General features: G+C 33.4%; 3 protein-coding genes across 52 annotated transcripts; 2 read left to right on the top strand and 1 right to left on the bottom strand.

The window, feature by feature from the left end:
- The first annotated feature begins 24,934 nt into the window (after nucleotides 1-24,934).
- On the top strand, nucleotides 24,935-26,972 carry LOC127859298 (uncharacterized). Its single transcript, XM_052396553.1, has 3 exons — nucleotides 24,935-25,159; nucleotides 25,750-25,840; nucleotides 26,108-26,972. Exons 1-3 carry the CDS (start codon nucleotides 24,994-24,996, stop codon nucleotides 26,790-26,792), a joined length of 942 nt encoding a protein of 313 aa, XP_052252513.1. The 5' UTR covers nucleotides 24,935-24,993; the 3' UTR covers nucleotides 26,793-26,972.
- A 5,038-nt stretch (nucleotides 26,973-32,010) lies between these two features.
- Nucleotides 32,011-41,732, bottom strand: LOC127859654 (DNA-directed RNA polymerase II subunit RPB1-like). Its single transcript, XM_052397159.1, has 3 exons — nucleotides 41,666-41,732; nucleotides 35,037-36,767; nucleotides 32,011-32,230 (listed from the first exon to the last, which is right to left on the bottom strand). Exons 1-3 carry the CDS (start codon nucleotides 41,730-41,732, stop codon nucleotides 32,079-32,081), a joined length of 1,950 nt encoding a protein of 649 aa, XP_052253119.1. The 3' UTR covers nucleotides 32,011-32,078.
- Nucleotides 41,733-48,423: 6,691 nt separating this feature from the next.
- On the top strand, nucleotides 48,424-70,922 carry LOC127860263 (kielin/chordin-like protein). 50 transcript variants are annotated; one of them, XM_052398211.1, is made up of 25 exons: nucleotides 48,424-48,500; nucleotides 55,907-55,945; nucleotides 57,064-57,204; nucleotides 59,617-59,649; nucleotides 60,316-60,465; nucleotides 60,727-60,759; nucleotides 61,002-61,151; nucleotides 61,417-61,449; nucleotides 62,198-62,347; nucleotides 62,616-62,648; nucleotides 62,902-63,051; nucleotides 63,316-63,348; nucleotides 63,601-63,750; nucleotides 64,135-64,167; nucleotides 64,416-64,565; nucleotides 64,831-64,863; nucleotides 65,111-65,260; nucleotides 65,525-65,557; nucleotides 65,805-65,954; nucleotides 66,219-66,251; nucleotides 66,504-66,653; nucleotides 67,660-67,692; nucleotides 67,873-68,019; nucleotides 69,529-69,567; nucleotides 70,693-70,922. In XM_052398211.1, exons 1-25 carry the CDS (start codon nucleotides 48,425-48,427, stop codon nucleotides 70,815-70,817), a joined length of 2,247 nt encoding a protein of 748 aa, XP_052254171.1. In that variant the 5' UTR covers nucleotide 48,424; the 3' UTR covers nucleotides 70,818-70,922. The 50 variants fall into 50 exon arrangements, with proteins under 50 accessions (XP_052254171.1, XP_052254173.1, XP_052254172.1 ...); XM_052398213.1 differs by lacking the exon at nucleotides 62,198-62,347; XM_052398212.1 differs by lacking the exon at nucleotides 62,902-63,051.
- Nucleotides 70,923-72,089: the final 1,167 nt, after the last annotated feature.

The raw sequence follows: 72,089 nt of genomic DNA, 5'->3' as shown, positions 1-72,089 counted from the left end.
AGGGAACAACACAATAAAATTATGTACACTGATGTATTATTTCTACTTCAATTAAATAATTGACAAACAAACATAACACACTTGTCTCTAAATATTTTTCGTATTTAAATTTTCCAACACGAAAAACAATATCTTTAAGTGAACGGAAACTTATAATTATTACGGCATATAGTAAAAGCAGAGTTGTCTGAACCATAAGTAAAATAAAAAATAAAAAATGACACAGCTTATTTTTCCCTCAAGTGTTAATGATAATATGGATAAACAATTAAAAATACATAAAGTCAATTGTGTTGATTACTCGTTATTGAAATATTGCAATGCCAATTATAAGACATCTGATTAAAAACAAAATGTATGGTGGAATACCTAATCTGGAAATACAAACTAATGATACTATTAATGCAACAACAACAATCACATCTTTTCAAGCGCAATCAGAAAACTGCTACAGCTTTGTATTAACAAACATAAATATGTTTGTGCTTATAGATTTAGATAAACTTCAAATCTTTAAGCGTGCTATGAATTGAATATAATTTATATTTAAAAGTTTTGCTACTCTGTTGATAACTAGCAACAGCAAAAAGGAAGATACCATTTTTTATCATCTAATTTTATTTATATTTCATTGTTTATTTGTTTATGATCACAAGGATTGTTTGGATAACAGAGTGTGTCTAGATATACCGGTACCCTTAAAAATATTTTTATGAATTGCAATTAAGCGTAGAAATTAAACAGGCCCTAATACCTAATACCTAATTCCTTTATCGGAATGCGATTATAGTTTCAATAGCAACTCGTAACGCTTTTTGGATTGAATGTGTAATGACTACTTTTAGCGACAAATTGACTTGGTCAAATACTGCATCTTAAACGGATAAATAAAATTGAAACCATTTATTTTCAATATTATCAACATTATTATTTAGTTATTAATACATTAAGCAGCAAACTCTATTAATCAAAAAGATTTGATATAACATCCGAATTCACTGCAAAAATGAGCTGAGCGATAGGTTTTACGGTTGTTGAAATTGTTCATGATGAGAATGACGATGACGACGATGATGACGATGACGACGACGAGGAGGAGAACAACGACGATAACAATGACGATGATGATGATGATGATGACACTGATGATGATGATCACGACGATGACGACCATAACGATGTTGTTGGTGATAGTGACGATAATGCTGCTGCTGTTGCTGATGACGATGCTGCTGCTGATGATGCGGTGGAGGCGGAGGAGCAGGACGAGGACGAGGACGAGGGCGACGACGACAACGACGACGACGACGACGACGACGACGACGACGACGATGATGATGATGATGATGATGATGATGATGATGATGATGATGATGATGATGATGATGATGATGATGATGATGATGATGATGATGATGATGATGACGATGATGATGACGATGATGATGATGATGATGATGATGATGATGATGATGATGATGATGATGATGATGATGATGATGATGATGATGATGATGATGATGATGATGATGATGATGATGATGATGATGATGATGATGATGATGATGATGATGATATGATGATGATGATGATAATGATGATGATGATTATGTTGATGATGATGATCATGATAACGTTGATAACGATGATGTTGATGAAAATAACGATACTGTAAGTAGTAAATTAACTCATTAATTGTTATTATAATACACAAGCACATGCTAATGGATCTGTATCCGCAAGGCGGTCAAATGAAAACTCACTTGGTATAAATATGAAAAATTGAATCAAAATATCATAATGCGGAGTGTTAAAATGTGTTCAAATCTAGCGAAATTGTTGCAGTACTTTTCTACCGAAACCAATGCTTAGCCCAGTTATTTTAAAAATAATTTCAAAATACCACGATACACGTCAATTGGCTAACAAATACATGTGTAAGTTTAACCTCACTCAAAAACAGTATTTATTGAAGACAGGGCGTCAACAATGTCCGAGTTTCTTCAACGTAGCTTAAGTACCTAAAGTACCTTTCCGTTTGATTTATCGCAGGATCCTGGGTCCGCACCCACAGTCTTTTAAAGTGTCTGCATTAAAAAAGATAATAATTGTTGTTTGTAATAATCTTTGACAGCTCATAAAAACATGTAAATCCTCAATTCGTAGAGTTTCAGTATGATTTCATTTATTTAAAAAATAAAGACGGTTAACATATTTTATACACACATATATTAGTAGCTATACGCCATATAACATAGGACATAATGTATATTATAAATCAAAGCGCTGAAGGCACTTTAGTTGTTCGCTGTTGTCGTCCTTGATTAGCTTGTTCGCATTGCATATGCTTATCATTGTGCACAGGCTAATCTTATTTGACGTGCATTAAGCCTCGTTTTCCATGAAAGCAGCCAATATGTGCATATTTTAATGATAAACACTAGACTGGCCAATGGCGTTTACAAGCTGGTATATACATTCACTGCTAGAGCAGAATCATTTGTCGTCTGCTGCAGACAGGCAGTGGTAATCGTTCCTAGCAGAGTGAGTTGTGGTTCTTGCCGTACTTAAGTCTTCTAAGCACCTACTGATTTGCATTTATTACCCATTCTCTTGAAACGCCGACTAATAAAGTGCGATAAACCGCCTTTAAGCACTTGGCACATTAACAAATAAGAACATTCCACACCTAACCGAGAACCGACGTCTTTAATCGCGAAACTATTACCATAAATTGAATACCGCCAGAAACAACAATGAGCTCACTTCGATTAAATATAAATACACTATATTCATTGCGTCCTAAGCAATCAAACATATCAACCGAAAATACCAGCGAATACAGTATTATATATGGCATCGATCTTATATATCGCCTCAGACAAGCGAGAGCGCCACGATGAGTGAAGAGTGTGTGTATGAGAGTTTGTTTACAGGTCCTACTGGCCTCTTCACGAGATTTGTGTAGCCCGACCTAAATGATGAATGAAATGGATGTAGTAACAGTTATATGAACACGATATATCCGTACCAATATCCATGTGAGCATATACTAATAATAATTAATTTTTTAATCGCCATAAGCTTGAAAATAAACGTAAATAGATACAACAAAGACCAATTCGGAGACTTTAAAAATTTTAAATTACCTCCCCTGCAATAGAAAATATATATGGAGACTCGCATCCTATGGAATATCAAAATCTCAATATATCTTTCTCCGAAATTTTTTTCTGGTAAAAATTGTTTAAATTTAGCTGTATATTCGTATGTAATTAATTAAACAAGAGTTATAAAAAGGCATTGCAAAAAATATCGCGTTTTACTTGAATAAGTTACCTCCCTTAAGCCTATCGGAATATCAAAAATACGTATATAAACAAAACGCGTTCCTTGCATAAGTGATAATAAAGCGCGTGCCCGTGCCACTCGTCCTCCAAATACTTACTAAATATAGTACAACGTATCTACAATCATTGCGACTAACTCATACCTCAGTAAATAAGTAACCAGGATAAATATACGTTTAGGTAATTAAGATATAAAACATACATATAAAAATTTACATTTTCCCTGTCTGCCGAACCCGATCCATGGACTATAGCCGCAAGAGGTTTCTATGTACCTATGTAGCCGGATTGCGCCCTCAGAGCGCCCAACACCGACACAGATCACGCTACTCTCCGGTCAAACACAATACTACATAGGACTGCTGCCTTTGTCACCATATTATCAGAATCATTAGCGTGCAAAATGGAAACTTTCAACTGTCCTTTCACTTCATACATAAGCCATTGCCGATCTTCAATGATCGCTTATTTCCGAGAGATGCATTTTATTTTTTTCAAACTTCGAATTTTGATATATGTTTAACTGATTCATTTAGATTACAATATTTTCACTATAAATATTGACTTTGATCCAATTATCATCTGAAAAATACGATTTTGCGATTTCTTCAAAGATCGAGCGAGCCTTTTTACCTGTTCACTTATATATATCTAATTTAAGGTTACACAGATGTAAAGTTGTCGTGGCCGAGTGGGTAAGGCGATGAAATTGAAATCTTTTGGGATTTTCCCGCGCAGGTTCGATTCCTGCCGACATCGCATACTTTTTGCGACGCGTTTTATTTCTTTTTTAACGTAATTTGATTTAATATAGCACATAAGCTATGTTTATTGTTAAATATGTTGAAAATTGTATGCACATCCTTCAATTTTAAAATTAAAACAACGTTATGGCTAAATTGATTAATTTACTGCTGAAAATACGAATGATGCATGTTGCATTTTTATTTTTATTTCAAAAAGTAAACGGTAAATCTGTCTATTTTTTGGTATTTTTGCTGTATATAGTGTTTCTATAAAAACTTAATTTAAAATATAACTTAAATGATACTATTTTGAATTTTATGACACTTTGTTTTTAACCGACCCAATTTTTACTTGGCTGAAATCACTTACATTTCATGGCGCTATTCCATAGATTAAAATTTGTAAAAAATAAATGTCTGTAAAAGAATACTTATTTCATCTTGTTTATACTTTAAACACCTTTACTGCATCTGTACACACCAACTGCATGCCCATATTTGGAAATTTGAATGAATTATGGAACTTTTATATACCCCAGGGGTGAAAATAAACTGGACAAAAGCCGAGCGTGAGGGTGGTTTTGAAAAAATCGGTTTATTTTTTTTTAAGCATGGAAAGCTACCTACAAATTTGCATGTAGTTTAGTGAAATGATGCTGATTAGGAAAATAATTAATTAAATTATATTTGGATATGTGCCCATTAGAGGTGCGCAAGCTTAAAAAGGTAGAATTACCGAAATTCCCGTTCTTACACGTTGTAGCATGGATCGGGTATTGAACACGATACACGTGTGTATTAGCACCCTACTGTAGTCCCGGCGGGGTTATCAACTGCACCAATACACCGGTAAGCAACCAGGGGAATATCATATGAAAAAAGAACTATCATGCATGTTTGATTTGTTAAAGTGTGTCACAAAATTTCCCTAACTGCCGATGTCGGCTATAATTTCGGTATAAACATGCAAAGAAATTAACATATATATAATGTTAATGCCGATATGTTATTGGACATTTTGTATGTCAAATGTTCATTATTTGTATTAAAATTAAGACGATTGTATTGAACACGATACACGTGTGTATTAGCACCCTACTGTAGTCCCGGCGGGGTTATCAACTGCACCAATACACCGGTAAGCAACCAGGGGAATATCATATGAAAAAAGAACTATCATGCATGTTTGATGTGTTAAAGTGTGTCACTAAATTTCCCTAAATGCCGATGTCGGCTATAATTTCGGTATAAACATGCACAGAAATTAACATATATATAATGTTATTGCCGGTATGTTATTGGACATTTTGTATGTCAAATGTTCATTATTTGTATTAAAATTAAGACGATGCTTATTTGCCAGAAAGCGTTTATTTCAAATTCAAAACAAGCAATAATCATACATAATACCAAAATATAAAACTAACAAAATGACAACACTCTCGCTTAACGCAACGTTCAGAAGCACGCGCACTTAACAAAATTATTGCAACTAATGCAAGCTGTAATTAATATGTGACTACTTGCTATACAACCAGTATCATGCGAAAATTGATCTTATTTAATTGTGGTTCCCTCTTTGAATTTATGTTGCCTGTCGACTTTTAGAATAATGTGTCAGTAAGAAATGTATTGCTTGCTCTACAACCAGCGTCATGCGAAAATGGATCTTATTTAATTGTAAATCCCTCTTTGAACTTAAGTTGTCAGTCGACTTTTAGAATAATGTGTCAGTAATAAATGTTTTTCTTCAGTTTCACATGTTTTTTTAAGAAAATTTAGTGAAAGATGCAAATGTGTCTTATTTATTTTTTTCTGTGTCTTCAATGTATCTTATTTATATGTGACTGCGTGCTTATTTTTTTTTTCAAGAAATGAAAGATGCAAATGTGTCTTATTTTAATTTTATCCATGTCTTAAATGTGGCTTATTTATATAAGATAAAATGATATACTGCCAGTGTCATGCAAAAAAGGATCTAATTTCTTAATATCCACATTCACGCTTTGTTCTTTATTAGCACCGTCTTTAATTAGGCTATCTATTTAAAGTACAGATTACTGTGAACTTAATAATTGTGCAACGGTGATGTTGATCCAGTATCGTTGTTAATTTAAAATGTAGACAACAAGTTAGCAATTAATGAAATCAGTTATTTTGGAAGTAAATCTAATTTTTTCTGTACAGTAGCCAGGTGGATGTGTATTGAGCGGATAAGATAAGGATCACCACAACAAGTTTCTAATACACAGTATAGACTTCCCCTATTATTATTAATTACCTGATTGGAATAAATAAAGTGTTAAAGATCATTTCATGTGAAAAGCAGGATTTCTGACATAATTTCAATCGTTTTGCTTTTATACACAATTTCATGGAACAATGAATATATTGGCGCGATGGAACACAATTTATAAATCAAGCTGACAGTATAGTATCATTTTTTAATTATGTGTAATTTAATTCGCATCTCTCCCTTAACTCGTTCAATGACACGTGAACGTATATCAATTATAAAACATCACGTGCATCATTAAATTATTTTTTTTTAATTATGAAAACATATATGTTCTATATGGTTTTGTTTAGTTTTTTTTCTCAACCAGAGAGACATTATAAAACATTGTTATATATAAAGCGCTTTACTTTTCTACATTACATAAAGATATATCGATTTTTTTGTTAAGTGTACGTGCTTGACATATTTATAAAAAGGCAGTGTTTATTTTTGTAATAAAATCGAAAATTGACATTTAATTTGATGCAATCCACATTGTTTAGCGGCCAAGCGCAGTATTCCGCTCTCGGCGGCCGATGGTGTATTGCAATATATACAATGAAAAGCTGGGTTTCTGACATAATTTCAATCGTTTTGTTGACGCGGAAGTGCTTTTTGGTGGCCAAAAATACTATTGTTCCCTTTATTTAAACCTAAATCAGTATTTTTTTACACTTGAAGGTTTGTACAGCGGGGATTTCGGTACCGGCGCGGGTTTATGTGCTTGTTAAGAATTACCGAAATCCCCGCTAAGAGGCAACATATTATCCTGATTTATGCTTTGATTAAACATTGATAACTAAATTGCAAAAGTGTATAGCATATTGTAAATAAGGTAGTACGATATCATTTGTTTCATCAGATTTGTTTGGAAAATACTTTCTGAAGACTTATTATTACTATGTCATGTTATATTTACATATACTTTTGTGTAACCAATGTTTTAAATGTACATTTTAACTTTTTTACATTCGTTACCACATTTTTCACATTAATAAACTATTTAATAACGGAAAAAAATATTCTGATAAGAGTGTTTAAATGATTAACACTAATATGATTGTGTACAAATCAACATTGATGCAAAGCCAAAACCCAAACATAATGACATATAGACCCTTTAAGGCGTAATATGGGGGATTGGCGTAAACATGGGTGATTTCGGCTCTGGGCGTACGAATGTAGCAGTACCGAAATCCCCGCTAATTATTTTCCAAAAGAAGTAACCGAATGGGAGATAATACATGTCACTGGTTGCTAATGAAAAAAAACACTATAATAATTTTGTTGACACTTGAAGGTTTGTACAGCAGGATTTCGGTACCGGCGCGCGTTTAAGTTCTAGTGTAGAATTACCGAAATCCCCACTGAGAGGCAACTTAATGCTGTCAAGAGTGCTTAATAATTAAAATTAATATCATTTTTTTGCACCTTAACATTCATGTGAAGTCAAAAACCATTCATACCGATGACCTATTGACCCTTTAAGGCGTAAATATGGGGATTTCGGTACTAGGCGGGCGAATGTAGAATTACCGAAATCCCCTTTTCATCATCGCACATTAGTGTAACATAAATTTTAACACAATATATGTAGGGAAACTCATATGATTCGCGTAATGTGAAAATGATTATTATGCTATAATTCGACCACGAAACTTGACGTGACTTAATACCGGACATTATGGAATGGAGCTACGCTTGCCGTATTTGACATAAGACCCATTTTCGCAAATTATCTTATCAATGCTTATATGAATTTGATTGCTATAATCTAATGCGTATTCGACACGGAATTATTGTCAAGGTTTTTCATTTTGTCAATATTTATCATAGCAGGGGACATTGGTGACATCAATATGGATACTGTTTTCATTTTCTGTCGAGAAATGATATGACTTATTATCAAGATTATTTTATAGTACGGTAGCGTTCTCTTCACAAGTGAGATTTATTTGTACTGGTAAATTGCTCTTATACTCACCATTCGGACTCGACGATCGGCTCGAATAAAAATGTTAGTCGCTTAAAAGTACAAATTCATCATATTGAGCACGATTATTATTATTATTATTATTACTATTTTTATTATTATTATTATTATTATTATTATAATTATTATTATTATTATTATTATTATTATTATTATTATAATTATTATTATTATATAGCTTTCATAAACTTATACGTTAACAAAAATCCCATTGGAAAAAAATCCCATGGGAAAAAAAATCCCATGGGACAAAAAAATCCCATGGGAAAAAAATCCCATGGGATTTTTTTATTATTTTAAAACACGATATAACGCGTTGAAATCGCGAGAAATGCTCATCATTTGTTAAAAGGTAGTGTTTCTGAAGGTTACATGAATAAATCTCTAAAAATCAGCAAAAAATCCCATGGGATTTTTTTTTCCCATAAAAAAATGGGATTTTTTTTCTATCAAAGTAAATTGAACGAAAATAAGCACAAATGCTTTAACAATGCTTAAAATCGATAACTAAGCACAAACGAACGTGTTTTATGTTTTTGAAAATCCCATGGGATTTTTTCTCCCATAAAAAAAGCTGGAGAAAAATCCCATGGGAGAAACCAAAATTCCCATGGGATAATGAAAAATCCCATGGGATATTACAAAAATCCCATGGGGACCCCAACTTTGCAAATAAAGTTCATAGTGAAGAAAACGCATTTAACAAGCAAAAATAACCAATTATTAATCACAAGTTAGACATTTATCTTATACTTTATCACAAATAAGCAAACCTTCAAGAAAAAGGGTACTTAAGTTTGCGAAATTTCGGTTTCGCAAAGTTTTTCCGGTGGCCGTTTAAATATAAATTTATGTTTTTCTTCACGAAAATAAATATCGAAGTCTGTTTGATAATTTAACTGAACTCGGAATGTTTATATATTTTTGATATTCAAACAAACGTAAAGAATCCACAATACATTAACAATTACTGGTTAAATAAACCGTTAGCACAGTTAGAACAGTAAAAAATGTCACATTCTTTCTTACACGGGAAGCCTTCCTGACCCTGAGCTGACAATAAAGGTCGCTTGTTATCACGCAAGTAAAACGCCGTGCTGCAGATAATCCAGGAGCGAGCAGCTGCACTGGACGGTCGGTGTTCGTGAAGAAGAAACCTGTGTTCTTCAATAAACACAAGGAGGTTTCTTCACCGTCGCTGCATGTCTTCCCCATGAAAACGTGTGTACTCGCCGGAGTTCGACCAAAGTGTTATTTTACTATAATATCTTCATCTCTACACCGATTCACTTCAAATTGATACTGAACCTCTTTTATGACAATGCAGTCAATCTCAACTATGCATGGCGTCATTACCAACCCTGAGACGCCCCGCCCACATAGGCCACGCCCACCCAAAAGTGCCTTTTACTATAATTTCTTCATTTCTACACCGATTTACTTCAAATTGATACTGAACATCTCTTATGACAATGCGGTCAATCTCAACTATGTATGGTCCCTTTACCAACCCTGGGGCGCCCCGCCAATAATAGGCCACAACCACCCAAAATTGTATTTTACTATAATTTCTTCATTTCTACACCGATTCACTTCTTATTGATACTGAACTTTTCTTATGACAAAACGGTCAATCTCAAGTATGCATGGACCCATTACCAACCATGGGGCGCCCCTGAGTCAAACATGCGGCGTGGGAATATGCGTCGGCGTCTGCCGCGCCATTTCTAGTATAAACATATGTTAAATTTATTGACCAACGGGGCGGGGTCAAATTTGACCCCAGGGGCATAAATTGAACAAATTTGAAAGAGGTTGACCCCAGGAACACTTGTGAAAAGTTTTATCAGAATTGGACTTGTAGTTTAGGAGAAGAAGTTTTAAGAAAAAGTTAACGCACGGACGGACGCACGCACGCACAACGGACACAGGACCATGACATAAGCCCACCCCTGGCCTCTGGCCAGTGGAGCTAAAAATGCTTAAATTGAAACATAATTTTAGTGATGTTACATATATTAATTCGGTAACTTGAAACGAATGAAGTTATCATTTTAAGTCCCCAATATTTAATGCTTAATGGCATGAATATTAAATACATATTAGCTATTTAAATACAAACTTCAATTACTTTGATACAGGTGATTTCGTTCCAAAGAATGATTTTATGTCTATTTTACTCATTTCATAATCAAATATAGATTCTATCTTGCAAAACGCAGTGTTGCAAAACGCACACTTTTATTGCTTCAAAATTTATACAGCCGGGATTCGATCATAAATTTCGTGAAATTATGTACAAAAGCATGAAACTGTAATAACCAGGGATTCGATAATAAATCTTGTGACAACATTTTTTTTTAATTATGTGTTCGTTTCGTTGTATTGCTTCGTTGCACCCTACTTCGGTCCTTGTGAATTTCCATGTCGCTAATGTAGACTAACCACAATAGTTATATCATCCAGATAACTTAATGAGTTTTGCGAGTCAGTGCGTAAACATCATAACCAGACAGATCCTTTTAAAGCCATATTTACACTCAAAATCAACGAATATTTCGCTAATTATTTCGTAAAATAAAGTTAACAAATACACAATCAGTGTTCCGTAAATAATATCCATAATTTCAACGCTAGATGTGGTCTAGTAACAATATATCTTATTAAATATATGTTACCAGACCACAACTAGCGTTCATAGTTTGGCTCTTGCTATAAGGAACAATGATTCTGTATAGGTTAACTTTACTTTACGAAATATTGTACGAAATATTCGTTGATTTTGAGTATAAATGGGTCTTTAAATAATGTCTTGTGCCAAATTTCTGACTACAATGAGCATGGTGTCCATTACTTATTAGGTAACGAGTGGCCACTTTGGTTTGCTTTGATTTTATGAAGATTTTCTTCCATTAAGTTCTTAAAAACGTCCATCTCTCGGTCACTCAAAGGTTTAGCCCATTTTCGCTTATTATCCCCACGTTTTTCGGAAAAAAATGGGGATATTGTGGCGATGTGCGTCTGTCCGTCCGTCCGTCTGTTCGTCCTGGCCACCTGCTGCTCCTACACTGTTAGAACTAGAACCTTGAAACTTACATACATGGTAGCTATGAGCATATGTGCGACGGTGACAGTGGCGGCATTTTGATCTCACCCCTGGTTCAAAAGTTATGGGGGTTGGGGCTGGGCCGGGTCAGAGATTTTCACTTATTGTTATGCCATCGATATGGTGCATTGGCCATACCTTTTGCAATATTGATGATAGCAGCTTGATATTTGGCATGCATGTGTATCTCATGGAACTGCACGTTTTGAGTGGTTAAAGGTTATGGTCAAGGTCATCCTTCAAGGTCAAAGGTCAAAAAAACAAATCCAAGGGAAGTAATAAGCTTTAAAAGGAGGTTAGTATATAACCTGCCAAATGATATAAAAAATTTAATAAATCAAAGTTGCGCATAGAGTTACACAGTAGTGGCGCAGAGATGTATTTAGTATTTAATTGTTCGTGTAAACTCATCTGTGAAATGGTTTAGCTCATCCATCTAATGTTAATAAAAAGGATTATAAAATATTGGCGCAAAGGGACACCTGTATATGACAGAAAAGATAGAATGCAGTCAAGCATAAAAAGCATGAGAAACTCATGGAATAGATACTCAAGAATCTATAAATGGACTGAATCTTTCAATTTGTGCAAATACAATTTTAGACTCATTACTGAAAATCTGTCAAATTGTTCAAGTAGGAAAAATGTGATAAACAATTTAAAGCAAGATGGACTTTGAACAGGCACATCAAAGACAGACATGAAATTCAACATAATCATTGTTGTGTACAAGATTGCGATAACAAATTTCTGAGACGCTACTATTTAGTCAACCATTTAATCTCAAAACATAACTTTTCCAAAACAGAAGCAAGAAGATTGGCTATAAGAGAGCAAGTTCAGCCATCTTATAAGTCATTCCAATTAGGATGACATGTACAAAATTGACTACAGTGAGGTTGATTCATTATTAGATTTGTTAGGAGAGCAGGATGAGGAGGAGAAATTAGGGTATAGATTTTCACTCATTGTTAAGGTTATTTAACATGAACTTCTTCATTTCTAAATTGAATTACTTCAAATTTATACTGATTACAGAACACCTCTTATGACAATACGGTCAATCTCAACTATGCATGGCCCCATTACCAACCCTGGGGCGCCCCTGTGTCAAACATGCGGCGTGGGGATACGCGTCGGCCTCTGCCGCGCCATTTCTAGTTTTAATTATTATCGCTAGAAGTAGTCATATGCTTTTTAAATAATATTGTAAACACACATTTAAGATGCTTTAAATATGAGATAAACTTACATACAATTTTTCAAACGACAACACATGCATGAATTACCCAATAAATAATGTTTTCAAAATATCGTAATAGTCTAATTATTCTCTGATACTATTCTACGACCGACCAAAGTTTCTTTCATTCACTGTCGACACTGATCAAGTGCAAAACAATACGTGACGTGTTTCTAAATCAGGTTTAAACAAAGAATGTTAAAAAAGATGAGTAAGTGACGATTATGCGAAAAACATAATATAAATAAATCTATATATAGTGTTAAAGGTTTTACCTCAAGTTCGGCATCCATTCCATAAGTTTTTAACTTTAAAACGAAATCAAACACACCTGTACAAAGATATCTCACGCAAACATGCAAATCAATTTTTTTTCGCAGCAATTATGACGTAAGGAAAATTACGATTTGCCAATGACGTCGTCGATGTCATTTGTGCTGGTTTTCTCATGGCGTGATGCAAATGTAATAAGTGTTTTTAATATAAATAATGTATTCCAAAGACTATCCCTTTTATGTCTTGTTTACAATTTTACCTGTGTAAAAGTTATTTATGAAATCCCCATACCATAACAATACCCTGCATTTGAATACGAATTCTACTTTCAGTATATCTTTATATCCGTTGTGTTTAATTGGCGTATACGTACCCTTTTACTTTGGTTTAAAAGCAATATGTTGTTGTTAAGATAAAATGTTAAGAAAAAAAGAACCCTTATCTCTGCCTGATGACGTCGACCTTTACAATCTAATAAGGAAGTATTAACATTTCGTGTGTAGGGGATTTTACTTACGTTGTAAAACAGTTGTTTACAATGTGTATGCTGCGACCATGAAGTTTTAAATAAGAACAGACTAGAGAAAAGCAGTGTTTAATCAGTATACATGTGTATATCGTTTTGAACATTAAATCAATAAACTTCTCAAGTTATGATTAAGTGTATACTAATGCGGATACACACTTTATATGTTTTGCTTTTTAATTATCTGATATGTTATTGCTCGTGTATCGATAGTTGAATCTAAGATACTGTGTTTTACCACTTATTCACTATCATGGCAAATACAACGTTTGTTCGAGTTAAGCAATGATTTATCGACATTATATCAATAAATAACAATAATTTATGTCACATTCCTCAAACAAATCTCGTGATAATCTGCATATTCCCATGACGATTTAATAATTCATAGGAGATTTATTGGATATTTCCGATATACCAAAAGAAGATTTTGAACAACGCTAAAATAAATGATAAAAGTTAGGGTTTGTTTAAGAAATATAGTATGATATTATATACTGTTATATATATATATATATATATATATATATATATATATATATATATATATATATACATTTGTAAAACTGGTTGTTACAGTGGATTCAGTTGAAGTTGTTGTTATTGAAGACTCAGTAAGGGTGGTAGATATGTAAATATGGCTCCGGGCATATAACATTACATGCCCACGTAATGCGAATCAGCCCATCAAAACATAAATGTAACTTTCCTCTTGTAATTAAGTTGAGTTACGATATTATGACTTGCAAATGATTGCAAAATAAATACAACAACATGTTTTCAAAGGCCATGCTTATTCGCAAATGTTGCTGTTTAACCTGAGTTTATAGGGGCGAACATTGAACGCAAAGTATTGCTTTAACGTAGCTTAATAGTTGTGCTGCAAGTTCTACCTTTCTAGGATTCATGCGTCATTGACAATCTTACAACGCTATTTGGACTGACTTTACTTCGTCATTCAGTCCGCTATAATATTTAAAACCGTTACGAACTGACAAAATGTTGCTTTACAAACTGGTGTGTGCTTGTTTAAGGGCTACCACAAAAGTGAACCTTAATATATATTGTTTAAAATTTATATCATGCAAATGTTAATATATCTCATTTCTTAAACATATATAATTATGAAGTGCCTTACAGATTATAGTTTGGAGACGATTTAGTGTTTTAGCTGTAGTCAATAATGGTAAATAATGTAAGGTTAAGTAATGTATGCGCTTAGGTTTCTTTATAAAATATAAATGAGAACTATATATCGACATATATAACGCCATAATTACGCGTGTACGTTTTTACCTTGAATGAGTTATCAATGTTTAATCATTAAGCCATTACAATCAACTGTTCATAACTTATTAAATATAACAGGATATACACGTACGCAAATGTGTTTATACCATCTACCAAAGCTATTTTGACCATATAATTTAAAAATGTGAACATATGGCAAACTTTAACACATTTTAAGAAAACCCTTCACAATCAAACATGGTTTTTGCATTACGACTGATAAAATGCTTCACTAATAACTTATGCAACTGTGTTTTGATGTTAATCAAAGAGTAGTAACATTATCAAACTGAGGTTCAACCAACTGACGTTATTCATAATAAATACCTTGTAGAACAACTATTACTAGTATTTTGTACATTTGTCAGATGAAAATTAGCAATAGTTTTGTGTAGGTATTATTTATCTTGGGTGTGATTTGAATAGCAAATTGGATTGTGCCCTTAAGAATAATACGGTACATCATTGTACATTATAAACTCCAGAGAGATAGACACTATTGCAGTGACTTGATTTATTCTAATGAAGAGGTAGGGTTTATGTTTTAAATATGTGACACAGGGTCACTCAACTGTGGTATTGTACCTATGGTTTTATTAAAGTACTGTGAGAATGAATATTACGAATACTCATGACATGTACAAGGTCAATCATTGCATAAACGTATACTTTATTAAGACTCTCTGTTAAACTAGAGGTAGTATAAAGTGCAAAAAACCTAGGAGGAATTCACGTAGCCCTGACCAAAAGATGACGTAATTTCTTGAGTTATCAGATACTTACATATATTGCAGAGGCGAAACACGTGGTTCATGTTGTTAACAAGAATGATTATACTTGTCTATGTTTTACACAAGACGTATTAATACGCTATTCTTAAATATGTAATGGCCAGTCTGTTAAAGCAAATTTAAACATATATATTAATCGGCTTAACTGTCCGGTTGAGAATTAAGTCAATACAAAAGTGAATTAGTAGACAGTCAATTCAAAACGTAATATCTAGCGACAGGTTGTTTTTAATGTGATTGTTGTATTTAGTATTTAAATAACTGTTGTAATTATAATAACTTGCCTTTAACAAATTATAATAATATGATAAGATCATATTGATTAATTTTTTAAGTACATTACATCGAAAAAGTGTAATTGTTCATTACAGTAATTCATACGTCTTAAAATTGTGTACAATACATAAATTATTTTCAATATTGTTGTACATGTCGGAATCTTTTAGCCCTGCATCTAAGTGGTCATTGCCATACAAGTAAATAATATTAGTCCTTCGGCATAATACGTGTTGCGTTACTAATTATACACCTTTTACATAACATATTTGATTTGTAATAAGCTGATAGAAAAGGAAATGTGTTGAAAGAAGTAAAAGTATATATGCCTGATTGACGCTATTACTGGAATACGTATTCATATTTTATATATCTGCAAATGTATTTGTTAAGTTATGAAATAGGCCATAAAGAAATACAAAAACAAAATTGGCAGTATGCGTATTGAATAAACAGAACATGTGTTTTCAAAATTAAAAAACATTACTTAAACAACTTTTCGGAAACTTAGAAGGTTTTTTAATTGTATTACTATATTATAAGTTCCTCTCCCGTTTTAATATAAATATAAAAAACGCATATTACTCTTGATACTATGAGGTATAACACGCATTTTCTTCCTTTGATAAGTAATATTAAGTACACAACTGGAACTGTTATCAACATATTTCATTATTGTGTTCTAATTGAACGCAAGAATGTTCAAACATGACAACCTTTTCAAATTCATACATATGCGTGAACCATGTAATAATTTATAATAACTTCAAACGCTAATATTCAAAACACAAATCACAAACATGTGTATGGCTACAGTGGTACTTTCTACATGAATATTGGATCCCTATAGTAATAAACGGTTAAGAAATGCTCGTTGTAAATAAAAATATTAAAACTGTATAATGCCGTTTCGTTATAACGGCTTCACAAAAAATAATGGGGATTAAATCAATTAAACATATTAATAAGTATGTATCTATAGAGTACTATTTATTTACACTATAATCACAAGATTACTAAAGGTGTATCATACAATTAACAAATGCGGTACAACCTACAATACCACAACAGTAATGTAATTTCACTGTTGTGTTTTAGTTGATTTATTATTAAATGAAATGTATAAGACTTGCATAAAATATTATTACACCAAGTTTCACATGCCTTGCTAACACGCACAAGTGGGTGATAATATGCAACCGAAACCTATTAAAATACACTGTTTAAGTGTTATGTTACTAGTTTGGCTGTATGTATATCCTGTGTAGAAAACACGATTCATTGACCGTACTACAGCGTAGTTTGGGCTGTGTTTACTTCCTCATTCTATCGGTTAACATATTTAGAATCGTAAAGAACGGAAAAATAGTGTACCTTTATAAACTTGTGTTTGTTTTTAGCTCATCTATTTTTTGAAAAAAAATGAGCTATTGTCATCACCTTGGCGTCGGCGTCGGCGTCTGCGTCGGCGTCGGCGTCCGGTTAAGTTTTGCGTTTAGGTCCACTTTTCTCAGAAAGAATCAATGCTATTGCATTCAAACTTGGTACACTTACTTACTATCAAGAGGGGACTGGGCAGGCAAAGTAAGGTAACTCTGGCGTGCATTTTGACAGAATTATGTGCCCTTTTTATACTTAGAAAATTGAAAATTTTGGTTAAGTTTTGTGTTTAGGTCCACTTTATTCCTACAATATCAAAGCTATTGCTTTCATACTTGCAACACTTATTAACTATCATAATGGGCCTGTGCAGGCAAAGTTATGTAACTCTGACTCGCATTTTGACAGAATTATGAGCCCTTTTTATACTTAGAAAATTAAAAGTTTTGTAAAGTTTTGTGTTTTGGTCCACTTTATCCCTAAAGTATCATAGATATTGCTTTCATTCTTGGAACACTCGCAAACTATCATAAGGGTACAGTAAAAGGACAAGTTGCATAACTCTGGTTGTCATTTTTACGGAATTATGGCCCTTTTTGACTTAGTAACTTTGAATATATGGTTAAATTTTGTGTTTCGATCCACTTTACTCCTAAAGTATCAAGGCTATTGCTTTCAAACTTCAAATACTTTCATGCTATCATAAGGTTACAGTACCTGGCAAGTTGAATTTTACCTTGACCTTTGAATGACCTTGACTCTCAATGTCAAATTATTGAATTTTGCTAAAATTGATAAAACTTCTTTTTTAAGATTAGATTTGATTGATACTTCGACAAAACTACTCTTAACTGACAAACCACAATAGACTCCACCCAAACCATCCTCCGTGCCCTCCCCCCTCCCCCTCCCTATTTTTTTTTAAGATCATCTCCCAAATGACCACCACACCCTCACACTTTAACCCCCACCCCACCCCACCCCCAATTTTTGTTTGTAACGGTTAAAAACACAAATATTTATTTGTATTATTTTATTTTTGAAATACCGTCCAACCATCGCACCCAAGAATCCCCTCCCCCCCCCCCACACCCCTGATTTTTTTTTAATGTTTGCATTTTTTTCGCATTTTTGGAAGATAATGTAATAAATGTCCACAACCCCACACTATACACCCCTCTTCACTCCACCCCTCCCTCCTTTGTGATTGAAATTGAGAGTCCCTTCACCTTTAAAAAGAAAATAGATGAGCGGTCTGCACCCGCAAGGCGGTGCTCTTGTTATACTGGCTATGGCAACGGTGAGTGGTAAATAAATTGTTCTACATTTGTGTTAATGTACATACACATAAATCTGATTATGTGAAGAGATGTTAATAAAGCGTGACTTTAAGATTATTAGGTGGTGAATGTATTGTTGTTTTATCTCAGACCAGAATTGTGTCGTAGATAAGTAAAGGTTAAATTTTTAAGCAGTTTGGTTCTTTACTATGTTATTGAATAGGACTATTTATCAACAATTATAACGTCTCACTTAACCCATTTGTTCAGTACCCATGTACAGTTTGACCCCAGGTGATGTATTGATGTGAAACGATAGAGTCTAAACAGTTGAGTGCAGTTTGACGTATTAAATGCAATTGATGTTTTACGCAATAAATGCTGACGCATATGTGTTTACACATGTTGCAGGTGCTGTTGATTTAATTGTGAATACTTTAAACGTCTTTAATAAAACATAAATATAGTTGCGTCAGTTGGATACAGATCTCAAACGTATTGCGATGTTAATAATTGATGGCAAATAACTAACAATTTAATTCGGGACACAATCACAAATCAAACACAAACTGTGTTGCAACAAATAGATGAAAATAGATAAATATTGATTACTAATCATCCCGTGTCTGCACTAGGGTAAACTAGGCTTTGCGTCAGCTATTCTATGTTAGAAATTCAACAAGGATGTTTGGACCATTTGTATGGTATTTTAGTATCGTTATAAGACATCTGATTAAAAGTGTATGGTTAAACGATTATGTATTAGTCGACCAAATGTTCAATACAGGCATTTTTCTTTGCTTGTACGAGTTCGGTAATATAATGGATTTAGATCCCACGTTAAATGTATGCTCAACGATACGTGCTCAATATACTCAAACATATACATCGTATCACTGCATTAAATAAAAGTATCATTCGTCATATAAGTAATCTTGATTTTGACAAAAAACACCTAAAATGTTGATGTTGAGTCATGTGAAATACGCAACACACTCTGGGCGTCGTTATGTAGGCATGTCTCACAAACACATGATTATGATACACAATAATGTATATCTGCGTCCATTGTATCAATATAAATTGTTTACGGGAGAATACAACATAAACAGGTTGTGTAATACGTATGACACATAACGAGTGTAGTAGAACGTTCAAGTCGGGGACATTCGGCTTATAAAAAAACTATATGCATTCAACAAGCGAATTTAATACACGGAAATAAATACGACGCACGAGTTATTAAAGGGAGGGTGGTTTTAATCTAAATGCTGCACAATTTCTTGCATATAGTGTCAAGGAAATCCCCAGGTAGATTTGTGAGTTTGCAACTGAAACCTCTAAGATAATAGCAGATGTTCATGAAACTTTGCTTGTAAACAGATATACAATTTACCTGAAAGAGTTTGCGCTCATCAAATAATTACGGAAGAACAGAAAATAACGTAAAATACATTCAACTTTTTTTGCATCAGTTTAACAGTTGTATTATTTTCAGTTTAACAGTTGTATTATTTTGTGTAAGCAGAGAATACCGTCAGTATAAATAAAAGCGTATGAGGAGTCACACATTTTCACAATTTGAAAATCATACATGTTCGAAAAACCTTGGGAATCAATCAAACCGGTTGTACTGTTATAATGGTTTGGTTGTATATCATAAATTGTATCGCAGTTTTAATGTGCCTGTGTGCATATTATTAACATTATTATTAAGGTACGCGTAAAAAACCACTCAACGGGGCATATCATTAATACTCGAATGGCACCAACGGTTGCAGAAAAATGCAAGAGTGGTTCAGCGACGAGTAAAAATATCTTTGTACAGATTTAAAGACATACACATTAATATTTAAGAGCATGGCGATGCTATAAATAAATAAATAACAAGTCAAATTCTGAAACATTTTGTCAATAAAAAATAGGATATTTGTTTTATTTTGAGTTGATACCGTGCTTTGGTTTCTCTGTAACATAAACCATTCACGAGCGAAAACTTTATGTATTCAGTAATAAAATTAATTCACGGTATAACCCCGAAAGCAAACACTTGTCTTCTTTGCCTTTAATAATTGTTAATGTTTATATGAGTTGCACTTAAGACGTTTCATACTAGTTATATGTTCTCATTTGTGCATTTCAGCGAAATGTTGGATTGCCATGAATTCGCCGTGGATTTTAAACGTTATTTTCATTGGCTCCTACAGGCATGATAATAAAACAAATGCATTCGACCGTTATATGTTTGTTCCGAAAACAAACAAATCAAATATAAACATTACTAACGCGGTATAGGAATAGGCTTTTACATAGTTGACAGGTAATGGTCATGGTAGTGATAATATCATGGAAACGCAGACATGATAAATACATAACATTATGCTTTCGTTTGAAAAACTGTCGAATATGTGCGATGGAAGAGTGTTTTGAACACTTTCTGCTAACACATACAAATTAAAACGTAAGGACGTTGTGGTTTGAGAGAAAAAAGGTTGTTTAAGTTATTTTGCTATGTTCTTAAAGTAAGGCAATATAACAACATACGCGTGGTCAATTTTGATCCCTCGAACATGATTTAGACACACTAAGTAGAGTACAATGGTAAAAACCCAATACTGTAAACGTATAGAAATTATTCGGTATGAAATTTCGTGGTTTAATGAAAAACAACTAATTCGTTGACACGTAATTTCGTGGATTTCAAATAAAAAACAACTAATTTGTTGATACGTAATTTTGTGGATTTCAAATTTTCGGGGAAGACTGACGGTCATAATAATAAAACTTTAATTAAAACAAGCAGAGCAATAACGAAGCATAATATGCTAATCTGTGTTGACAGCAATACTTGAGGTTAATGTGCACTGAAGCATGAAAGTGTTGCCAATAATTGTCGATAAGAGCGATAAAGCGGCGCAAGTGTCGGTCCCTGCTCGCTAATTGCCATCAATGTTGTTTTGACAATATTTGCAATTCTCAGCGCAATCGGTCCCATAATAGTAACAATTGAGTAATACTAGTACATGGTTCATCTCCCGTTACATGATTACTTGAAGACATACATTTTGGTATTCGTTTGCACAAGCCTTATTTGTTCACTATGTCGAATCATTTATACTGTCTTTTTATGATACTACCTGTCCAAAAAGCTTTTATATGGAAATGGCGTGCTATCTCAATCACTATCTGCATTGATATGTTACATGTACGTGAATATCGTTTGCACGTTTCTTTAAAGTCATACCTAGCCGTCTCCATTTGCAAACGCATGCCATTCACGTACACTTGTTGTTATCTCCTGTTTCAGGAGTATGCGAGGACAACATCAGCAATTGTGCTGCTGTAAAAGAGTCTATTTGCCCAACCCCGGTCAATAACACGTTCTGTGCAAAAACTTGCAGACTATGTTCAGGTAAGAATGTGTGCGGTCCGTTTCGGGGTTTTACATAGACATTAAAAAGGACTTTTTCGTGTAAAAGGGCCACACATGGGATCAATTTTAAAATTATCTGAATTTGACCAAACACATGGCAAAGAATAACGGATACTACTCTGCATACTGTAAACGTATAGAAATTCGTCGATATGAAATTTCGTGGTTTAATTATAAAAAACTAATTCGTTGACACGTAATTTCTTGGATTTCAAATAAAAAATAACTAATTCATTGATACGTTATTTCATGGATTTCAAATTTTTGGGGAAGTCTGACTGTCATTATAATTAAACTTTTATTAAAACAACCAGAGTAATAACGAAGCATAATCTGCTTATCTGTGTTGACAGCAAGACTTGAGGTTCATGTGCACTGAAGAATGAAAGTGTTGCCGATAATTGTCTATAAGAGCGATGAAGCGGCGCACTTGTGGGTCCCCGCTCTCTAATTGCCACCAATGTTGTTTTGACAATATTTGCAATTCTCAGCGTAATAGTTCCCCTAGTAGTAACAATTGAGTAATAAGGTCCCCAAAATACACGTGTGATAACCGTTATGTCTCTTTAAACTTTAGTTGGCACGAATTGACATATGTGATCAATCTGTAAACTTAATTTGATGACGTCACGCAAAAGAGAACAATCGTTGATGTACAGTTAAAATACCGTGCTTTATTTAAAAAGTATTATTACCATTTTCAATTCGGAAATATTTTAATTAGTCAAGATATAGTGTAATGTGATCTACTGAAGTGAAGTACTTATTACAAAAAGCAAATATCTCGGATAACCGACAACAAAAGAAATGTCGGAAATGACATTCGGAAATGACCGATTTCGGATTAAAAATTGTATAAATAATCCTTGGTACTTGAATTCGTGGTTTAGCTCACCAACGAAATCCACGAAAATTCGTACCACACGAAATTTAATGGTTTTACAGTATTTAACTTCTGTAAATTGATGTTAAAGGATAATCGTTTTAACTTATTTTGCTAATAAAGTATATATAGCAAATCAAGAATATGCTCAATTCATTTGTGTACAAAGTAACACGATTTAAACATTCTTTGTAGACTGAGGACAATTATCTAATGTCGCCTACCAAAAAGCAAAACTAAGAAAAACAACAAAATAAATAAGTTTGCTATATAAGACTATATAAACCAAGTCATCCATGGGCGCGGCACTCTTAGACTTCGTGGCTATTATTTAAACACGCTTTTGACGACCGCTATACAATATTACAATCCAATTAGCAAAACAAAACGTGGACTTGTAGTTTCAGAGAATAAGTTACTTTGGCATTTACATCTATTTAGCCTATTTTGTGCGTGGCGACTTTGCTCCTAGATGCATGTTTTACAGATTTTGTAACGTACCACTTTAAGTCATAACATTACATATAACACAGCCCAGGGCATTGTTGTATCAGAGAAGAAGTTTGTAAAACTATTTAAATATACAACTCTTTAGGTTTTTGCATCTTATATTAAATGTCAGTTTGTAAATGTTAACAGCCCTAACGGTTGCAGTGTTTAATGTAAATTAACCGCATTGATTTGTAACCGAATATGAAACTGACTTGTATTACATGATGTCTCACCTATATCAGTAAAATAATTTGATTAAGTGCATCCACACATGATAAATTGGTATGAACATCTGGTTTTTCTAAAGGTCGAGCCCCTCTTGAGATAGTATATGAAAAACCATATCATTAGAGAAGTTGAACAGCTGCCAAAATAGTGTGTTTTGTAACACAACTGAAACTGTATTTGATTACATTACAAGTGCATGTACTTTAATACGTCGGTAATTTATGTTGTTCACATCTGGTAATCATGCCCATGCTTTTTGAGTAACCTCCTTGAAAACATACTTTAATATATCTTAAAGTCCAAAAAGGGCCATAATTAGTTCAATAATTTAAGTTAGCTTACGGGCACGTTGAAAAGACAGCTATACAGGAAGGCTGACATACTAACCGAATGACTGCTGCATATACGTATATAAACAGCCCCACAAAATAAATATTTCCGGAATTGCGTCTTCCTAACGTTTTATTACAATTATGAATATTGGATGAATTAAAAATATAGTTATTCGAAAATAATATTTTTACTTTTGTATTTGTATGTTTACACCATGCTTATGATCAATATATAGTATCGCATATAAGGCGATAACAGTTTTAAAGACGGTTTATATTATGTTGAATGATTCTTTTGTTTGAAATCATGCATCCGGCTTGATCAAAGTTTGCTCATGGTTTAAATTGTGGTCAAATATATTTGAAGGCATGCCCTGTCCTCAACCATGGAAACAGTACAGCGTTGATGATACCATCGAATATGATTGTCTTACCTGTGAATGTGCAAAAGGACTCGTTTCATGCAACGGCATACCATGTTCAGGTAAATGTATGTATTTATTAACATGTATGTTTGGCCGTGCCTCTATTTGACAACATTATTTATGACACTGTTTAATATCGGTATATAATATTTACCGATTTTTATCTTTCTGAATGCATCAATTGATATCTCATTCACCAGACAAGAAACCTATAAAATAGCAAGACTGACAACCGGAAGAACCGACTGATTCAATAATATAAATCATTACACTGTTTTTGTTCGATAGTATAACAATCGATATTACATGAATGACTCTAGATTCCTATATTTAATCTTGAAATATGTATATAATATAATTTAATTTGATTTAAACATAATTATATATATTAGACTTTACTTATATATATCTTATGTTAGATTCTACGGTCACGTTAAATGTTTTTGAAATATTTTTATATATTGACAATCATGAAACACTATATGCGTATATGGCGGAAAAAATAAACATCTCACAAGACTAAGTTCACACAAGCAATGTTTTAAACATATTTGAGTTACGCTTGAAAAATGAACTTTTTTTCTATGATCAAATAAGCTACAACCACAACGTCTTCACCACACATTTCATCAACACAAACAAGGCCAGAATCAGTGACGACGACCATGCCCAGCACAATCTCTTCAACATCAATATCGCCCTCAAACAACACCACAACAGCTACAACAACAGAGTCGACGCAGTCTTCGTTCACACCTTCGACATCTTTAACAACTGGCAATACGTCAACAAGCGCTAAGTCTGATGTAGCATTTGCAGATTTTTCACGAGGTGGTATTACAATGCACTTGTTACGCAAGTTTTGTTACTTCTTGTTTTTGAGTAATTATGAGTGTATTGGCAAATGTTCTTTATAATATCTCTAAACTATATGATCCATATAATCATTCAGTTGTGATATAGTTTGTCAATTACAAACCATTACGTTTTCATTACTTTTATAATTTTATACTTAAGTACTGTCAACATCAAACAAATCGAACAAATTATATGTTTATTCCATCATCATGCCTACTTTAACAAAATAAAATACCATCTGATACATTTAAGTGTATGTAATAATTGTTCAATATAGCAAACATGCGCATTATAATGACGTACATGTGTACATGTTAAGGGTATAAATTTATATTTGTTTATGGTTTATGGTTTTTTTTCAGCACTTTTGCATTTACTATCGAAATAAAGATAGATCAATTACGGCAATGCTCTGAAAAAAATGATTAAATGTTACATATACTACTGAGTAAGTGTTGCACATACATATGCTAATGTAATACTCACGAAAACAATGAAGCGCGCATAAATATCCTGTTCAGGGTTTCTAAGGTACAACCTATCCTGTCTATGTTTTATGATAGGATCTTCAAATGCAGCAACAGCGGCAGGAGTCTCAGTTGCAGTTGCACTAGCTGTTGCAGCTGCGGTGATCGTGTTTGTCCTTAGAAAGAAGTAAGTGTGTAATTACTTTGTTGCCATTCTGTAACGTTCATGTGTATAATACTCCGCATTGTGTTTTACAATAACCAAACATTTTATAAGAAAACACATACCACTCGGTCATTGATTCTGAATTAATAACTATTTAAGTTATAAAAAACCAGCATTGTGTTATATATTATTTTGATAATATACAAAATTTTGCTTGTTGCAGTTTGTCTCATGACTTACCAACTGATGATGAAGTAATTAAACAAAATATATTCGTATATTTGGTAGGGGGAAATTGTGCTTCGCAATCACAAAGGGTTCGAAATTGGAAAATCCTGACAATAATCACCACATATCGTTAGCGAGGATAGAATCCAAACCAAACGCACACCACCAAAGTCCAATATCACTTGGGCAATTGGAGGCTCACGAATACAGTATCTTAGAGAAAGACGGATTTGAACGGCACATAACGGCTATCACTTCCGAGTATGCAGACGTCCGTGGCTATTTTGTTCTAGAGAAACAAACATCAGATATTAGCAACGGAAACGGCGTTCCAGTAAACGAAATCCACCCATACTTAGTTCTGGAAAAACAAGGTTGTCAACCGGTTCATGAAACGCCTTCAAATGAAATTAATCCTTACTTTGTATTAGAGAAACAGACAACTAGTAACTCACCACCAATAAATAAAGGGGCTGCACTTGAGTCTGAGCACGATGATGTAACTATGTATCAAGAGATAGATTCAAATGACACATACGCGGACATTGATGATTCACGACAGGGCAACAACGATTACGATTACACTAATAAGACATTCAGGGACTCGGAAACTGAAATATCAGGCAGCGTTTACAACCATCGTAATGCTACTGGTAACGATTATGATCATCTGGGCGAAGGGCAAAGCAACGTTAGGGCGATTGCAAATAACTATAACATGACGTCTAGTGTCGGTATGAAATAAACACGGCAATGCAAAATACATTTCCCGGATGTGTAAATAGTATTTATAAGATATATATTCTATATCTGTTTTGATTTGCGTTTCTATTATTAAAGTTATACATTTAAAATAGGGATGGGGCAGAATATCCGAATACTCGAATATTTGAAAATCGACCGAATATTCGAATTCCAAAATTCATATTCGAATATTATATTTGTATGCAAAGATACTTCTAAAAATGTATAAATACGTGTACAAAGTCGCAGTTTGGATTTAGTGCAGAAAGACTTATTGTATAAGTCATTGTGTTGATAACAGCTGTCATCAATGAACGAGATGATGCATAGAAAACGGGTGGGTATTAGGAGAGGGACCAATCGATAATTTACTTAAAATTTATTTAACTATTTTCCGATAATCAGTCGGAAATGAAAATTAATTTATGTAAAATATCAATGTGTATCGATAAGCATTCCTTTTTGATATACAAACACTGTGTTTTGATAGGTTTTTTAACCTCAGATGTATAATGCACACTATTTTTGGATTTGATTGGGACGCAGTTGGCTTTTATTTCAGTGCGACACATCTTTCTATAGCAATAAGCGACATATATCATAAAACACCATAGTGTGAATATCTGATCAAATCAAAAATGTGCCGATAAATTTCTGATAAGGTGTCAAAAAACTACAATGGTACACTCGACACTGAATATTTTCAGTAGTCTTTCCCATCCCTACTTTTAATGCATATAACGAAATATTGTATAAGTCATCACATGAAATGCATATATGATGCTGTTGTTTAAATATTATATTAATAATTTTATGTAGATGAATACAAAAATAAAATATTTTGCCTCATCCATTTACTTAATTTCTTGGTGACACGAGTATGTTAATAAATAGGACAACTGTCAGATGTCTACAAACGCATGGTACCTTATTCTTATTTGATTAATGATGCAAACATTGTCTTTTATGCATGTCAAGCCGTTATAATCTTTGACATCGGCATGTGCGAAGCACGTGAACATCTTACAACTAGCATTTTACAACCAATGCGTTTATTGTCACACACAGTAGCAAAATGTTTTTTGAACCAGTCCATTTGTCGTCAGTCCTTTAAATTTCAAAGTGACGTCACCGGTTAGATTGCCGATATTGGCAACACATGGTATGGAATTTTGAACAAACTGGATAGCTGGTCAGGTCAGTATTTGTCAGTGTTTCAACGCATAGGAAAATGCAGGTAAAAGACCAACATACAGTTGTTTCTAACTTTTTTATTGCTCCCGCTGACTGTCAACCACATTGTTATAACGAAATAGCAGAAGCACCGACGCACGCACACACATCATCGCAACAATCTCGCCGAGTCACGCTACATCGGATTGTTTAGTACAATGTGCTGATATCATATGTTTTATTGGTATTTAATATTTTACGATTTACAGAGAAGTTCCCTCTGGGAAGATCAAGTTGACAGAAGGCTAATCAAACCAAAGGTTTGAAGACAAACAAGAACATAACTATGAAGACATGGGCCCCGTTTCATCAAAACATGCGATGCGATATCATAGCCGATCGCCAATCGCTGATTTTATACCTGCAATTGCGATATTTTTTTAATGCGTTTCATCAAACAAATCGCAGTTTTTTTTTATTTGATTTTTTTTTCATGAAACGCAAATTGCGATCAGATAAGCGTTGTGTGATATTTTAGCAGTAAACTTGCGATGCGATCGTTGATGAAACGGGGCCCAGATTGACAGAAATGACATAAATGAGAGTATCTGTTTAATTGAAGAAATGTTGATTCTGATGAAGTAGCTGTAAGCTATATAAATTTGCAGAACGATTTGAACAACACACACCATTTACCAAGTTCACATGACTTCACTACGGGATCGTATTAACATATACGGGCAGCTCGTTCTTAACGCGAGTTCATAAAACATGACTCTATATGTGAAAACATTATTACGGTTTGAAGAAGAAGTTAAAGTTTGTTTACCGAAGATACTTCGATGTACCTCGTTTAATTTCGCGTACGACATAAGTTATATCAAAACAATGTATTACATGCAATTCAAAAAATTACATCACAGTTATCAAGTAGCATCCAACTTACAAAGATGTGATACTTTTCAGCTACATATGCTTTGTAACTCATACGATGAGTCTAATCAAGGCGGTGACAAAAAGATAATATTATTCCTCCAGTATTTGAATTGTTCGTTAAAAAGTTGTTTTCCCATTATGAACAACTGCTAATTTAGTGTTATGTTTGCGTATTTGCATTCATAATTAAGGAAGAATTACCTATCGGTCGCTCTATACAATCGTTTCTAGTGGATAATACATTTATAAAAACGTGGTCATTACTTCAATAATACAAACACTGCAAATATCTAAAAAATAATTCATATGTATTAACATCGATTTTATATGCATCACAATCATCATCATAATCAATCCCTTGACCGCTTAGGCCATTAGGGGAAAATGAGAGACGACGATAAAAAATCCTCCTCCATTCATGTCTGTTATGTGCTGCTGACAGAGATTCATCCATGTGAAGGGATGGACACTATTGTGTCCATACAGCTTTTCTTGTGACGGTCTCGACGTCGACCTCCTTCTAGCGTGCCCTGGAGAGAAGACTTGCATAGAGAGTCTTGCCTGGTGACGTGTCCAAACCAAGCCCAATTTCGTCGTTTGAATGTCGCCAGTAGGGGATATTGTTGATCAAAAAGTGTTGCAGTCATATTCCGTACGTACTCATTGGTCTTGTGTTCCGTGTAGAAGATGCGGAGCAGTCTTCGGATGCATTCATGTGCAAATGCATGAATCCTGCAGTATGTGCCTGCGAGAAGGGTCCAGGTCTCGCAGCCGTTGAGTAGGATGGTTATTACTTGGGACTAGTAGAGTCTGTACTTAGTATTAGGGAATGCATCATTTGAAAGTCAATAGTACACTGGTTTGGGTATTAATTAATTAACATAGGAAGTAACATTTAGTAGGTAAATGGTAATGAAATTGAATTCTTTTTTTTTGCTATATTATTTGACTATACATGATCTTGATGTTTAAATACCCAATAATATAGAAATCGCATAGCATCAATTTAACAGAAGGGGGACTATCATGATCTGCTTAATATATATATATATATATATATAGACACATGAAACAAATATTGGCGGTGTACAACTAATCGTAAACAATTCAGCAGAATGTCCCCAATTTGAACTCATCGGATGAATGCAAAGTTATCAATACAAGTAAACGCTAATTTACGCAACCATGTTAGAAACAAATATCGATCGAAATTTCGTTATCAATCAGTCCCTGTGCAATGCAAGGGTGTATGACTAGTGATCAACAGTTATCGTGAATAACGCCCTTAACGGTACAAATCATTTACATTAGGACTCCAAAACGATGATAGGTAAACAACAATAAAATCGAACCTTGTTTTCAAAATTAAGTATTTTACATTACCGATATTGAATAATATCATTGATATAAAACATCGGAAAACGTTTCGACTTTTTGAAAGAACTGGTTAAAAATATTCATTGGTTCACGCGTACTTTTAGACAAATCCAAATAGATTTATAGATTTACATAACAATTATCTTTACATTTGTTTTTATATTCAACAGAAACTTCTATAAACTAATTATTGTATGAGCATGCCTTTATTTGCGCGTATACAATAAATGTCTCTCAAATTAAATATAGCTCAGATAGGGTTTCAGTTAAGTCACAGACAATACAACGTGTGTCGAAATAAATCTTGATCCCCCTCCCCGCCTCTAATAAAAATATGCTAAACGTTTGTTAATTGCATAATAATGTGCAATGATTACCTTCTCAGATACGCTTTATTTTTTATGAAAGTGAGTAGGTTTACGTACTGCCCTCGTATGTATGAAGACGTATTCAATAATGCTTTCGGTTAAATAGCAAAAACACAAATAGGAAAAAGTCCAATTCTTTTATTTCTAGCATGAGTTATTTAATATTTTACCCCTTAGATACGTATTTTGACGCATTTGTAGTCCATTAGAAATTCTCACGTTGCTTATTAGTGGGAAAGGGTTACATCAGCATTGTGTGGATTGTTTGTGATGTATATATTGATGTACATGTTGCTCTGCATTGTATAAGCAAACTGTCGCGTGCATGAATAATCTCGTGAATCAATCTAAACATGCGTATTATTACGGTTTGAAGAAGAAGTTAAAGTTGGTTTACCGAAGATGCTTCGATGTACCTCGGTTAAATTTCGCGTACGACATAAGTTATATCAAAACAATGTATTACATGCAATTCTAAAAATTACATCACAGTTTCAGCTACATATGCTTTGTAACTTCACGGATGCAAAGGGATATAATGCCTTGAATGAATAAACAGGCAATGTGCGCCATGCAATGCGCAAACGCAGAAGACCGGAGGCTCGCGTGTGCTGGTTTTGAATTGTTTGACACAGTTTAATTTGGGGATTGACAGAGGAAATTTAAAAGTTGCATTCAATACCCCTGCTCCTTCTGTTTTTGTCATTGTATTATAAATTGCTTATTGGTATTGTAACTATAAACGGTTACACTATTATAACTCCAACCCGTGATGGTGAAGCAAGCGTGTAACCACTCGATCAAGAAGTTTTCGACTGGACATATTGTAAATATAACAATTGAACAAGAATATTTGCCTTGACTGGTTTCTAATGTTTACCTGGTAAATTTGTCATATATTAATGTTTACCTCACCAAATGAGGACTCGTTGTCCACATGCGGATATTTGTTAGTGTACACATCAACAATTGAGGATTCCTTGTCCTAGTGAACACTTCTATAAGTGTAAAAACCAACAAATAATGACTCGTTGTCACAATAATGACTCGTTGTCACAAACGAGTGTATGTGTTAGTGTACCCATCAACAAATGAGGACTCGTTGCCTAAATGAGGACATTGTTTAGTGTACACACCAACAATCAACGACTTATTGTCTAAATGATGATTGGTAGAAGACAAAAACCTATAGATAACCCATGGACTTACTACCCCTCTGCGGACAAATGTGGACCTTAACATTTAAACGTGTATTGGTATTGTATTTATTTGATGATGACCATTGTTTTATGGTTGGGTTTAGGGAACATGTTCACTAAAGAAAAAGAAAGCAATTTTTTATATATAATTAAATTTATTATACACGGTCAGCGCACACATTGAATGTTTGTGCTTTCCTCAATGCTTTATATACACAACATCGTGTTGCCATTCTAGCCGAAGGTCCTTCCAGAGTCGCAAACGGGACAGCATTTTCCTTTGGGTATGGGTCCCACGCATTGAATGCAAACCACAGGCTCGCAAGTCACCCGGCCATTGTTACACTTGCAATCCTTGCAGGGGTCCTCATTCGGAACGGACTCACCTGTGAAATGTATTGTAAAATCATTATTAAACTTGAAACATACATATTCGTATATTTCGTGGGTTTAACGATTCACTAATTTTAGAAACACACCTAATGTATTTGTTTTTCATATATATATAAACACATTTTCGTTTCCACGAAAAATTGAAAAATTGAAAAAACACCAAATCATATTATAAAAGATATAAATGATTATGCAGCATGTTAATTGTTTAGATCAATAAAGTATATAGTCAAGATGAAGAAACATAACTTAGTTATAGCTGTCATAATTGTTAGGCTCGACATACATTATATGTTAAATTAAATATAAAAAAACAGTCTAGAAGCAGGAAGAACAATAATTAGTTTATAACCACATTCTGGATTTATTTGTCAATGATATTGTTACATAGCAAAGTATACTCACTTCACAACGTTCTACACAGCGTAGCTTAATTAAATAAAATAGAAGATATTTTTCACAGACAAAACATTTCGTCTCGCTCCTAGCTTATGGTTTCGGAATAAGAACTTGATCTCCATAATTTTTATTAACCTACCTTGTGTTTTTTTAATCATGGCAGAATGTGGAGTTTAGTTTTAAAGTGTTCTATAACCATAGCAACCAAAGTTTTGGTCTGACACAAAATGCCGATTAATCATTTGACCCTCTATGCACATATTGAGTACTATTAATAAAGCTTGAGTACTTTTCGAGTATTCGTAGAATGAACATGCTAGTGTTCACTTATTCCTGTTTAAATTGCAATCATTATTGGTGTCTGACAAAATGTTTGAAACTTTGTTCATATTCTTCTAACCTCTCTCCATCCACACACTTTGTCTCATCAACCTTAATAACGAATAAATTGAGTTATCGCAGGTTCCAGATTTTCCAAGCGTACAGTTTTACAGACGGTCACAAAAACACAACTGAAATAACTTGTATTCTTCTCACATAGACTTCTATCAAGTACAGAGTTTCGTCAACCTCAGCTTAATGGCTTTTTAATTTGACGCAAGATAAAGATTAAATTTTAACCAATTGCTGTTACCAACGAAACAACAATTATTGTCCGATGAACTTCTGAAACAACCTGCACAATTTCTTTATAGCTCTCTATAAACATCCGGAGTTGCATAAGTTGTTGCAGAAGTCATGTTTTTAATGAGTATTTAAATGGAAGGACAAACGGGCGGTCAGGCAATATATGTATTACGTTAATAAGTACAAAATTTATTGTACCCAAGCACAACGTGCAATGAATCTGGTTCATATACATTTTAGGATCCAGATTCTAGTCTTCAGTTATTGATTTAACCATCTGTAGCCAAAGCAACCAAAATTTATGTTTGGCGACAAAAACTTTTTGCACTCTATATGACCCTCAATCCACAAACAACGTTTCATCAACCCCTCTCGAGTAATAGTTTCGCTATAGCATGACCTAGATTACAATTTTTAGTAATTTCAGTAACCATATAAAAAAAAAATGTTTGACGAACCAACTGTAATAACGTGTAGATTCCACATATTGCCCGCCATCCTCATTACAAGCTATATCCACTTAGCTTTAGTATTTGGCAATTATCACAGGTCACAGATTCAGATGGACACACGGGAAAACGTGCTTACGGACAAACGGACTTAAAGGGGATAATCCTTCATTCCCCTTTGGTCACACTTGTAAGAATTTGCAGAGTCAATAAGCAACAGATGAATTATTCATGAATATCTTTGGGGATCTTAGAGTACAAAGATTTGTCAGTGATACAGTGTGATAATCGGCAAACAACGTAGGTTCTATGTTAAATGTTGAAAAAATGAAGTCTAGAATATTGAAGAGAACTCATTCATGTATACTGATAATGTAATATTTAACCCTTTTCAGCATAAGAAGTAAAGTGATAATGGCTATGTGTAAACAGCGTAAAACCAGAACAGCCTGCGAGTAAATCGCAGTCAGTTCAGGTTATATGTTGTTTGCTGCTTGTCAGTTGGAAAAGAAGCCTTTAAAACTTGAATAAAGTAAGAAAGGTCTTTAAATAAATTTAACTTTCTTAGGGACTACACATGGGTAATATGCGAATCTAAGTGGTAAAGGGTTAAAGCAATATACTGTAAAGTGATCAATAATTGTGGGGCATATATTAAAGCAATATACTGTAAAGTGATCAATAATTGTGGGGCATATATTAAAGCAAGATACTGTAAAGTGATCAATAATTGTGGGGCATATATTAAAGCAAGATACTGTAAAGTGATCAATAATTGTGGGGCATATATTAAAGCAAGATACTGTAAAGTGATCAATAATTGTGGGGCATATATTAAAGCAAGATACTGTAAAGTAATCAATAATTGTGGGAAACATATTTTCATTGATTTCGTGTGTTGACCGATCCACGAATTCGAAACAAACACATTGGCAAATTCCCGACGCAGAGTCCTCATATTTCTTCTCTCCACAATCAGAAATCAACACAAGTTCTTGTCCACAAAAAGGTCTATTTTAACCAAGAAATGTACTGTCGACGAATAATAATGATTGTATAGTATGATGTGACAATGATCTCAACAGCACAGGTGTAACGAGGTTTACAATTAAATATATTTGCATATACATGAATATTGCATCAATATTCTATCCGGGCGAACATAATGATTTTAACAATGCAGCTTCTCTGTTAGTGATTCGCTGGAAAATTAATATGCCCCGTTCTTTATGCCCCGACCCCCCCCCCCCTCGCCCTCCCCCAAAAAAGACTGCAAATACTGTTCTGATCAGAAAAAAGTAAGAAAAGAAATATAATACGTTACCATGCCCATATGTCATGCCGCCCACTCTGCAATTTTGTCCACCCGGCCTTGTTGTCAACGATGGCCAGATAGTCGGTCCTTTTGTTGTGTAAGGTGGTGTCGTTGTGTAATATTGTCCTATTGTTGTGTAAGGTGGTTTTGTTGTTGTGTATGGTTCAACTGTTGTGTACGGAGGTCTTGTTGTTGTGTAAGGTCCTATTGTTGTGTACGGCGGTTTTGTTGTTGTGTAATAAGGTTCTTTTGTTGTGTATGGAGGTGTTGTTGTGTAATAAGGTGCTTTTGTTGTGTATGGTTTTGTCGTGGTGTAATACGGTGCCTTTGTTGTATATGGAGATGTCGTGGTGTAATAAGGTGTTTTTGTTGTGTATGGTTCATGCGTGGTATAATAAGGTGCTTTTGTTGTGTATGGAGGTGTCGTGGTGTAATAAGGTGTTTTTGTTGTGTATACGTCAGTCGTGATGTAATAAGGTGCCTTTGTTGTATATGGAGGTGTCGTGGTGTAATAAGGTGCTTTTGTTGTGTATGGTTCAATCGTGGTGTAATAGGGTGCCTTTGTTGTATATGGAGGTGTCGTGGTGTAATAAGGTGCTTTTGTTGTGTATGGTTCAGTCGTGGTGTAATAAGGTGTTTTTGTTGTATATGGAGGTGTCGTGGTGTAATTAGGTGTCTTTGTTGTATATGGAGGTGTCGTGGTGTAATAAGGTGCTTTTGTTGTGTATGGTTCAGTAGTGGTGTAATAAGGCGCTTTTGTTGTATATGGAGGTGCCGTAGTGTAATACGGTGCTTTTGTTGAGTATGGTTCAGTCTTGGTGTAATAAGGCGCTTTTGTTGTATATGGAGGTGCTGTAGTGTAATACGGTGCCTTTGTTGTGTATGGTTCAGTCGTGGTGTAATACGGTGCTTTTGTTGTATATGGAGGTGTCGTGGTGTAATAAGGTGCTTTTGTTGTGTATGGTTCAGTCGTTGTGTAATAAGGTGCTTTTGTTGTATATGGTGGTGTCGTTGTGTAATAAGGTTCTTTTGTTTTGTATGGTTCAGTCGTGGTATAATAAGGTGCCTTTGTTGTATATGGAGGATTCGTGGTGTAATAATGTGCCTTTGTTGTATATGGAGGTGTCGTGGTATAATAAGGTGCCTTTGTTGTATAAGGATGTGTCGTGGTGTAATACGGTGCTTTTGTTGTGTATTGTTCAGTCGTGGTGTAATAAGGTGCCTTTGTTGTATATGGAGGTGTCGTGGTGTAATAAGGTGCCTTTGTTGTGTATGGTTCAGTCGTGGTGTAATAGGGTGCTTTTGTTGTATATGGAGGTGTCGTGGTGTAATAAAGTGTTTTTGTTGTGTATGGTTCAGTCGTGGTGTAATAAGGTGCCTTTGTTGTATATGGAGGTGCCGTGGTGTAATAAGGTGTTTTTGTTGTGTATGGCTCAGTCGTGGTATAATAAGGTGTTTTTGTTGTATATGGAGGTGTCGTTGTGTAATAAGGTGTTTTTGTTGTGTATGGTTCGGTCGTTGTGTAATAAGGTGATTTTGTTGTGTATGGTTCTGTCGTGGTGTAATGAGGTGTTATTGTTGTATATGGTGGTTCTTCTGTGTAAAGTGGTTTCTCTGTTTTATAATGCCGTTTCTTTGTTTTATAAGGCCGTTTATTCGCGTACTTTTTGTATGGTCTTTTTCCTTCAATTACTTGACGTTTTGGCCGGAACGAAAGGTTCATCGGTTCTCCTGGTATATCTGGAAATATGACAAAGTTCGTGTGATGTTCATGTTGTGTTTTGCATGACATAGGAATTTTGCACCTTTAAGAAAGGATTAATAGTTTGAACCCGATTGTTCCTCTTAAAATGAAAGCAAAATTATATGTGTAACAGTATCAATATTGTGAGTCATTTATTAGACTCTGGTTAGCATTGAATCGTGTTAACTGCCAACCAATTCCTCGTATATGACACATTTAACAGCATTCACGTTTCGTTTAACGTATTTTAGTTTATGTTTTCCAAAGGTTTATAGAGAAATATCAGTGAATTAGAACTGATATTTCACTGTTTCAATCTTTTGTGTCCCCATTGTGACCCCTAAATTTTACCAAGGGCGACTACTCTGTATTGAATATTCGTAAAAACAAACAGATCAGCTTCCTTTAAACATACATGTAATAACATTCCGGGGCGCCTATCGGGAAATTATATTGTCCAAAAGGGAAAAAAATAAATAAAAACAAAAATCATTTGTAAGCATAAAATAAAAAGAAACTTTGTTGGATTTGGTGGAATTTCGATTTTAAAATCACTCGTGATCCTAGAAAAATATATTTTCCACCATTTCAACCGAATCCAACAAATATCCTCTATTTCATCGTGATATAACCACACATGAGTCACGGTTAAACTAAGTGGCATGTTTTGGATCATCGTGAACCACACACACATAAATCTGTGATCATGATAATATACTGACAACTAAAATAACGACCAAATGCATTGTGGCATGAATAGCTAATCAAGTCCGATATCTTGGACTTAAATAAGGCAAAAAGTCTTTTTTTTTCCATAAACATCGCCAAAAAGGTCCACTTACACCATCAACAGCAAACAAACTTTCTACCGTTATTCACAAAAAAAAAATTAAATTTTAATATCTTCGAAAAAGTCGTTTATTTCAATTACCATTACCATAAAAAGGCTAATATTTTAACTGTAATCGCAAAAAGCCATTTGTTTTCTACAATATAAAGAAGTGAAACTCCAGCTGCTGGAGCAGTATTGAATTTTCATTAAAAACAATTAATTGGTCCTTTATTCTACAAGCATCGCCAAACGAGTCTTCTTTATTCAATACCATCACAAAATGTGTATTTTTTATTTCAAAAACTTGAGAAGAGAAATATCTTTCATATAAATAACACAGGATTTAAACAGAAGATATGTCGGCTTCATTTGTTTTGTCGTTTTTTCGATTTCAAAATACAAATAATTATGAAATGGCTTGTAATTCGGTCAAATGGCTATTTAACATCTTTGATTGAGGTTAGTTGAATTTAACCCATTTATGCCCAGTGGACTCTCCCATCCTTCTAAATTGGGTCAATTTATTTCCAAAATTAGAGGTGTCAAGTATATTTATTTCTATATTTAGAATATTTCTTAAAGAAATTCATTTAAGCAAACAGCATTATGCGGCATCTCATCTGGGTCTACGCTGTTTGCAATGTCCTTGTTTCAGGACGCTAGGCATAAATGGGTTAAGGTAATTGATCAATATGATAAAATGTTACAACCTTGCTTCGCTTTTTATCAGAGTTTGAATTATAACCATCGATACATTGATCCAGTGTTATTAAAAAGGTTGTATAGTAGACACGTAAAAAGGTTTCGTTTGGTTAGTGGAAATAAATAAATGTTTTAAAACCTAATTTTCCAAAACATACCAAAAGTGATAACATAATTAACCATAGTTAGAGTGCAGTCTTTCAAAAATATTTAAAAACAAAACTCTATAAAAGTGTTTTCACAGATTACATTATGGAGATTGGAGAACATTAACATTATCTTTACTTGGGAAAGGGTATGCGTTCATTATCGGGCGCATCATAACAATCATAGTCTGGGGTTGTATTCCAGAAGCATCTTAGTTAAATTTTATTCTTATCCTTAATTTGGGAAATTTTCTTAAGTGTTTCATTTTCTATTGGAATAGTTTGGCATCAAGAATATAATCAAAAATAACATCATTATGTCAATGTTATTTTAGGAATACCAAAAGAAACATGTGATTCCTTATCTAGTTAAGAAATACAAAAAAATGTAATTTTGAACTTAAGTGAAATTATTTAAGAAGTGACTTAAGATGTTTCTGGAATACCACCCCTGACCATTGCGTTCGGAATCGATCACGACACCAAAACTGATGCAATACTTAAATATCAGCATTTGCTCCCTTTAACACACGTCTTTCTGCTTAACCCATTTATGCCTAGCGTCCTGAAAAAAGGAATTTTCAAACAGCGTAGACCCAGATGAGACGCCGAATAATGCGGCGTCTCATCTGGGTCTGCGCTGTTTGCTTAAATGAATTTCTTTAAGAAATATTCTAAATATAGAAATAAATATACTTGACACCCCTAATTTTGGAGATAAATTGACCCAATTTAGAAGGATGGGAGAGTCCACTGGGCATAAATGTGTTAAGAATATAACAAAACAGAACATTAAGCTTTAAAACGCACCTGAACAATCAACTGTCGAACAATCAACGTTTCCATCGCTGCAAGTGCACGTGTTGCAGTCCACGGTCCAGCTTTCATCGTCCTCGTAGATATCATCGCCAACGTAGCAACGGCTTCCTAATAGACCGAAGTAAATGAGTCGTGTTTTTAGAAAACTGGGCATAATGCATGTGCGTAAAGTGCAGTCCCAAATAAGCTTGCGTAGTCCACACAGGCTAATCAGGGACGACACTGTCCACCTAAATTGGATTTTTGCTAAAGAGATTTACTTTATTTAAACGAAAAATGTCATAAAAGCGGAAAGTGTCGTCTCTGATTAGCCTGTGCAGTCCGCACAGGCTTATCTGAGATGACAATTTACGTACATGCATTATGCCTAATTTTCTCAGAACGCGACTCAAATGTTAAATATATGAGCCTCGTTCTGGCAAAACTTGGAATTAATACATGCGAGTATAGCGAACATCCAGATTTAGAAAAAGATATGGTCCAAGATTAACCAGTGCGGACTCAACAGGCTTATACGGAACGACACTTTTTACCAAAGCTAGATTGACGCTAAGAAGATACTCCATTCAAACGAGATAAAACATAATAGCGAATAGTGTCGTGACTTATTAGCCTGTGCATTATAGTGAAACCCTTTATGACTCAAGGTCTACCGGTTTAGACATTTAATTTATGAGACATTTTTATTTCTTACCATAACTAACCCAAAAATTATCCAAATCTCCAAGCAGACTTGTCACATACAATCTCTTTCATCACAAGAAAATCCTACCAGATTTGGAAGGTTTATATCTTTTTGTATTTAATTATGAAAAGTAGTATCATTTTTATTTAAATAAAATACCTAATTAAAAAAGTTCCAACCGGAAAATTATTGTTCCACGTGACTCGGCTATTATCACGTGGTTTACTATAAAGGCAGGTATTTGATCCAGTTATGCTGGTTCTAGTCAAATCTCTGCAAGGGGGTTGATATTATCCCGATAAACGTGTACCCGACTACACTTCATTTTAGGAAATTCCCCGGCAAAAACAACACAGGCCCAATTTATCAACCAAGTGACCATTAAAATAACAACTTTTTTTAAGTTATTTGAGTTTGAAATCATTCTTTATGGGTAATATTTATTGTACCAGCAGATAACTGGGTTTTCCTAAGAGCTAGCTCATTACGGGATACGTCGATAATATTCGGGAACCTTCGATTAAGCTATCTATGGCCTGTTGTTTAAAAATTGAACATTCGTTATTGATGGTCGTAGCTTATTTACTAACTCATAGTTTCGATAATCCGCGGTTTGTTGCACAAATAGCACGAGTTGATAATAATTCCTGCAAAGTTTAATTGTAACCATGGTCAATTTATTCATTTTTTGAAGGCGGTTTGCCGTATCAGAAACAAAACCTAGAAGGTCACGTAAACAATAGTTTATTGTTGAGGATCATTTAATATTAGAAATGCAAACACACAAATCAAACGCCATTCCGCACTACTACCCGGATATCAAGGCTAAGAAAAACATTTCAATTGGTTTCTTTTCCTAGGTGCCTGCTAATTTTATAATAAGAAAAATCACATACAACAAATTCAAATCGCTATTCTCATTCAAACTTCAAATTGCCATAGAGTATAAAGATAAAAGAGCGACTTGACTTTACAACTTATGTTGATACTGTGAGAGCCATTATCGTTCCAATCTGGGAAAGTTTGGTATGACACATTTTACCAACTTTACGAATATTTGTCTGTGAAAATAAATTTATAAGACATACAATTTAACATCTTTGCTCTTAAATTTCGGATGGGAAATATTTAATAACAGTTCGCTTTCTTTATTACATATATTTAATATCGTCTACTATCACATAATATATAATCGTTCTACGCAAAGTATAGCTTCTCATACGACTTTACAGAAGGTAAAAATGATTCCTAATGTTACTATGCGAAATGTATAAACATTTATTTAAAGAGTGACTGAAAATAATACTACATCTTAAATATGAACATTAAACACGTCTTATTTAAGTGCATAGATCATTTATAAACCTTTCCATTGTTTTTCGTATTATGAAAAACAAACATCTTATGCAAACATTACTGGTGTTAAAATCTCATTTGCCGCATATAGTTAATTCTAGTGATCGGAACGAATGATCAAATATTCACAAATAGGCCGAACATTCGAAGCCGAATTCCCAAATTGAATATTCGATTTTAATTCAAGGGAACTAACACAAGTATACGTATAATGAAACTTTATTAATTACAACGTGAATTAAAGAATTCAAGAAAACTCAAACATAAATGGAAAAAAAAAATGGTTTCATGCATTCATGAACAACATATAAAGCGTTGTGCATACAATTGATATTAAACAAACTACAATCTTACCTCCTTGACCACTGACGTAACAAATAGACGTAATCAGACACATCAAAAGGATTGCCAGGCTCCCCATCTGAAAACCAAAATCCAATCAATACGTTTATTGATTAATTCCAAATCATAACGACACAACTCGATGTAAACCGACTGTTGTTTTACAGGTAAAATTGTACTTGATTTAATACAGTAGAACTTTATTATTGTTACTCATGCCTGTCAATATAACCCTAGTATCATGTTGATATACATATGTATTTATAAACACGAACATAATGCAAGCAAACATTTTACTGTTCTATGTATTATGTTGATGTGTTTTTTTCAAATCAGTTGCACATATGCTAATGACGTATAATACACATGAATAAACGATTAAAATAAATATGACAACATTTTTAGTTTAGGCATCAGAACTAAATACATCAGAAGCATATACCTTTTTTGGAATCCACATTTTTAATCACATGTCATATGGCATATATAATGCCCTATATATACTGGTCAGTAGAAGAACTGAAGCAGATAACCATCTTACCACGATCCCTTCAATGGCTTTTTGGATTATGGAGAGTTATCGCGAAAAAATATGGCTCTAATTGAGAAAGCTAATTCACCATACCATCAAACGACTTAATTTCAGATCAAAATTCCATGTGAAAGGCCTCCGATATATTTGACCTTGATGTTTACTTTGTGTGTGATGCTAATGTCGTTTTAACAGGGGCATGACATTGCAACACATGTTACAAGTGTGATAAGCCATTTTTTGTTACCCGAGCAATATTGAAACTCCTTATCGCCCCCTACTTGCGAAATGGTACTATGTGACATTGAAATTAAGAAAGCGCATGGAACCATTCTGCACCAATCGGACGTACTGATATATTGAGTGTTGTTGTTTTTACAAATCATGCTTATATATGTCATTTTTTGTTTTTTCTTAATTTAAATGGCATGTTTATAGCGGCATAATTTGCGGAATTGGTTCACATACAAATAATCCTTAACATTATTGTTTTTCTCGAAATAAAACGGCTATAATTTCTAGAGAAACAAATATGAGAAATTATATACAGGATTAAACGTGTGCTTCTAAAACAGAGATTATATCTTCTGAAGTTATTTGTGTATCTGCTGATTAGACAACAGTTGTCGACAATAAATTAATCGCAGAAAGAAAATGTGGTAGAAACAAGGTTGGCAAATCCTACTTAATCTGATCAAATACCAAAGTAAGTTTGTGTCTACATAACATATAGTTTAAAACGAATACTGTATTATTAGTAAACTAAAAGCTTTTTTGAAAGCTCATTGTTACAATTATATAAATGAACAAAACATGAAATGTCCTTTAAATGTCAAGGGAGTACATGTATTATTTAAGTGAGTATTAACGATTTTCATGTCAGCATTTTAACTCAATCTTTAATCTGTATATAAATTAAATCGAGACATGTTAAATAGAAAATAACTTATATGATCTTAAAATGGTTTCATTAATCAATGTATTTTTACTTCAAAAAGATTTATAAGAACGAAGCGCAAGAGGACTAGTTAAGTAATATTTGTTGTCACCCCAAATATTGTGTCTTTGTGTCGATTGAGCAAATGAATTTCCCACCCTATATTTAACATGAATAGGTTTTCGACTGTACAAAATATAATTATTACCCATTGTATAAGCCACTAATTTAAATTGGTTTTCTGATACAACTCCGTCTGAATTGTTATTATATTTTAATTTTTATGTTTTTCTCTTCTTAGCGAAAATCCAGTGAATGCGGCTAGCCTGGTCCCAGATTAGCCCCTGCGGACTTCAAATGCTTATCTGGGATGCCACTTAACGCAAGTGTAATAAGTATATGTTTCTCAGAGCATTACACCAAAATTTGTTTTCACAAATTAAAAAAAAAATCCAGATGCAGCAGCAGGATATCATGGTAATCATCACTTAAGGGTAAGTTATTTGAGGCAAATAGAGAATGGCCCATTATGTCAGAATAACTCAGACACTGAAAACAAGTGACAGGATGCCATACATTTAAACAAATGAGGCAAGTGACCAAAAGGAATAAGGTTAGACAAATATTAAAGAGACAAATCGCCATTCAATTTGACACAAAATCGCCAGGTGGTAAAATACCATACCTTTAGACACTGAAGACAAAAGACCAGATGCAATACATGTTTACATATGAGGCGAGTGATCAGTAGAAATATTTTACACAAACGATTAAAGAGACAAATTGTCATTTAATTTGACACAATAGCCAGGCGGTAAAATACCATACGTTGAGACACTGAAGACAAAAGACCAGATGCCATACATTTTACATATGAGGCGAGTGATCAGTAGAAATACGGTTACACACACGATTAAAGAAACAAATCGTCATTCAATTTGACACAATAGCCAGGTGGTAAAATACAATACGTTAAGACACTGAAGACAAAAGACCAGACGCCATACATGTAAACATATGAGGCAAGTGATCAGTAGAAATACGGTTAGACACAAGATTAAGGACACAAATCGCCATTCATTTAGACACAAGAGACAGGTGATCAATTGCCATGCGATTAGACACAAAAGATAAGTTGACCATTTTCATACATGTACATATTTACATTCGTTGAGGATGGCCCATGGCCAGATATTGATATATAGGAGGCAGGCATAAGAACAATTAATATAAAATGCCAGTATTTAAACAGTTAAACACATAAAGGAAGTGACCAATTACCAAACGTTAAGAAACAATAATTTAAAGAGGCAGAAACATTTTAACTCAGCACGCTAATTAACAGTTGCAATTATTTTTTTTTACTTTAGGCAGGTCACCAATTGTTAAACATTTAAACAGTGGTGACAAACGACAAATTGCCATACAGAGATGCACATGAAGCAGGTGGCAATTTCTCATTTGTAGTTGTTTGTACACATGGAGTTGATGGCCAACTACCATACATTTTGTCGCATGTGGCAATGGACCCATTCAACAAACATTTCTTCGCATGAGGCACTGGACCATTCAGCAAACATTTTGTCGAACAAGGTAATTGACCAATCGGCATACATTTAAACACAAGACGAATGCAAGTAATTTGATTATTATTTCAATTTGAAGTATACACATGTTTTGTTGTATACTGGGACATTAATCTAACAAGAAGGTTTATTAAAATAATTTAACACAACTTTTTGCAAACATTCTATTTTACAGATTCCATGCCAAGATGAAGGAAAACATTTATGATGTCACAAATTTTCTGATGCTTATCAATTTAAATATAAGTTTGTGTTAGTAACCGTTTATATTAGTTATTTTATGTGCTATTTGTATTATGGACTTATTCATTACTGAATTAAAACGAGTAAAATGATATAGAAAATTGCAATAGATGGCAAATAATATTTTATAAAAACATTATCATTTAAGATCCAGAAAGATTTTGCTTGTGGCGGCGATGTTTATTTTAAATCTAAAAGCAACATAAAAACGCAAAATCAACAAATATCTCTAACATAGTTCGTACAATAAAGTAAACCCATAACAAATACGTGTTCGGTATAGCAATAGCCAAAATTGCAACGCTATATATGGTCTGGTAACATAGATTTAATAAGATACAAAATGCTCGTTGTTATTGTTTGGTGTTACATTATATTCCATGTGAATCTCCCGTAACGAAAAAAAGTGTATATCGTTAAATCTATGTTTACAGACGACATCTAGCGATGACAAATTTAACCCATTATTGACCAGCGTCCTATATTTGGGACACCTAGGGAATCTGGTCAGTTTTAATTATTTCAGTGGTAAATATACAGTTATCTCTGTTGTGTGGCTGTGCTATCAGTCTTTGGTAACACCAATTTGAGATAAAACAGAAAGATATTTCATGCATTCATAAGGCTGCATTTAACGACAAGGGGCACATTTTCCTTGGACAGACAATTGGACAGACAATGGCTAAAAAAAGGTAAGTATTATTTTTATGCTCAATTATACATTTTTTGTAATAAAGTCAAAATTATAGATTTGTAATATTGAAATATGTGATTTTTATAATATACACTAATGGAAATATAAGTATTTGCTTATTTTCCCTTGACTTTGTACTTATCAATATGATGTCCCAAATTTGGGACGCTAAGCACATATCTGTAACAAATTAAGATTTACAGTAGTATGGTCTGTAAAAAAAACAAATAATAATATTTTACAACTACATTTATATAAATTTATGTTAACAGGCTCACTCTAAATGATGTGTTGCATCTTCTTGAAGATGATACAGACTTTCAAGAAGCTGATGTGTGTTCATGGCTGGACCAGAAGATGCTACAAAAAGTGATGAGGATAGCGGGGATGAAGATCTCGGAGGCAATATAAACAATTTGACAGGGAACCAACTTCGTGCTGATGTGACTTTTTCTGTGCGAAGTGCCACCGGATCAGTCTCAAACATCACAGACACTAACCATTCGGACACATCGCAGGATGAAGGTAGTGATGTAGATTCTGTGTCCGATGCATCAGACACCACTATTAACTATGACTTTCAGATTCCTGTGTAACAAAACCAGAATGAGCAACGGATGCCCAACATCCCTAGAAGAAAAAGAAAAACATGGTTGTAAATGCAAAATGCATGAGTCCTGTACAGGTTTTCTGCCAAATATCAGAACCAATGGATCTTCTAGATTTCAGGCGGGAATATGCATCTTATGCGGTATTCCCAATGCGCTTGTGTGGACGTCCGGTTGGGAGGGTCATGCACATTATTCGCAGAGTACCGGCTGCTGTCAGGTAAGACAGGCGCGACCACTACATTGCGCCGCCAAATAAAACACAGAGAAGGTGTGCCTTTTGTGGCGGAGAGTCAAACCGGATCTGCGTGAAGTGAAATATTGGACTCCGTGACAGATGTTTTATAGCATTTCATCGCCAGTGATAAGTGGAGATATATATTTCACAATTCACAAACAGGTGATTTGATTGTCATAAACATGCAGAAAAACATACATTCGTGCATATTTGGAAGTTAATGTGTCATTACTGAAAGATGGATTAAATACGAATATTGATATCTTATGTGTCTGGCGTCCCAAGTTTGGGACATGACTAAAATTGCATAAAGCAATGATATTCCAATAGTAAATATAATTATAAAGTTTTTTAATAGCATAATTATATAGTTCGTAACAGTTTTTATAAAATTGCAAAAAAAATAATTTGGTCATTAATGGGTTAATATTGCTATAATAAACACTGATTTTAATATGCTTACTTTATTTTGCGAAATATTTTATGAAATGTTCGTTGATTTTGAGTATATATGTGGCTTTTAATTCAAATGGTATTAGTTTAGACATATTGTTTCTTTTAACAAGTACATGAACAATGAAAATACACGATATATGAGGTACACACACATGATTGAAAATGAAGAAATAAGTATCGCATTGAAGTAATATTTATACATTATTGCCAATGTGTGTTAAGAACAACAAACTTAGTTATGGCAGACATAGGCAATATGGTTGAACAATAGGTAAAGGTTTTGTAACAATCAGTTAAATTATGGACACAGGATTGTTGATGCAATGGCGTTTGATTTCAAACACTACCAACTACTCATAAACGGATTGCTAATCTGTATTTAATGTAACGGCTGTGAAGAGCTTTAGTGTTTGTTTTCCTGGAGGAAGTAACATGACAAACATACCTTGTTCACATCACCATGCATAATCACAAATCTGCGACATTTATCGCAGATTAGCATGTTCTGCATATTCCGGAGATCAACGAATATATGAAGGCAGCATGAAATCCGTTTAGTCTAATACGTATTATGTTTATTTTGGTACGATTTAAGCATATCCGGTAAACTTAAACAATAGAAACAAAAGAGATCAAACTTTATTCAGTCTTTACATTTTCCGCAAAATTCAGGTATGTAAAATATTGTTCTTACCTTATCAACACAATATAGCAATGGTGTAAACAATTAAGGAGTATTTTGGAGCTTTTGCATTGATTTAACGTTTGATTCACCTTTTGTATGACACGATTTCGTTTATTCAGTCTTTACACTTTCCGCAAAATTCAGGTATGTAAAATATTGTACTTATCAACACAATATAGCAATGGTGTATACAAAAAAAGAAGTATTTAGGAACTTTTTTTATTGATTCAACGTTTGATTCACCATTTGTATGACACGATTTCGTTAAATGAAGTAAAGTCAAATAAGTAAGGTATATTTCCTTTTCTCATGTGTTTCATGTGTATGTTACAAGATCTGGCATAATTATCAAATTAAACTATCACGTATATTCTTTACTTATATTTGCACAACAGACTTATAGTCTTACCTCGTCTTGTCTTGGCATTTGTTGGTGAAGTTCACAAATTTCTTCTACAAGAGATGGACATTCTTTATGAATGCCATTATGAAAAATAGCGACGGGCTAGTTCAGTTGGTCTAGTCTGGAACTACAGTTAAACGCTGCCGACCATTAAAATATTTCATTCGTAACATCTTTTAAATAAATAAATAAATAAATAAAACCAGTTCATGGTTGCTCATCGGACTAATTCTCGTTTATGATTGGACATAACAAATACAGGTATTGCATCAGCTTTTATTGGTTAACTAACACTATGGAGATGAAAAATTTCAAACAAAAAGTAAATATATGTTATACGAAAAGGGAGATAACAATATGACCTGTACTACATACATTTCCGATATAGGATGCGCAGCGGTGGACTGGTGCTTGGAGCCATTTTAGTCTTCTTAGTGGCCGTTGTGTCAGCCGGTCGCGCTAAAAGTAAGAATTAATCTGACCTAGTAACTTGAAACGTTTTTATTTTAGCATGATTGTTTTGATAGTCGAATGAAATATAAATGCTCTTGAGAGTCCGTTTTGCTGGGTAAAACCAGTAATTGGCATCTTAAGGGTGATCTAATGAACGCCCCAACAGTTGTGATCGAACCGTGGCCTCCGGGTCGCTAGGCGGATACCATGACCGCTGCGACACGGTGACCGTTGGATTTGTTTAAGTGGGCATATGGAAACACATGGAATAAAATCAAGCTAGAATACACTTTCAAAAGAAAAGGTAACATACAACACGTTTTGCCCATGTATGCCTAACGTCTCAAAAAAGACCTTGACAAACAGCGTAGACCCAGATGAGATACCGCATGATGCGGCGTCTCATCAGGGTCTGCGCTGTTTGCTTAAAGGAATTTCTGTAAGAAATATTCTAAATATAGAAATTAATATACTTCAAATCCCTAATTTCTGAAATAAATTGATCCAATTTAGATGGAATGGGAGAGTCCACTAGGCATTCATGGGTTAAGTGGCAGGTTCACTGCTTGTGCATCCCCACTTTTTTGTGCAAACTTTTTAATTAGACAAAGATACACAATATGTTAATTATGCAATTATGTAATAAAAACATTGAAATAAATAATCGTTATCCATTTGATTGGAAACAAAATCAACATTTAATGTGAAATCAAAACGTATCTTTATATCTTATTTAACTTTATTTGATCATATTCTTGAGTCGGTTTAATATTTAGAACAATTTTGAATTTGAAATCGTATATGCGCACACACATGCATTAATATTTGTAAGATTTTGTCGCAAGTATCGCTATGTATATAGCGTGTGTTAAATTAGATTTTCAAATCGCATACAAATGTGGGAAGCATGGCTAAACATGATCATAAATGGATAAGTTACGTTCAATTTCAATGTTGGGACTACCCTATTTATATTGACATATAAAGAATCCATTTTCAACCAGTGTAAACTAAACTCAGAGTAAATATAGTTGCATAACGTTGTGTATTACGTTAAAAGACTTATAGTTTACAATGAAATTCACTTTGAAGCCATCGTCAGCATATATTGATAATTGAATCTTAACGTAATAATAATATCCATTTTCTATATTTTATATTGTTTACTTATATATTTTTTTCAAAAGTTGAGGCGGTAATGCCTTTCTCTCCATTATATGTGCACAGTTCGTATTCTCCGTTTCTTTACTCTGTGACCATTAGTTTATCCCATGCGTGTTCGGGTCTTTTTCATTTAAGTGTAGTTTATAAAACCAAGAGGTTTTTAGTAAAATAAACGTCTTACATTTTTATTTTATTTAAAGCTTTTATTTCAATTATATGGACCGGAGCTTTAGTGTTACGGTCATATGTAAAAAAATCACTTGATCTGAGATGCTTGTCTCTGGTGGCAACACATTTGAAGAAAATGACACCGTTGTGCAATATTATTAATTGCTTACGTGACTTATTGTGGTGCTAGATGCTTTCAATTTAGGATGTCTGCGATTTCTTGTTTTAGAAAAGATGGACCTTTACAAGAAATGGTCAGAGCTTTGTTGTGAATATTTCAACAACCAGTCCAACTTAAATGTACATAATATTAATATTACAAGCATGCATGTTGTAAACATAAATTTGAAATGTAATTCAGCATTACACTAAACTTAACGCATGTCTCCCCCATTTTAAATAAGCATTGTCCCTATTACTTTCGCACAAATAATTGATCTAATGTGTAAAATGGTGTTTTAATCATTGGGCATTTCAACGATCGCACCCAGGACTATTCATAATACAAAACGTATTGGCAAGTACCTCATCGAGAATATGCTTCATCAGGGTGAAGAGTCACGTCACATAGTGGGTTCCCAATAAAATATTAATGGATGTAAACACACCGGAAAGTGGTGCTTTTATCAAATAACGTGTCAAAACATTTTTTCTTAATTATTTCACCTAGTGCATAAAAGACAGATTTTTATGCTGCATGTGGCAGTGTGAAATACATCAGAATTTCTTTATTTAATAAGCCAGCGTTTCTGTTCAAAAATCACTTGTGTACTGCAAGGTAATGCTTCACGCAACGTGAAATTTAATCATCGATTTTAGAAGTATTCAAGGATTTATTCTTATACCTCAATATATCAACACAAACTGCAAGAAAACTGTATTTTATGCACTGAAGATTTTTCAAATGTATTTTAATATCTTTAGATATTTGAACAAATAAAGTTCGTAACGGTGTGTTTACAACCTATCTGCCCGTGTGTTAACCCTTGAAAACCCCTTTGAATCGGCACCCTGTTAATGGGGCCTTACATGGACACGTTCTATCAAATAATTTTGATTACTCTCCATCAGTGCAAGTAGGCTCTCTGTCAAATTTATAACTAGGAACAAACAACAATGATATTACTACTATATTACATTTAACACATTAAATGCTAGCTTTAAAAAAAATACAAGCATTGTCATTAACAATTTGAGGCCAAAACGGGAAATCCTTGTTTGTCATCTATAACCAACCTATGACGCGGTTTCTCCATTTTAAAAACATTCAATATACTGTTCTACATTACACGGTGTATAATGATGTGCACGCAGCATCATTGTTAGTATCAAGAGTGCGTGTTCATTAGATTATTTTCTGTGTGTAGACAAACTCACGAGATTACCAAGGTTTTGCCCACCGGCGAAGAATTGCGTTGCTGTGACACCAATTGCTCTCACGTGACTACTTTATAAATATACGACTATTTTTATATGTCAGCATGATCGAATACTGCATGTTCGACTTAATCGCCGTACAATCGCGTAATCGAGTCTGGAGATTATTTTATTAATCTGCGACAGATTCGCGGAATTTGTTTAGCTAGTTAGGATTTTACTAATCTGTGGATGGCCTTTATGTTATTGGCTATTTAAAAACACATTAAGCCTCGCTCTGGGAAAGTAGCCTCGCTCTGGGAATGTAGCCTCGCTCTGGGAAAGTAGTCTCGCTCTGGGAAAGTAAGATTTCATACATGTGCGTCACGGATTAGCCTGTTCAATTGGATAAGGCCAATAAGGGACGACGCTTGCCGCCTTAACACGATATTGGCTAAGAAGACACTTCTTAAAAAGTCGTCCTTGAAAAGTAAATGCAAGCGGAAGGTGTCGTCCATGCATAGCCTGTGCGAACTGCACTGGCTAATCTGGAAGGGTTTTTAAGCACATCTATAATAACCGGTTCAATCAAAACGCGGTTCAAATGTGAAATCCGCGTTAATTGACCAACAGTTTCACGTACCTGACCGCATTACAGGACCTTGACGTGTTGCAGTTGAATGCAGCAAAGGTTGAGATCGAAGAATTGTGTAATCACACGTAAATAGAAACATCACAAATAGGTCGAGTAATGTTAAAATTAACTGTTTATGGACTTACTGCGCTGCTTAGAGCTCCTTACAATATTGGAAAACATTGATGTATTGTTGGTGGTAAGGATACACGTGTGTGTGCCAAGGCCTGGCCATTACATTGAGCAACTAAAGTACCACTAGAATGTATTGTTTGTGGTAAGGATACACGTATGTGTGCCAAGGCCTGGCCATTACATTGAGCAACTAAAGTACCACTAGAATTTATTGTTGGTGGTAAGGATACACGTGTGTGTGCCAAGGCCTGGCCATTACATTGTGCAACTAAAGTACCACTAGAATTTATTGTTGGTGGTGAGGATACTCGTGTGTGTGCCAAGGCCTGGCCATTACATTGAGCAACTAAAGTACCACTAGAATTTATTGTCGGTGGTAAGGATACACGTGTGTGTACCAAGGCCTGGCCATTACATTGAGCAACTACAGTACCAAAATTGTCTAGGTGAACACGTTCTATTAGTAATATGTGTTTTGTTGTTAACTGTCTAAGTGAACCCATTCTACCAAAACATTTTAATATTTAAAGATAGTGTTATTTACAGAACTGGTTAAGTTAATATATTCTACCAAAATATATAAGTGCTTTTGTTATTTGACTTGGTGTTTATTTTGTACCAAGCAATTAAGTGTATGGCTATATACAAAATTGTCCACGTGAACATATTCTACCAAATATCATAAATTTGGTATTTGAAAAAATGTTAAGTGACGCTGGGGCGGTATTCTGAAACGGGTTAGGGTTAGGGTTAACCCTAACCCGTTAAGTGACGCTGGGGCAGTATTCTGAAACGTTCTTAGATACAAACGTCATTAAGAATGTATAATTAAAAAAAATCACTATAATTTTGATATTTTCTTATGCTTTGTCGTACAAACGTGACAGTTTCTTAGAATTTACTTAATGTGCCGAATTGTTCTAACAAGTTAGAAACCTCCAGGAATGTCTTAAACTTATAGAATTTTCAAAGAGACATTTGACATCGGTCATTTTGATGTTGATCTGTTTAAACAAAATTCCAATTAACATCGAACAATCACAGGTAAATTAAAATTGTATTTCTTAAAATAATGTAAACATTTTAATGTCATGATTTAAAAGCAACTTATATTTAAATAACTTTACCAAAATCACCGGAGCAGACAATATAGTAAATAAACATATAAAATAATTTATCACCACCATTCTGACCCTACACATGTAAATGTCAAATTATTTAACGCAATTCTCGACATCGGAAGTATGCAAGAAAACTGGACGATAGTCAAACACAACCTATTTATAAAAACATAAGCTAGTCCACTCTTTTCGAAAATTTCAGCCCAATCTCACGTTTAAGCTGTTTTGGCAAACATTCTTAGCAATATAATTTACACAAAATTTCGCAAAACAGAGCCTTATTAACGAAACCCAGACAGACTTTTGCAAAATCCTCATTACGACAGATTACATATCCATACTCAAAACAGTTATTGATGTAAAACATGCAAATAAAAAGTAACTTTGTTTTCTTTGTTGAATTCAAAAAAGCCCTCGACTCTGACAAGGTATATGGCAAAAATGCAAATTGAGAAACTAAATGGTAAATGCTATAAACTTTAACCAGTATTTATACATATATATAATCAAAAGTTATAAAAAGAAAAGGGCACACTGCTTTCTTTTAATGTATAGTCGGAGTACGAAAAGGCAAAAACTTAACCCCTTTCCTGTGAATATTGTCTTAAACGCAAATACTTTAATTTATGTGAGATAAATGGACTGAATAATGAAATATCTGTTCATGGCCTACATACAAACTTGAAAAAAATTCTATGCGGACGGTACGGTAATATCAATTGATGTCAATATAGATCTTCAAAAAGCCCTTCATAATTTCAAAACATACAGGTAAAACTAAAAATTTAACATTAATGTAAATAAGACCCCCCCCCCAAATGATTATTTGAAAATCATTAATAATGTGAAATACAGATATTGAAACTGTAAATGTAGGCATTTACTTCATACAACTGGTACATTTGTTAAAAAAATAAATATATTTCCGAACAAGCCACTTAGGCTATATGTGTCCTTTTCCGAAAAATCAAAGCTGTGTCCTTACCGCATGACCTGCAAATAGATGTGTTTAAAAAAAGCATTACACCAATACAACTGTATGCCATTGAAATTCGGGCAATTGGGAATATAGATAAATGAGAAAGATTTCAGCTTCGCTTACTAAAATATATCACATGCTATACCCTGTTTCCCATGTAATACAACCATTACATATTGATTTATATTACACATGTGTAATACAACATTTTGAAGCGTTTTCATTGGCTTAGTTTTCGTTTATTGACCTATCACATTTTGTTATTTTGCTGAAATGACGTTGCAACGTCAAATGACGTCACGAAATGTAAACAACATTCGGGATTTATCATTATTTTTGCGTAAATATTTATTTAATTTGCTCATTTAAAAGCATGTGATAAAAAAAGATCTGACACTCGTTGTCATATCATACCATATTTTATTTAACTCGTCCAGGAAATTCCTGAACTCGTTTAATAAAATATGGTTTGATATGACAACTCGTGTCAGATCCTATATATATACTATACATATAAAGCTCCAATATAATTCAGAATGTATAGAGAAACTAGCCGCACACCAATTACATTAGACAGCCAAAACAGATCAATTGCATACTGGACTCGCTTTATGGATAAAACAGAATTGTCATAAGTAAATTCTAAGAAACTGTCACGCTTTTACGACAAAGCAAATATCAAAGTCATAGTGATTTTTTAAAAATATCATAACTGTCTTCCAATACATATCACTTACTCTTAGACCTACACTCAAAACACATATTAAATTCCTCTTGGATAGAAAATATAGAAAAAATAGTATGGAAAAATGGATATTCTAGAGTTTGGTACAGCCAAACATTCATGAACGGCTAATGGCTTCAATAATCTCAATCAATTAAACAGAACGATATTTACATACAAAACGTAAAGAATAACCTAGACCTTCTGACACATGGAATGACTAGCCAAGACAATGTATTTCGTAATTAAAGGCCACCGGCCCAAAAATACAATATACAGACTTGTCACAGTATACACGAATGAGTTGTGAATAATTCTATGTGTATACTTTGAGCATTTAGATATATATCAATAATGCCATTTTTTCGATGTCAGATCACAAGGAATGAACATAACGTAACTACTTACGATCCTTACTCAAACGCTGATTGCCTTCTTCACAAGAAACCTTAGTAATATAATACCTATCGAAATTGGATGATTGCAAAATGTACCTGTAAATAAGAGAAAGTGTCCACTTTGTGCTGACATATGTGATGAATGTCGCTACCTATTTAAATGCTAAATATTAAGAACAGAAAAAGTAATTTATCTTAGAAGACAGTTCAATATAAACAATAAAATAATCAAATTGTTCTCACTTGCAACAAACGAGAATCTCTTTGCATAACACATCTAAATTTATTCTGCAATAAAATCATCACATACATTAGGCTAAATAGACAGCATAACACACTCCTATATTGTGTTTCGAGAGGGGATTTCAAATTATATGCTAATTTGTAAATAAACACTAATTTAGTTTTTTATTGGGCTTACCTCAAGTGCGGTCTTACAATATGCTTAAAGAATACACTTGAAGAATAAACTCGCTGCAAGAATAAATAACAAATCCGAATTACTTTGTTATTATTCATCCGCTTATTCTGTTTATATTTTGATAATATGCAAATTAAAAAAAAAGAAACTTAACGAATAAAAAATAGTTCTAATAGGCAACACTGCAAATATTGTAACATGTATTAGTTGTTTATCATGTGCAGTGTGGTTACTCATGTGTGGTTTGAAATAATCATTATGTTTATCTCACTAATATATTCGAAAATTGATTTCAATAATCATATATTTTTGTTCCAGAGTGCAAAGATGGAAAAGTATATGGAAGCTTTGGTCAAGGTAATGCTGCAATTTCTTTATGTTTTTTTTTTTCATTTTGATGTTTTTATTTATGGTTCTTTTTTGTGTCATATCATTGCAATTTATTGTCATGTCATTTACAAACTACGACACTGATTTGAGCTGGTAAAAGGCGGCTGTTCAGTTTTTTTTAACACAATCGATCAGAATTTATGATTTATTATAACGAAGAAACAAGAAAACCAAGTGTCTTACTTATAAAAGGATATCAAATAAAATTAATATATTCAGTATAAAAAAATAATATAACTATAGTCAATATAATTATACGCATGAACGGTAGAGTGAGTAAAGAAATACTTATACACATATAACATATTTCATATTACATATTAAACAAACGTTTTGAAAAAAATTACATTATCAGCATGCCACACTCCATCATCCGGCTCAGGGCCAGTAAGACTGACGACATAAGAATAAAAAATCGGCGGCAAAATGCGACATAAACTAGTGAAACAGTATATCGTTGTTAAAGGGACTTGATCACAACTTTTTGTAATTGTGAACACTCTCATTTAATATGTAAACGAATAAATTCTTAAAGTTCGACTGGTTCTAACAAATCAGGCAAGCAAGAGATTAAAATTACATTAAAACTTCGTGCTTCCCGAGTATTCGAACCAAAAGTTAGGCTTAGGGTTAAGGTTAGGGTTAGCGTCATTTTTATCATTGACTGAATTAATGTTTAACGACGTCCTATTGTAAAGTTGATGTGCTGTCGCTGCTCAACGCAAGATTTCATACATAATACGAATTAAAAACCCTGTGTAAGTACTACACGATGAATTTTTTTCAAATATCGGCAAAAAACGTTACAAACGCTTTATTATTTTACCGTTTTTTAAAGATACTTAGCCATGAATTTACAAGTATTTTAAACATCATTATACATGTAGAGTGTTATTGTACTTCTTGACACTTATTTTATACATTGTTTTTTCTGACACTTATTTAAAAAGTCGTCATTTTACAAAACTGTGAACAAGTCCCTTTATAAATGATTCAGCACTAAGCGCTAAAACTAGAAAGCTGTCGATACAAATTTAAAAATATTAAGAACAAGTAATAACATAAATATATATACATCATACCAGAATACGATGCACCCAAAAACCCTTGTAAACCATGCACGTGTCGCAACGGGAGATGGAAGTGTGTTACTATTGACTGCCCCAAGCCAAACTGTGACAACCCTTACAAACCACCGGGAAAGTGCTGTAAGGAATGCAAACCAGGTAAGTTTATCCACAGGTAACATGTTATGACGGTAACCACTTGCATTTGCTGCGACTTTTCAGATAACGTGACGCTTGTTACGCGCGAACAATTGCAAACACGGACGGACATACGATTAATTGTGTATGCTAACTGATACAATATTTGTTCCACTGGATAGTCCCTTACCTTGATATTAAAATGTTAAATGTATATCAAAGTTGACAACGTTATTCAATTGTAGTTAAGAATATCGAAGCAAAGCGTTATCTATGGTAATACATGGATATCGTCGCCAGTCCTTATTCATTGGTAGCTAAGGTATATCGTCGCCAAGCGTTATTCAATGAAAGTAAGGGATATCATCGCAAAGCGTTATTCAGTGGTAGTAAAGGGATATCCTCACCATTCGTTATTCAATAATTGTAAACGGATGTCGTCACCAAGCGTAATTCAATGGTAGTAAAGGGATATCGTCGCCAAGCGTTATTCAACAATTACCTTGATAAACAGTTAGTCAGTGCTACATACCCGTCGTTTTAACGTTATTGCAATTCGTTTCATCACATATGTTTGCAGATGCTTGTTTATTTTATGGTTCCGACTTATATTTCAAAACAAACTTCACAAATTTCAAAAATGTTCAATATATAATTAGTGTGACACATATTTCAAATACGCGAAAATATATTTTAAAGGGTAGGTAGGTCTGCAATATAGGGGAAATAACTATGTACGAGAGAGAACTATGTTTAATAGAGGAGATGACTCTGTAAAAATATCCAAATACAGTTTCGAGCATGGATCCCTTTATTACAAAACTCATACCATGAACGTCTACCATCACAGCACGCGCTTATATGCCTTTAGTTTGCACTTAACGAGTGATGGTGAAAAAGTTTTTAAAAATCGTATAATTTTTTTTTTACGTCAGAGAAATTGTATAACCTCCCTTAAAGTATTTAACCCTTTGTTTCCAAAAATATGACCGAAAGTACAACGTTAAAATGTAAAACACCAACACAGGGTATATTGATCCACAAAAAGAGAATTCACAATATTTTACCAAAAAGTCTTAACTTTAAAATCACTTTTTAATATTTAAATCACAGACACACAACGAAAAAAATCAACATGCTATATAAATGTATATGACACACTGCGTTACATATGTTTCATTGTAACTGTATATTTTGATGAGCATCTTTATTTTCGAAAATTTTAAAATGTTGGATTGCTGAAACAACACAAATAAATAATTGTTTGTAAAATTATCTGGAAATTATCTGGAATTGTATAAAACTGACGTAAAAATCCTTACAATCTGAAGAAACATTTGTGTAACCATTATGATTAAAGAAATATACTAAAAATGGTGCACGTTTTAAGAGATGTTATATTGAATAAGATGAACGTCTCAACACCAACGCTAGGGACGAATGTTCACGTTCTACATTATAAAAGTTAGATTCTGTGTAATATCATAATATGATACTAGGAAATGTAAGCCATTTAATAAAATGGCACATATTTGTAAATTTGATGTTGCTAACGTCGACGTATAGCTGCGTGTAACTTATCGTTCGATATGCTTGGTAAGTTATGACTATATCTATTATCCATGTTTAAAGTTGAAAATTCACATACACGGTGGTAATATATACAGAACGGAATATAACAGACATATGATAACTATTAGCCCTCTCGTGAAAGCGATCACAGTTGTGGTTGTTAACCCTTTCAGTGCGGGAACCGGATTTTAAAGGCCTTTGCAAACAGTTTGGATCCAGATGAGACGCCACAGAACGTGGCGTCTCATCAGGATCCAAACTGTTTGCTGTTCTGATAGTATTCTTTAAAAAAAATCGAAGAAAATGCTAATTTTAGAAATTCTGCAGACGACATTTTAGCAGACGACAAATTTTCCAGCATGCAAAGGGTTAACGAATGCAACATGCAGATATATTGATTATATCGTTTAGCGTTATAAACTCTTTATAATGATCTCAGCTTTACTTGATGATGGCTCATTTTTGTTGCACATTTTTAAGTTCCTCCCAATATTTTTCTCCTTAACATACATTTGTGTTAGTAAAAGAACAACAAATATGTCTATTCGTCAATCCATGTCGAGGTTACAAAGGTCAATAGATTCAAATGACGCCTCCACGACAGAACATTTATACAACAGGCCTACCTGTGTAACAAACCTAATAAGGCCAAACACTGTTGTGGGTTTTTTTACATTACCGTTTGCATCAATGTATTCTAGTATTTCACATGTTTTCACAGACAAGTTTATAAAATAGTTTGCTAAATCGGTACAATTTGTAATGTACAATTAATTTTCTAACATGGCAACAATAGTACGATGCGGTGAAGTGAATCTTTGATGTTTCAACAATTGATTGTTTTCGTCTTTTTCCCAACAGGCTGCGAAATTGATGGAAAAAAATATAACGATGGTACGTGCTCCTTTTATTAAAATTTACAAAATTCAATTTATGTTTTAAGCATCGTCAGGGTTATGATATCAAAGAACACATTAGTGTTTGTGGCGGTTCGGTAATATATTGTACGGTTTCTGCATTGTAATACGTTTAATACGTTTTATAAATAGAAATATAAGCATCGGATGCAATCATAACTTTTTTATACTTAAAGTGTTATTTGTTCAAAGAAGTGTATTGTAACTGAAAGACACGACTCATGCCCTTGTCCATTTTGAAATACGGTGGGTTTTATATACATAATTACATATATACTATCGATAGTTGTTAATATATGAACCTAGTATATAAAGATTCATTCATGTATTGTTGCAATGAACTGTATTATTACTTGGTTTAATCATAAACTATTTACTTTGTGAACACTGAATGCCTACTGTGTCCACTTGAGCTTTTGGCTATCTAGATGTGGTATTTAATAAACATGTTTAACTTGTTAAACTTGTTATATATATATATGTATATCTTCCGTCAATCGACGTAATATTACTGTATTACGTTGACTCCATTCACTGTGTTTATTTTTCTTTTAATAGTAGTTCTGATGTCTTTGACAGAAACATGTTAAGAACTTAAGCATTTTTAAAACTAGAGTATATTGTTGAGTTATTGTATTAATAGGTGAAGATGTGCCGAGTGACAATAAGTGTGAAGTGTGCAAGTGCCTTAAAGGGACGGTAGAGTGCAACCCCACAGGATGTCCACCTTTACCGTCTTATTGTGAAAAACCGTACACACCAACGGGAAAATGTTGCCCGGAATGCAAAACAGGTATTTTTAAGTGTTTGATTAACACTTTCTACACATTTAACTCTTTAAAAGCATAATGTTACTGTGGCTATGTTAACTAACGTATACATTTTTATCAGTTATTAAATAAAATAATTTTGCAAGTTTTCAAAAGTATATTCTGTTCATGATAAAACGAATCTCAAAGTGCAATCATTTTCCGACTAAGATATAACTATGTGTTCACTTTTACAATCGATATTTACAATTATTGTATACGTATTTGTTGTATCTTTCCAACAGGTTGCGATTACAGTGACACGCACTATGATGAAGGTAAAGTTTTGACCCTTGTAGCGTATCGTCCAACTTATTCTTTCTCATTCTGTAAACAATGTTTAAAAAAAATAAATAAAACATATTCATTTTGCAACAATGTAGAAAAAGAAAACCATTCTTCCAGATAAAAACTATTAAAAGATATACGAAATAAAAACGGGTACGCAGAGTTTAAACTGCAATACGTGGGTATATATGCATTCGTTTTCATTGTATTAATACTTCATGTAATTGAATAGACGGCAATGTCCCGAGCGACAATAAGTGTAAAACCTGCAAGTGCATCAAAGGGAAGGTAGAGTGCTATCCCGTAGAATGTCCGCCTTTGCCGTCGTTTTGTGAAAAACCATACACACCACCGGGGCAATGTTGCCCGGAATGTAAAACAGGTATTTTTAAGTGTGTGTTTTAGCTTTTTAACAAATTTAGATCTTTGATATCATAATGTTACTGTGACAATGTTAACCTAACGCACATATTTAAATCAGTTATTCAATACAATAATTGCGCAAGTTTTCAAACTTCTATAATTTTATGATTATACTAATCACAAAGTGCAATCATTTTCTTGACTAATATATAATTATGTGTTTACTGTTACAATTGAAAATTACAATTATTGTATCCACATGTATTGTTGTTTTTTTCAAACAGGTTGCGATTATAATGACAAGCACTATGATGAAGGTAAAGTTTTGACACCTAGTTGCGTATGTTTTAACTTATTTGATGTAAAATATGTTTTATAATTAAAAATAATTCACTTTGAAACAATGTGTACAATGGAAACAATGCTTTCAGATAAAATCAATTAAAACGATTTACGAAATAGAAACGGGTACGCGCAGTTTAAACTGCAATACGTGGGTATATATCGCCTACTGAATGTAATAAGTCATGTAACTGACATTTTTATAAATTTTTACTTTTTTCCATTTTTGTGTTTATTTAGGTGACATACATCAACTGTTAAAATATTAAGTCAACCTTTTTGGTAAAAATAATGTTTTTATCAAATTTTTGAATTTGACATAACAAACACGTGTCATTTTCTGAATGCAAAAAGTAGCGTAACTGACATTTTGTTAAATTTTCAGGAGAAGCAAAAAAATGTTCTATTAAAATAATAAACATGTTTCCGTATTCAAATTTTCTGATTAGTATTATAATAACACTTGAAAAACGAAACAAAACTCCAAATTGATATGTCTTTTTTAAAACAATAAAAAATTAAGAAAGGAGCAGTTACCATAATTTTCTACACTGAAATATTTTGAGCGCAAAAAATAACGTAAGTGCTTTTACTGTATTTTTGAAAATGTCTGAAAATATGCTTTCCTGAACAATTCACAAAATGTCAGTTACCCTAGTCATTACATTCAGTAGACGATATGCATTCGTTTTCATTGTATTAATACTTCATGTAATTGAATAGACGGCAATGTCCCGAGCGACAATAAGTGTAAAACCTGCAAGTGCATCAAAGGGAAGGTAGAGTGCTATCCCATAGGATGTCCACCTTTGCCGTCGTATTGTGAAAAACCGTACACACCACCGGGGCAATGTTGCCCGGAATGTAAAACAGGTATTTTTATGTGTGTGTTTTAGCTTTTCTACAAATTAAAGTATTGCTAGTATAATGTTACTGTGACAATGTTAACCTAACGCACACATTTAAATCAGTTATTCAATACAATAATTGCGCAAGTTTTCAAACTTCTATTACTTTTAGGATAATACTAATCACAAAGTACAATCATTTTCCGACATAAGATATAATTATGTGTTCACTTTTACAATTGATATTTACAATTAGTGTATCCACATGTGTTGTTGTTTTTTTTTTCAAACAGGTTGCGATTATAATGACAAGCACTATGATGAAGGTAAAGTTTTGACACCTAGTTGCGTATGTTTAAACTTATTTGATGATATACCTTATAATTATGTAAATAATGTTTTTAAATTTAAACAAAAAAAAATCACTATGAAACAATGTATACAATGGAAACGATGCTTTCAGATAAAATCAATTAAAACTATATACGAAATAGAAACAGGTACGCACAGTTTAAACTGCAATACGTGGGTATATATGCATTCGTTTTCATTGTATTAATACTTCATGTAATTGAATAGACGGCAATGTCCCGAGCGACAATAAGTGTAAAACCTGCAAGTGCATCAAAGGGAAGGTAGAGTGCTATCCCGTAGAATGTCCACCATTGCCGTCGTATTGTGAAAAACCGTACACACCACCGGGGCAATGTTGCCCGGAATGTAAAACAGGTATTTTTAAGTGTGTGTTTAAGCTTTTCTACAAATTTAAGTCTTTGATAGCATAATGTTACTGTGACAATGTATACCTAACGCACACATTTAAATCAGTTATTCAATACAATAATTGCGCAAGTTTTCAAACTTCTATAATTTTATGATAATACTAATCACAAAGTGCAATCATTTTCCAAACTAAGATATAATTATGTGTTCACTTTTACAATTGAAAATTACAATTATTGTATCCACATGTGTTGTTGTTTTTTCAAACAGGTTGCGATTATAATGACAAGCACTATGATGAAGGTAAAGTTTCGACACCTAGTTGCGTATGTTTTAACTTCTTTCATGATATTCCTCCTCATTATGTAAAATATGCTTTAAAATTAACAAAAAAAAAATCACTTTGAAACAATGTATACAATGGAAACAATGCTTTCAGATAAAATCAATTAAACTGATTTACGAAATAGAAACGGGTACGCACAGTTTAAACTGCAATACGTGGGTATATATGCATTCGTTTTCATTGTATTAATACTTCATGTAATTGAATAGACGGCAATGTCCCGAGCGACTATAAGTGCAAAACCTGCAAGTGCATCAAAGGGAAGGTAAAGTGCCATCCAATTGGTTGTCCACCGTTGCCGTCGTATTGTGAAAAACCGTACAAACCACCCGGACAATGTTGCCCGGAATGTAAAACAGGTATTTTTAAGCGTTTGTTTTAGCTTTTCTACAAATTTAACTCTTTGATATAACAATATTACTATGACAATGTTTACCTTACGCACATGTTGCCCGGAATGTAAAACGTGTATTATTTAAATTTTTAGTTTAGACCATTTTTTAAAAATTAACCTCTTTGATATCATAATGTTACAGTGACTATGTATACCTTACGTATACATTCAAATAAGATATTCAATATAATCAATATAATCATTGCACAAGTTTTCAAACGTCTATTCTTTTTATCATAATACTTATCTCAAAGATCACTCATTTTCCGACTAAGATATAATTATTTGTTCACTTTTGCAATTTATATTGACAATTTGTGTATCCGTATTTGTTGTGTTTTTCAAACAGGTTGCGATTACAATGACAAGCACTATGATGAAGGTAAAGTTTTGACACTTTGAAGCGTATGTTTCAACTATCTTGATGAGATTCTTTCTCATTATGTAAAATATGTTTTACAATTAAAAAAAAATAACTTTGAAACAATGTATATAATGGAAACAATGCTTTCAGATTAAATCAATTAAAACGATATACGAAATAGAAACGGGTACGCACAGTTTAAACTGCAATACGTGGGTATATATGCATTCGTTTTCATTGTATTAATACTTCATGTAATTGTATAGACGGCAATGTCCCGAGCGACAATAAGTGTAAAACCTGCAAGTGCATCAAAGGGAAGGTAGATTGCTATCCCATAGGATGCCCACCTTTGCCGTCGTATTGTGAAAAACCATACACACCACCGGGGCAATGTTGCCCGGAATGTAAAACAGGTATTTTTAAGTGTGTGTTTTAACTTTTCTACAAATTTAAGTCTTTGATAGCATAATGTTACTGTGACATGTTAAACTAACGCATACATTTAAATCAGTTATTCAATACAATAATTGCGCAATTTTTCAAACTTCTATTATTTTTATGTTAATACTTATCACAAAGTGCAATCATTTTCCGACTAAGATATAATTATGTGTTCACTTGTACAACTGATATTTACAATTATTATATCCACATGTGTTGTTTTTTTTTTTCAAACAGGTTGCGATTATAATGACCATCACTATGATGAAGGTAAAGTTTTGACACTTACTAGCGTATGTTTTAACTTTTTTGATAATATTCCTTCTCATTATATAAGCGATATTTAAAAAAAACATATTCACTTTGAAACAATATAAAAAATGAAAAAAATATGCTTTGAGATAAAAGCAATTAAAACTATATACGAAATAGAAACGGGTACGCACAGTTTAAACTGCAATACGTGGGTATATATGCATTCGTTTTCATTGTATTAATACTTCATGTAATTGAATAGACGGCAATGTCCCGAGCGACAATAAGTGTAAAACCTGCAAGTGCATCAAAGGGAAGGTAGATTGCTATCCCATAGGATGCCCACCTTTGCCGTCGTATTGTGAAAAACCATACACACCACCGGGGCAATGTTGCCCGGAATGTAAAACAGGTATTTTTAAGTGTGTGTTTTAACTTTTCTACAAATTTAAGTCTTTGATAGCATAATGTTACTGTGACATGTTAAACTAACGCATACATTTAAATCAGTTATTCAATACAATAATTGCGCAATTTTTCAAACTTCTATTATTTTTATGTTAATACTTATCACAAAGTGCAATCATTTTCCGACTAAGATATAATTATGTGTTCACTTGTACAACTGATATTTACAATTATTATATCCACATGTGTTGTTTTTTTTTTCAAACAGGTTGCGATTATAATGACCATCACTATGATGAAGGTAAAGTTTTGACACTTACTAGCGTATGTTTTAACTTTTTTGATAATATTCCTTCTCATTATATAAGCGATATTTAAAAAAAACATATTCACTTTGAAACAATATAAAAAATGAAAAAAATATGCTTTGAGATAAAAGCAATTAAAACGATATACGAAATAGAAAACAGTACGCACAGTTTAAACTGCAATACGTGGGTATATGTGCATTCGTTTTCATTGTATGAATACTTCATGTAATTGAATAGACGGCAATGTCCCGAGCGATAATAAGTGCAAAACCTGCAAGTGCATCAAAGGGAAGGTAGAGTGCTATCCCATAGGATGCCCACCTTTGCCGTCGTATTGTGAAAAACCATACACACCACCGGGGCAATGTTGCCCGGAATGTAAAACAGGTATTTTTAAGTATTCGTTTTAACTTTTCTACAAATTTAAGTCTTTGATAGCATAATGTTACTGTGACAATGTTAAACTAACGCATACATTTAAATCAGTTATGCAATACAATAATTGCGCAATTTTTCAAACTTCTGTTATTTTTATGATAATACTAATCACAAAGTGCAATCATTTTCCGACTAAGATATAGTTATGTGTTCATTTGTACAATTGATATTTACAATTATTGTATCCACATGTGTTGTTTTTTTTTCAAACAGGTTGCGATTATAATGACAAGCACTATGATGAAGGTAAAGTTTTGACACTAACTAGCGTATGTTTTAACTTGTTTGATGATATTCCTTCTCATTATATAAATGATATTTAAAAAATAAATAAAACATATTCACTTTGAAACAATGTAAAAAATGGAAAATATGCTTTGAGATAAAAGCAATTAAAACGATATACGAAATAGAAAACAGTACGCAGAGTTTAAACTGCAATACGTGGGTATATATGCATTTGTTTTCATTGTATTAATACTTCATTGAATTGAATAGACGGAAATGTCCCGAGCGATAATAAGTGCAAAACCTGCAAGTGCATCAAAGGGAAGGTAGAGTGCTATCCCATAGGATGTCCACCTTTGCCGTCGTATTGTGAAAAACCGTACACACCACCGGGACAATGTTGCCCGGAATGTAAAACAGGTATTATTGAAGTGTTTATCAATTCTCATTTATTATTTAAGTGTTTATCAATCGCCATATTTCGTTGTCATTTTTGTGTAAGCATTGATCAATTTTCATTGATTCTTGTCCGTGATGTAAAACATGTTTTACCGGTTGTTTACTGTTTATAATTTGTCTTTGAATGTTGCCAGGAATGAATTAAATGTACTATTTAAGTGTTTATTAATTGTGTTTGATTTTTTTAAGTTTTAATCAATTGTCATTGATTATTGCCAAGAGTGTATAACATGTACTATGTAAAAACATTAATTTATGGTAACACATACTTAAACCGTTTAATATAGATTTTTTTGTAAATATAACTACCTAAACCGTGTTTCTTTATTAATTGTTATATACTTTGTTAACAGTTTTCGAACTTTATTGTTACTTATTTGACATAAATATAAACCAAAGTTTGATTGTACCTGTAATATGAGTGATATATTTACGATGGATATGTGAAAAGTCAAATTTGTATTATGATATTCATTTATAGTATATTATAATCGGTCCTGTTTACTTTTAAGCATGTCATCACATAAGTGTGTCAGTTTTGTTATTGTGCAAATAAACAAAGCAAATAATTAATAAATAATTAAGCTAATAAGTATCTTAAAGATAAATCATTTGCCGACTACAAGATAATTATATAGTTAGTTTGGCAGTCCATATCGACATTATGAGTCGTGTTCTGATAAAACTGGGCCTTATGCATGTGCGTAAAGTGTCGTCCTATATTAGCCTGTGCAGTACGCACATGCTTATCAGGGACGACTCTTTCCGCTTTAATGGTATTTTTAACATAAAAGGAAGTCCCTCCTAACCGAAAATCAAGTTTAGACGGAAAGTGTCGTCCTTGATTAGCCTGTGCGGACTGCACAGGCTTATCTAGGATGACACTTTACGCACATGCATTAAGCCCAGTTTTCTCAGAACAAGGCTCAATTATTTTATAAGTATCTGTTGTGCTTTTAAAAACCAGGTTGCGGTTATAAAGACAAGGAATATGCTGAAGGTAAATGTTTTGAAATTTTGTAGATGATGTTTCAATTTATAAGATGTAATTTGTTAAGAATGTAGTGTGTAAACTATGTTTTCAAACAAACAATTATATCGCTTTAAAATGATATTCAAATGGAAATGTGTTTGCACATTAGGGACCCCATAAATGTATTTTCTAAATCTCATTACATAGACGACAGTGTGCCAAGCGAGAATCCTTGTGAAGTGTGCAAGTGTGTCAAAGGGAAGGTTGAGTGCGCAGTGATAGATTGCCCTGAACTGCCACCATATTGCGAAAAATATACGCCACCTGGAAAATGTTGCCCGGAGTGTAAAACAGGTATTAATTTAGTATTTAGTTTACTTGTGTACAACTTAAACTGTTTGATAATAGAGGGTAATGAGAAATGTGTTTTACCTTTATCGATAATTTTCACTGTTAATTTTCACTGTTTGAAGCAGTGAAATTATCAGTTTTAATTCACTGATATTTTTCTATAAACCACCGGAAAGCATCAAATAAATGTATGTTAAAATATAGGTGTATCATATTGCTGTATCATGTCAACATGTTTTGGAGAGTTCTCTTTAAAATTTTCCACCGTGTCGTCAAACCAAATGCTATGTTAAGAATCACCAGTTTCAGTAAAACATAGCTAAATGAATGTCGTCTCCCCGTTGCCTAGTGGTAAGGGCTTTCACAAACAGCGACATTGAAGGTTCGAGCCTTACACGAGTCACGTTCAGACATAGGTCTCTTGCCTATCCAGCTCTGTGTTGATTCGAGAGATGCCGATCGTCGATAGTGATCAGCAGTAAAAATGTTTGACAGTCAATGTGTCTTATAAGTCAACACCTTACTCGAGAGGTGTGATACTTTAAAGCTACATGAATACTCAAAATCAACGAATATTAAAATATTTCGTAAAATAAAGTTAACCCATAAAAATCAGTGTTCCTTATAGCAATAGCCAAAGTTTCAACGCTAGATGTGGTATAGTTACATAGAATAACGAGTTACACATTGCTCGTTTTTAAAATTTTGTAAACACTATATTCGATTTGAATTTCCCGCGACGATATCTGAACATTTACGAGCAAATGCGAGATTGGCTTCAGGCAGCGTCGAAAGCTAGACGACTGTTCGGATATCAAAATATTCGTTTATTTAGAGTATTTATGTGGCTTTAATAACAAAATTATTTACTTTAACTTGTGAATGGTATAAATACTTCGGTTGGGGGTCTATCCAAACCTTTACAACAAAATCTTGCACAAATCCACAACTGTGACACATAGACCTCGATGGTGTCACAACTTTGTAATTAAATATACCGTTGTGCGTTTATTTCGTAACATGTGCCAGTACTTAAAATGCTCTTAAAAAAGTAAAACATTGATATGGCAAACGTGAACAAGTTTTTAAAATAGATTCCTTAATATGGATAAATGTTTCACTTATTCATAACATGTGATTTAGGTCTACAAGCAGTTTGACGGGTTAATTTAACAATGGAAATACTGTAATAATCATTAATCAATAAATATTTTTTATCAAAACGTACATTAAAAATCAATATTTCATTTATTAAGCAATAATACAAAGTTCATAATACGGTAAAATGACACTTAAAAATGGCATAGCCACCAACACACATACGTGGAGTTAATTAAACAAATAACTGTGAACTAGTTCGCATATTAATCATTTGCTTGTAAAACCTTTTGTCGTAATGACTTTCATCAAAAGCACACACACCAATTATTAAGACCTTCAATTATCAAAACATGTCAGTGTTGTTTTATATATTATCTGCAAAAAGTTATTTCATAATGTTTGCGTTTTCAGACAGCGGTTGCGAACTGAATGGCAAGAAATATGCAGAAGGTGATATTTTATATGATTATTTAAGAATAAAGTATGTCCCTTAAAGCCCCATTACTACTCGAATTCAACGAAAATTTCTTACAATATTTCACAAACTAAAGTTTAACAATTAAAAATCAGTGTTCCTTATGACAACTGCCGAAATTTCAACGCCAGGTGTGGTCTGTTAAAATAAATGTTTGTAGATACAAAATGCTCGTTTTTATTTTTGTTTTGCATATTTAATTCCATTTCAATTTCCCGCAACTATATCTATTTATACGACACATGAACACTAACATGGTACCATTTTAGTGTTCGTGTGTCGTATGAATAGATATATTCGCGGGAAATTAAAATGGAATTAATTGTGTCATAAATAAATAAAAACGAGCATTTTGTATCTACAAAAATCTATGTAATCATATCAAATCTAGCGTTGAAATTGTGGCTATTGCTGGGACCCTGATTGTTTAGGTGTTATTTGACGAAATACTTCACGACATTTTCGTTGATTATGAGCGTTAGAGAGGCTTTAACTCGTTTATTTCATGAAGTATTAAATATTTTGTGAGGACATAAGTGGTTTGTCATGGTTCGTTCCGAGTGGTATATTCAATTGCGTTGTCGTATTACAATTTACAAATTTTATTATTAAAACGGTTGCACAATGTCTGCGATTCACTTGTATATTTAATGATTGCTGCCTTGCGTGTAGAAAAAAGGCATTCGCAAACAGCGTAGACCCAGATGAGACGCCGCATGATGCGGCGTCTCATCAGGCTCTGCGCTGTTTGCTTAAAGGAATTTCTGTTAGAAATATTATAAATATAGAAATAGATATACTAAACATCCCTAATTTTGGAAAGAAATTGATCCAATTTCGAAGGATGGGAGAGTCCACTAGGCATAAATGGGTAAATTATGTATGCGATTACATGCGATGCACTTATCATATACAATATAATCTTAAGCACCTTTCTTAAATGATCCAATGCGGTAAGATCAATATGAATTATTTATATACTTATTGTTATGTATTGCATTGTGTTATAAGACTGTTGGAGATTTACTGTTCCTTTATTAATGATTTAAATGGGAATTATTAATTCATTATTTTCAAATATTGTATTTCATTTTTTAAAGGAGAAAAGGTTCCAACTCCAAATCCTTGCAAGATCTGCTCTTGCCAATTTGGGAAAATTAACTGCAAAGACGTCAAATGTAAACAATGCGATGCGTACAAACCACCGGACAAGTGTTGCTGTTGATTACGTCATGATTTCAAACACCGTTTGATGACGTCGGACAGTATCACTTAAATGAAAAGACATACCATTGTTACATTATGTAACGAATAAAGCATTTCAATGCATTGTTCACTTTAACACATTTATGGGAAATGATAAAATAGTTCATCTACAAACACCCAAACAACGTTTCTGCTGATGACGACATGATATTGAAAAATGTCAGTTAACCCATTTATGCCCAGTGGACTCTCCAATCCTTCTAAATTGGATCAATTTATTTCCAAAATTAGGGGTGTCAAGTATATTTATTTCTATATTTAGAACAATTCTTAAAGAAATTTATTTAAGCAAACAGCGTAGACCCAGATGAGACGCCGCATCATGCGGCGTCTCATCTGGGTTTATGCTGTTTGCAACGTCCTTTTCACAGGACGCTAGGCATGAACGGATGAAATGTACATGTAAAAACACATTCTTTTTTAATTATTCTTGAGTTAAAGCATGCATTGTACAAATCGTTCATATGAATATGCGCAAAACAACTCTAAATAATCTTTTTCGCATAAGAATAGCTTATTTATATATAACACGAAATGCCTGATTCTGCTTCAGCAAATATAATAGAATTAATTTCCACAGAATCGCAAACGTTTACATATTTTCGTTTGAAGTAACAAATACAAGCGAATATATGATTTTCTTTTATACTCAATCGTTATCCGCATTATATATGTTCTCCACATACAACCTTTTCACAAAATTTTTAAATTAAGGGTTAACATTTATGGAAGCTTTCCATTTGTCAAACAGGGTGTACCATGAGGAACTACCTTCAGCAAAACAGGCTTATATGTTGCTTCCATAAGATGAGGAATATTTACACTAAAGAAACGTGCCCAATATAGCTTTAATCCGGATCTCCATATATTTGGGAAATCCTTAGTTTCAAAAACATGATGACTCATGTTATGCGCCGAAACTGACCTAAAGTGACCAACGAAACGCGTATTTCTTTTGAATCTTACTAGATATCCCAAAACGGACCTCAGTTTTGTGCTCAGCCATGCAAACGTCACTTAGAAAATGATATTTGGTTGATGTCTTTGAACTGTGACATTTTTACACAAAATTTTACCTGATGCTTCACGGAAAATGTTGCATTTTTGGGTAAAACCATGACCTTGACACTTAACATTATGCTGTTCAGATCCATTCTAGTATTTAACTCTTTCAGTGCGGGAACCAAATTTTGAAGGCCTTTGCAAACAGTTTGGATCCAGATGAGACGCC

The sequence above is a fragment of the Dreissena polymorpha genome, chromosome 15, assembly GCF_020536995.1.
Source record: "Dreissena polymorpha isolate Duluth1 chromosome 15, UMN_Dpol_1.0, whole genome shotgun sequence".
In the NCBI taxonomy this organism is placed as follows: Eukaryota; Metazoa; Mollusca; class Bivalvia; order Myida; family Dreissenidae; genus Dreissena; species Dreissena polymorpha.
This window is presented reverse-complemented; position numbering and strand designations above follow the sequence as displayed.

Coding starts and splice junctions, on each gene's coding strand:
- LOC127859654 (XM_052397159.1), bottom strand. CDS start 41,732: ATGGGGAGCCTGGCAATCCTTTTGATGTGTCTGATTACGTCTATTTGT. Junction 36,768..41,665: donor TTACGTCAGTGGTCAAGGAG/GTAAGATTGTAG, acceptor TCATATTTCCAG/ATATACCAGGAGAACCGATG. Junction 32,231..35,036: donor CGGCATGACATATGGGCATG/GTAACGTATTAT, acceptor TACATTTCACAG/GTGAGTCCGTTCCGAATGAG.
- LOC127859298 (XM_052396553.1), top strand. CDS start 24,994: ATGCCCAGCACAATCTCTTCAACATCAATATCGCCCTCAAACAACACC. Junction 25,160..25,749: donor ATTTGCAGATTTTTCACGAG/GTGGTATTACAA, acceptor GTTTTATGATAG/GATCTTCAAATGCAGCAACA. Junction 25,841..26,107: donor GTGTTTGTCCTTAGAAAGAA/GTAAGTGTGTAA, acceptor TATATTTGGTAG/GGGGAAATTGTGCTTCGCAA.
- LOC127860263 (XM_052398211.1), top strand. CDS start 48,425: ATGCGCAGCGGTGGACTGGTGCTTGGAGCCATTTTAGTCTTCTTAGTG. Junction 61,152..61,416: donor TTGCCCGGAATGTAAAACAG/GTATTTTTAAGT, acceptor TTTTTCAAACAG/GTTGCGATTATAATGACAAG. Junction 64,168..64,415: donor TGACAAGCACTATGATGAAG/GTAAAGTTTTGA, acceptor GTAATTGTATAG/ACGGCAATGTCCCGAGCGAC.